The sequence below is a fragment of the Argiope bruennichi genome, chromosome 9 (genome assembly GCF_947563725.1).
Source record: "Argiope bruennichi chromosome 9, qqArgBrue1.1, whole genome shotgun sequence".
Classification (NCBI taxonomy): Eukaryota; Metazoa; Arthropoda; class Arachnida; order Araneae; family Araneidae; genus Argiope; species Argiope bruennichi.
The window spans coordinates 10,996,121-11,068,209 of NC_079159.1; the positions used below are offsets into that span (position 1 = coordinate 10,996,121).

The window sequence follows — 72,089 nt, forward strand, 5'->3', positions numbered from 1 at the left end:
TAAATCTCTTATTTCTGAACTTTTCTTTAAAGGGGTAATCTTTTTATTCGTTCTATTTAAAGGTTTAGATACCTTTAAGGTGATAACCTGTCGGTTTAAAGCTTCTTCATTTATTCTTCTTTTTTCTTCTTCTAATTTTATGATACGTTTTAAATCTTTCAAGTCTTTTTCATTCATTTATTATTGTTGAAAAACTTAAGATTTGCAACGAGCAAAAGAATATTTGCAACGAGCAAAAGAATATTTGCAACGAGCAGACCTTTACGCTTTTCATCCTATAATAAATGATAAAAATCAAAAATTATAGTGAAGAAGAAGAATTTACAGATGAAAACCAAAATCCATATATACCAAAACATCCATTTCGTTTATTAATTACAGGAGCATCTGGTTCAGGAAAAACGAATTTATTATTGAATTTAATCTATGATTATTTAGATTTTGATGCTTTATACGTATGTGCTAAAGATTTATTTGAACCTAAATATTCTAAATTGCAAGAAAATTATACATTGTTTCAAGATCTTCAAAAAGAAGATATTATTAGCAATATTAAAAATCATAAAAAAAGGGAAAGGTTATTAAAATTGTACAACAAATTCAAAAAGAAAGAAGTCTTATTTTCATCTGATTTGAATGAATTTATTACAGTGGATGATTTAGATCCTGCTATTAAAAACTTGGTTATATTTGATGATTGCGTTACAGAAAAAAATCAAAAATGTATAGAAGATTTATTCATAAGAGGAAGGAAAAAAAATGCATCAATTATTTATTTATCACAATCTTATTATTCTACACCAATCAATATTAGAAAAAACTGTAATTATTTCATTTTTTTCAATCTTCAACCAAGAGAAATGAAACAAATTATTAGAGAAATAGATGGTAAATTAAACACAGAAGAATTTAAACAATTATATAATAAGTGCATTCAAAAACCATATGATTTCTTTATGCTAGATTTAGTGAATCCAAAAATGAGATACAGACAAAATTTTGACTATATTAAATGGACGAATATTTAGAAAAACGGATCTTTATTTACAGAAAGAGCTATAATTACTTTCACAAGATAAGCATTTCTTTATCTGTCAGTAAGTTTATTTTAAGTGGAACAGGCTTATCAGCATTTGTTTTTATTCCTTTAGCAGCATTAAGTTTAAGTGCTGGAATTGTTGAAATTATTGAAAAATCGTTAAATATTTTAGAAAGAAAAGAAGAATATAAGCAATGTTATAGATTTTATAAACAATTGTTAAATTTATGGAAAGCTAAAGCAATTTCTGAAGAAGAAATATATCAAAGAGAACAAGATTTTATTAATAGTTTAAACTATTTTCCTGTCGAAAAATATGTAAAAAAGACTCAATTGAATGGATATAAATATGTTAATAACGTATGATTTTTTATCCTTAATAAATGGTTTGTGATAAGAAAAAGACACCTTGCAGCTGTAAAAAATTTGTTATTGAAAAAATATCAAAAAATGGAAAATTTAAAGGATATTGTCAAAAATGTGAACAACTAATAAGTAATCCGGAATCAGTTAAATATGGAAAAGGATTTATAAATTCAGCTATAAATAATTTACCATTCGAATTGCATTTACCAGGTCATAATTTTACTGGTCCTGGAACTCAATTATTATGGGGAAAACATAGATTAAATCCAGATTTATCATATAAAGATTTGAGTAAACCGATTAATAGAGTTGATAAAGCTGCTTATAATCATGATGTTTGTTATTTAAAAAATAAAGATACAAAAGTAAGAAATGAAGTATGTGATTCAAATATGTTGAAAGAATTGGATGATATTGAAAAGCCAACTATTAGAGAAAGAATTGAAAGAGCAATTGTAAAACCTATTATTAAAACTAAAAAAAGGTTTGGAATGGGAGGCGTTTTCATGATATATTGTGTAAAATGTAAAAAGGAAACAGAAACTAAAGATATGAAAGAAACTGTTACTAAAAATAATAGACCAATATTAAAAGGAATTTGTATACAATGTGGATCTAAAAAGTGTCGTTTTTTAGGGCGCTAGCCCTTGAGTCTAGGGGGCAATCTAGGAAAGGAGAAAAAGCCTTAAAAGGAGAAAAAGCCTTAAAAGCCTTAAAAGTCCTTGAAAAAACATATTATAATCCAGAAACTGGTTATTGTGGAATTAACGAGATAAAAAGAAAAACAGGGATAAAACAAAAAGAAATTGCAGATTTTTTACATTCTCAAGATGTTTATACTAGATATAAACCTGTTATAAGAAAATTTAAAAGAAGAAGAGTATATGTTTCTCATATTGATGATCAATGGCAAGCAGATTTATTATTCATAAAAAAATTTAGTAAATACAATGATGGAACTAATTATTTATTAACTGTCATTGATATTTTTAGCAAATATGCTTGGGCTATACCAATTAAAAGAAAAACAGGAGAAGAAGTTACTGAAGCATTTAAAAAGGTTTTTAAAGGTAGAATTCCTGAAAATCTTCAAACAGATAAAGGAACTGAATTTATTAATAAACATACTCAAAAGTTATTCAAAGATAATAATATTCATTGGTTTACAACAGAAAATGTTGAAATTAAATGCTCTATAGTTGAACGGTTTAATCGCACTATTAATACTAAAATAAGAAAATATTTAGCAGCTAACAATACTAAAACGTATATAAATGTATTACCGAAATTACTAAAAAATTATAACAATTCTTACCACAGATCTATAAAAATGACACCTATAGAAGCAAGTAAAGAAGAAAACGAATCATTAGTTTATAAGAATTTATACCAACAAAAAGTGATTAGAAAACCGAAATTTCAAGTAGGTGATAAAGTTAGAATATCTAAATATAAAGAAACTTTTACACGAGGTTATGATCCTACATTTACTGAAGAAATATTTCTAATCTCAAAAATATTAAAAACTGACCCAATAACATATAAAATTAAAGATTTAAATGATGAAGAAATTAAAGGAACGTATTATGAATCTGAATTGGTTAAATATAATAAAAAAGACAATGACTATAAGACTATAAAATTAAAAGAAAGGAAATAATCGAAAAGATTTAAATTATTAGAAAAAATCGCAAAATAGCCCGCCAGATTCGATGTATGGAACTTCAGTTTCAGAAATTGCAATAAGACACTTCTCGAAGCGATGATAAGAAACCAGGAAGTTACGTAAATATGAATGAAAAAAGGCGTCCTTCAAGACTTTGAAGGACTTTTACAAGGTTCGTCAAAAGCTTTTGAAAAATATTCGTCTTTGATAAGAGTGCAATGAATGTAACACTGTTTAGTGGCTTCATCTTTTAAAATTTTATATTATTTCTTTTTAATATCTGATAGGTTCAAAAAATTCCACGTACACTAAAACAGTGAAAACCTAATAAATGAATACTAATTTTTTAAAAGACTTGGAAGAAGATATTTCTTCTGAATTTAGTGAAAGTAGTTAAACAAATAAAAAATAAGGAAATGTGTTATTTTAATTTAAATTTTACTAACGAAGCGGATGAATTGTTTTTAAAATTTTTAGAATTTGTGAATTATGCAATATACCACACACTTTAAAGATCTGGAATGATTTTATGAAAAGCCTTAATAAAAATGTGTCGTAATAAATGGAAGTGCTAAGAACTTGTACATACTGTCGAATTGTAAAACCATTAGATGATTTCTATAAACATCGTAATTATGGTAAATTTAATCGAGATAATATATGTAAAACATGTAAATCTGTATATAATTATACAAAATATGATTGTGAATGTGGTAAACAATACTCTATGGGTCATAAAAAAAGACATGAAAGTTCAAGATATCATATTAGTCGTCTAGCGCAAAGTCCTTTAAAAAATGTTTCCTAATAAATGGAGGTGCAGTTTAAGTCAAAGACTATCGGTGAACTTAGAAAAGCTGTAAAACAGTTAAAAATTAAACAACCTAGAGGTTGTAAGAAAGATGAATTGATCAGATTATTAAGGAAATACATTAAAGAAACAGGTGAATATAAACCGGTTTTGGTAGATTTATTAAACTTGGATGTTACTGATTATTTGAATAAATGTAAAAGAGACAAAAAACCAGAAAAGCGTGATAAGATTAAAAGAGATAGCTTTTCAGCTAAAAAAATATTTGATTCTTTCGTAAAAAATTTATATGATTTTGATAAAGGTGAAATTGAAGGCCAGTTTAATCTTGATAAGTTATTTACAGTGGAAGAAGATAGAAAATGCTATATATGTGGCAAATATTACAAAATCGAAGATATAGAGGAGCATATAAAAAAAGACTTAATGAATAAAAAATCAAAAAAGAAGAGAAAATGTATGATTTGTGGTGAATATTATAACATAGCACATTTAAGTAATCACATATCAAGTCGAAAACATCTAAAAGCATTATCAAAAATAAAAGATGGAGAAATTATAGAATATGACACTGCTTTTGAATCTAGATTAAGATCTTATAGAATTAATAATTATAATAATATTATAATCCCCTTAGAGTTTTTACAAGAGAAAAGAAAAATTGTAATTGATAAAATAAGACAAATTTTGAATGAATTTAATGGAATAAAAGTCAATTTAAAATTGTTTTGTTTGTATAGGTTAGATGATGAAATTCAGGAATTTTCATTCAAAACTGAGAATCAAATTATATTAAATTCTAATGATTTACATACTTTTTATGATAATGCTATTGACAAATTAATTAATGAATCTGATGAATTTATAGCAAAAGGCTCTGGTTGGAGTCTTGAAGAAATTAGATTTTTGGAATTGAGAATAAATAAATATCAACCTTTGAGTGGATCAAGTTATATTGATTTACCTGATGAAATTAAATCTAAAAAAGCTATAATAAATGTTAAAAATACAGATAATAAATGTTTTATGTGGTCTATATTATCAGCGATTCATCCTGTAAAAAAGAATCCTCAAAGAGTGTCAAAATATGAACAATTTAAAGATGAATTGAATTTTAAAGGAATTGATTTCCCTGTTTCATTAGATAATATTAAAAAATTTGAAAAACAAAATAATATATCTGTAAATGTTTACAGTTATGACAGTTCGATTTATCCACTTAGAATAACTAACAATAAATTACAAAATCATGTAAACTTGTTTTATATGAAGGATGAACAAAATGATCATTATTGTTGGATTAAAGATATAAATAAATTGGTCGGATCCCAAATTACTGTTGATCATCGAATATTTTTATGTGATAGATGTTTAAATCATTTTTATTCTGAGGAAAAATTAAAAATGCATGAAGAATACTGTAAAAAGAAAGAAGCTGTCACAATTAATATGCCAGAAAAAGGTAAAGTTATTCGATTTAAAAAATATAATCATAAAATGAGAAATCCATTTACTATATACGCAGATTTTGAGTGTCTTTTACATAAAATGGATACAAGTGAACCAGATCAAACTAAATCGTATACTATGAAATATCAGAAACATGAATCTGATAATTTTTGCTATTATATCAAATATGAAAATGAATATTTTAAACCTCCTATTCATTATAGAGGACCTGATGCAATAAAAAAGTTTATATCTATGTTAAAAGAGGATACTCTCGAAATTGAAATTTTTATAAAAGAGAAAACTGAAAAATATGAAAGTCTTAAATCAATGATAGATTTCGATAAAAATCATTACAAAAGAACTAATATTTGTCATATATGTGAAAATGAAATCTTAAAGGATTCTCCTGTTGATGGGGGAAAAAAAGTAATTGATCACTGTCATTTAACCGGAAAATATAGAGGTCCAGCTCATAATATTTGTAATTTAAATTATAAAATTCCAAAATTTATTCCAGTAAAAATCCATAATTTAACAGGTTATGATTCTCATTTATTTATAAAAGAGCTCGGATTTGATAAATCAAAAATAGATGCTATACCTAATACTGAAGAAAAATATATATCTTTCAGCAAAAAAATAGGAGGAATGAAATTGAGATTTATTGATTCATTTAAATTTATGTCATCCAGTTTAGATCAATTATCAAAAAACTTGAGAAAGATGCCTGAAAATGAGTTGAGTAAATATCCGTCAAAAATAAGAGAAATGAAATATATTAATTATTTAAAATCGAAATTTAGAGAGACATCATTACATTTTCCTGATGACAAATTAGATCTCATAACAAGAAAAGGTGTATATCCGTATGATTATATGGATTCTAAAGATAAATATGAAGAAACAAAATTACCTCCAAAAGATAAATTTTATAATAAATTGAATGAATGTCATATAACTGATGAAGAATATCAACATGCTCAACGTGTTTGGAAAGCATTTAATATAAAAAATTTGGGTGAATATACAGATTTATATGTTAAAACAGATGTATTAATTTTAACAGATGTATTTGAAAATTTTAGAGATGTTTGTTTAAAAACTTATAAATTAGATCCAGATTGGTATTTTACTGCTCCTGGTTTATCTTGGGATGCAATGTTAAAAATGACAAAAATTAAATTAGATTTATTAGATGATTATGATATGATTCTTATGTTAGAAAAAGGATTAAGAGGTGGAGTTTCGCAATGTTGTAATAGATATGGGAAAGCAAATAATAAATATATGAAAAATTATGATGAAAGCAAAGAATCCAATTTTTTAATGTATTTAGATGCTAATAACTTATATGGATGGGCAATGAGTCAATATTTACCTTATGGAGGATTTAAATGGATAAATACAAATGCAATACAAAATATTCTTAAATGTCCTGATGATTCAGAAAAAGGATATATATTGGAAGTTGATTTAGAATATCCAAAAGAATTACATGATTATCATACAGATTTACCATTATGTCCTGAAAAAAAATATAAACAAGGTAAGTTATTAACAACTTTATACGATAAAGAGAAATATGTAGTTCATTATAGAAGTTTAAAACAGTATTTGAAAATGGGTTTAAAAATTATAAAAGTACATAGAATATTGAAATTCAAACAATCGAATTGGTTGAAAAAATATATAGATTTAAACACTGAAATGAGAAAACGAGCAACTAATGATTTTGAGAAAGATTTTTATAAATTGATGAATAACTCAGTATTTGGAAAAACCATGGAAAACATAAGAAAACGAATAGATATAAGATTATGTTGTAATTATGATCAAGTTAAAAAATTAATTGCCAAACCTCATTTTAAAAGTCGAACTATTTTTGATGAAAATTTGGTTGCTGTTCATATGAAAAAGACAAAAATACTTTTTAATAAACCAATCTATGTTGGAATGAGTATATTAGATTTGTCTAAATATTTAATGTATGATTTCCATTATAATGTAATGAAGCCAAGATATAAGAATAATATTAAATTATTATATATGGATACAGATAGTTTCATATATGATATTAAAACAGATGATTTTTATGAAGATATGAAATCTATGATTGATTATTTTGATACTTCTGATTATCAAGAAAATAATCTATATAATATGCCGAGATGTAATAAAAAAATATTGGGTAAAATGAAAGATGAAAATAGTGGTGTTATTATGGAAGAATTTGTAGGTTTAAGAAGTAAAATGTATGCAATCAGACTAGAAAAATGTGAAATTAAAAAATCGAAAGGAGTTAAAAAATCTGTAGTTAAAAATAGAATATCATTTGATGATTATAAAAAATGTTTATTTGATAAAATTCATCAATATAGAACACAGAATTTAATTCGAAGTATGAAACATGAGCTGTATTCAATTCAAATAAATAAAATAGCTTTATCAGCAAAAGATGATAAAAGATATATTTTAGAAGATGGAATTCACACTTTAGCATTGGGTCATTATAAGACGATAGATTCTTAAAGGAAATAAATGGAGGATCTAGAACAACTTACACAAGAACTTATGAAACTAAATTCAAAATATTTAAGATCTGACTTGCATGAATTAATAACGAAATATGTCAAAGAAATAATTAATTCATATACAAATAAAATATCTAATGCATTGGAAAATATCGATTCAAACATACAATTAATCAACTCAATTGAAGTCATTCAACTTGTAAAATTTTTTTCTAAATAAATGGAAGCTTTCAATAGACTTAAGCCACTTGTAACATATAGATTAAAAGATTTAAAGAATGGTGAATACACTCTATTATCTTTGAAAAAAATTCAATCTGCTAAATATGGATATATAGTTATTGCAAAATTACAAGTTGAAGGGCAAGAAAAAGAATATTTTCTCCCTAAACATAAATCTAATATATCTGATGAAGCAATTGATATAATTAATGAAGGCTCATATATTTTTGGTTATAGAGGTAAGGTTGATGGTAAATATGATGATTGCTATATCAAGAAAATTGAATAGTGAAAGCTTTTATTTTTATATTTTTATTCTTATATTTTTATTCTTATATTTTTATTTCTTTTAATGTGTATAATAATGTGAACAACGCATGAATTTATATTGATTTTAAGACGATAGCCTTTCGGTTTTGGCTTGATATTTTAAATTATTGATGTTATTTTATTATGACCTTTTTGCACTATTTTTGCTCTAAATTTTGACTTGATACTTTAAATTATTGATGTTATTTGTTAATGTTATTTTTGCTCTAAATTTTGAGGTTATTTGATGGATTTTTAAGGTGTGCTAATTATGCCCTTTTTACACTATTTTTGCTCTAAATTTTGACTTGATACTTTAAATTATTGATGTTATTTGGTGTGCTAATTATGACCTTTTTACACTATTTTTGCTCTAAATTTTGAGGTTATTTTAAAATTATTGATGGATTTTAAGGTGTGCTAATTATGGCCTTTTTACACTATTTTTGCTCTAAATTTTGAGGTTATTTTAAAATTATTGATGGCTCTTAAGGTGTGCCAGAACAGGCATTTATATACTACTCGTATACCTCCCCAGTTAAGTCCTAAATTTTTACCTCCCCAGTTTAGTGTTAAAGAAAACTTTATTTAAATGACAATTGTTTGTGCTTTGCCATTGTGTATTTTTTTATAAACGATGTTATGAGCAGTTGGGGAAGAAAACACACCAAAAGAAAACACAAAAGCTTAAAAAAGTAAACTCAAATTCTAGTAATTTAGATTTCAAGGTGTCTGAATTCGACATTATGGCTACCTATAAGTAAACTTCCATAGCTCTAAACGATATAGATTTCCCTCAAAGCCGTAGATATTCTCCCACGCACGCAGTGACACCCCTATCTATCTGTAACTGAGTGTTGGAACATCAAGTAATTTCTAGAAAAGAACAATCACAACAGATTATAGTTTTATTCTAAAATAAATTAGTGAATTTTCTAAGAATATATGAACCAACTTATGATTCATATTTTTAAATAAGTAAATAAATAAATGATAAGTGATAGCGCTGGATTATACTACATTGTAAAGATTCTTATTACTTATTCGGGATTCCTTATTCTTGTGATTGAATTCGTGCTGCACGTTTAATACTAGACAGTGTAGCTATTTTATAAGCTTTTCTTAAAATAAAAAAAAACATCTTAAGTCTATTTAAATGGGTTCAAAAAATAAATAATCATCAATTTCGCATATTTGTCACGTTTTGAGAATGAGAATATTTTGAAAATTAATTCTACCCCAAAATGAAAATTTTTCAATTGGATTTTATATTATGCCTTTTACACCTAAAGGATTAAATTTAATATTTCTGGTGTAAATTCTCGAAGGGAGTAAGTTACGCGGAACACTAGTGATGTGCATAGAGTTAAATACATAAATGAGCAAATAGTAATACTTTCTAACAGCAACAAGGAAAATAAAATTCCTCTGTTTAATTTATAGACTCTAATTTAAAAAAAATCCAGAATCAATAAAACAAATATTTTTTTTTAAAGCGCACGAATATTCAAACACATGTAGAAATTAAATTGATATTTTTCTCATCATTAAGCAAAAATTATTTCAGTTCTTCATCCGATGTTTGTCGAAATCAAAATAGTATATTAAAAGGTATTATATAATCAATAAGCCACCTTAATGCCAATAAGTTGGAGAAAAATCTGCAAATTACAATAAAAATAAATGTTTTGAGCTCTGCAGCCATATTCTCTCTCATATGAGGGAATATGTGTGTTGAAACTTCCATTAATCTTTTGCCTTTTAAAATATATATAAAAAAAGGACAATCAATCAAATTTTTGCTATATTTAATTATAGTCTTTTTTTTAAATAAAAGTAATTTTAAATGAAATGACTTTACTTTAAAATCATCTATTATCATTAATAGCATAGATCATATAGAACTGACAAAAAAAGTCACATAAACAGACGAGTATAACTTCCAAAATGATAAATGACTCAATTTAATTCCAGGTAATTCAAATTTGATTGACATTTCGAGAAATTCGTCTGCGCATTCTGACAAAGAGCCAGCAAACTGAGCCAATAACCTAATGAACAACTGTCAGCGCCGAGTAATCTGCCAAACAATCGCCAAGTAGCCTTTGGGATAAGAACAATCCCAAGAGAAAAAAAGATATTAATGACTCTCCACGTCGTGTGAGTGACTCGCCAGATCACGAGGTCTGTCTTCTTACAACTGGAAGGGCTAATAGCGAAATGTTCTTATCCGTGTTCCATTACTTTTCTTGGATCTCGCGTTGGAGAGTAATTTCGTATGGATTCTTTTCGGTTTTGCTGGCAGGCACCGAGATGGAAAATCTAATTGCCGTGAAGCCTTCTGAGTCTCAAATCGAGTAAATTCCGTTAAGACAATAACCAGATGCTGCTTTGGTGTTCTAATCAGTAGAAAGAAAAACTGTAATTGTCGTTCGCCGTGTGGGACAGATAATTTAAAGTTGTTTATTGTTTAGATAATAAGATAACAATGTAGAAAATGAATGCTTGTTAAGGGATGGTGAGATCTCGATAATTAATTTCAAAATGTTAATGGGTTTTATAGAATTTATAGGGTATACTAAGGCTTGTTGTTTAGCATTTTTTGGAAAAATACTTGTTTTTGTAACTTTTTCCATAATAATTCAACTATTCATTAAAAATACAAATTTTACTTACTTTAGCTAAAGGGATGGGTTTTCTTATTTTTAAGGAGGGATCTGATGTGTGAATGTTAATGCTAATAATCTGAAGCCAAAATTTTTTTCAGCGATTTCTAAAAGAATATGCTTTGCTTTTTTGTATTTAAAAGTAAACTGTTTGAAAGTTTAAATATTTAAATTATTTTTCTATTCGGAAATGTAAAGATAAATTTTTAAATTTATTTTTAAAAATTACCAGTTATTCAAAAATGCCTCATCTATATTCAATTTTCAACATTTGGCGACAAACAACAACAAGAAGTATACTCTTAAAGAAATTAATAGAATTAGGCCTTTGATTTTTAGATATTTGATTTACGTTTAAAGGAAAAAAAATATTGATTATTTAAAAACTTTATTGTTTTTTAGTTTATAGCACATTTTTTTTTCATTTCCACTATTTTTTTAAAAATTCTAATCAATATTTAAAAAAAAAAGAAAAAAATCTTTTTAACTGCTATTTCTCAGTTCACAGAAAAAATTTCAAGTTGTTTGAATGGTATGTATTTGATTTTAGCATTTTATAGTAGGCATAATTTCAGAAAAAGAAAATTAAGGAAAATGGATTTAAAGATTCAACGCGGTAATATTACAACGAAATCAGCTTATATAAAGTAATATATTTTTCCAACAATAAACATACATTTTTAATGGAGAAAGTGATGATTTTAGGAGATTTTATTAACTCTTTAGTTAATATTAGCTATGACTAGAAAAAATTATTGAAAAATTAAAAAAATATATATATTATTATTTATTTATTTTAATGCTTTATAGTCTCTAAATTTAAGAAATTATTCTTAAAATCTAGAATTAAATGCTTATTAATGCTTAGAAACAATTGTAAACTATTTAAATGAAATATAAATTTTAAAAAAAATCGTTTGCAACATGAAAGTTTCCAGAAGAACGATTTATATTACTTTACTTACTTTCTAAATTATATTATTTGCACAGATAAATCACATTATAAATTACACCGAAATGACGAATTTTCAATAACAATTTCAAAAATATGTCAATCAGGAATGAAAGATTTTCTTTGTTGGATTATCAATTTTGCTTTTTACTGGTGCATAAGAAATAATCTACGTTAATGCTCCTCTCATCCTTACACATTAATGATATATTCTAAATATTTTACTGTTTTGTTTCGAAATATTATTGTTCTAAAGCTAGTATTCGTTTGTTTGTAATCATGTTTATATATTCACGAGTGATGGATTTTTTCATCAAAGCAGGAGAATACTTACCTTGAAATATTTATCTTTTAAACCTTAAATACAGTTGTACTTTTAATCACTTTTAACTCTAAATCTTCCATCAAAGATCAAATGTTAACTTTCTAATTATAAATCCAATGTATCGGTGAAATATCAATGCGTTTAGTGGTAATAATTTTAATTGACGTTTTTTACTCCTCCAAAATCTCAGATATTTACTTTTGTCATTACGTCTATAAACACGATAACTTATGCATACTTTGTAGTAAACGAATGAAGTTTGGTAACTGTATATTACCTCAAATTTACAAATTTCTATCAAATTCTACAAAATTGTGGGCGAAATCCACTTACAGAAAGTCTGTTTAATTGTCTGAATACCAGAGTTCAAGTGATCTCAATAACTGCAAAAGTAATGTGTGGAATGGATTTTGTATACAGATTTAGCATTTAATATGCCAATCCATACCAATTTTGATCCAAATCCATCTAGAAATTGCCTGTCTATTCTTTTCTTGCTTTCGCATTCAATTAAACCCAATAACTCGAAAAGTAAATATTTAATTTAGGCGTCTACATTAAAAAGTCGATTGTTTGCGAAATTACGATTTTTTAAAATTTAATTACGATTTTTTTAACAGAATTCATTTCAAAACCGTTACAATTTTGTTTCTAAGTCTATTTTTGGGAAGTGACACCAATTTTCATATTTGCCTTTATATGCGTTTTATTACTATTGTACATGTTTGCGATACACATACCACTTGTTTTGGCTCATCATAGCCAGTTTTGGCTCTTGCGCCATAAAAATCCAATATCCATCCATCCATCCATGTTTGCGATCGTCTTAAATTTTAATCTTTTATAGAATTTTCTTACGAAAAAATCTCATAAATTAAAAGCTAATATATAATTTTTGTTTAAATTTGATAAAATAATTTTTCACTGTGTTCTGCAGTTCCTGAAGTAGATGATAAGTAATCTATTCATTTAAAATTATTTGACCGTTATTTTAGTGCTGCACAATATGAAAAAAAAATGAAACTTTTCTTGTTGCACATCAGTCGAATCCTAATATTTAGAGAATGGATAGAAATACAGCTTATTAGTTTAGTTGGAACTGAATAATATATTTCTCAAGCTATATGCACAAGCCCAATCAAATCATATAATAAACCTTAAACTAAAAGATTTTTGCTTTATACCTAATTTTAAATAAATAGATCATTTTCTAATTTTTTTAAAAAAACTTCATTTAACTGATATATTTTGGTTTCATAGAGTTTTTTTTTTCAATCTCTTTTATGAAAATGTTCAAAAACATAACTATTTTTGAACTATTTTCAAAAAATTCATACCGAACATAGTAGCACTTCTTAACTAAAGTCGAGATTTTGAGATAAATTGTGGTTTCATTCGATTAAACAAAGTGCGCCGCAATTTTTAATTGATATTCATTATTACGTTTTGAAACACGAATCTTTCAAGTATGGGACTCTACAAATAAAAATATGAGCATTCATTGCATTCACTGCTCAAGGACCCAAATTTTATTGTAGGAAGCATAAAGCCTTTTTTAGAAAGTCTGCGAGAAATTTTTTAGGTCACTAAGGCTGGCGGCATCAGCATCTGAATTATATTGCCTGTGATTTTTATCTGTTAATTGTTCTACCAGTTTTCTAATTAGCTACGTAAACAAAAGTTTCCTAACATGCTTTTCATTTTTTTTTACATCGAAGCAAAAGAAATACTCTGTCGCAAAACATTGATTTTATCCGAATCAAAAATTATAATTATGTCCTAAATAAACATTTTAAACGCGGCGTTCTTTAAAAACCTTTCCTTACTACTAATTTTATGTACCACTGCGAATTCAAGCCCAAGAAATCCAACAACTAAAACAATTCTCTTGCAACCAATTCTAATTACAGTCTCTTACAAGATTCAGGGTTGACCCTTAAAATCGCTGTATATAGTCGCATTAAAGACTTACCCAAGAAGAGAAAGTATCCCCCAAACACGGCCGTAAATAGTGAAAGTCCCTGAACTGCGGATTAAAAAATAAGACTGTTTCCTCAGCGACAATGGCCTCGGTATCGCTATACCCGCATTCCCTATCTTCTATAAATTCGCAAACAATTTAACTGTCTCGCGAAACTGTCCCAAGTGTCCCTTTAATGGGACAATGGGACATTTTAAAAATAAAGTTTCACTTGGTGGGTAATTGATCGCTGAGAAACATACGCCGTAAATACTTCTTGCTCTGGTCCCACTGCTGCAACTTTCTTGAAGCTTATTCGTGATGAGTTTAAATTTCCCTGGGAGTTTTACAAGGGTATTGCAGCGATACAAACACACACACTGAGGATATTAATTATATGAATTTTCATGAAATCTTGGCAGTAAAATTGATTACATATTTTGATTAGTCGACGGAGAATAGATAGTTTTTATAAGTAATGTGTGATTGAATTACTTGTTTAGAATAAGATAGCTATTTAAATACATATTGTTGCTTAAATTTAATTGTCACTTCTATTGTTCATAATCCTGTGATGATGATATATAATGAACAGCAAATTACTGAAGATTACTCTTCGCAAATTTCGAATTTATGTTGAAATTTAAAGAATAACAAAGCAAACATTTATTAATTATAAAAATACTAAATTTATGATAAGAGTAAAATTAATTATGCAGTTGACTTGTTTACAATGAATAGATTACTCTTTGTTGTTAATTTGTATTTTGGAGTGTTCTAAAGAAATAAAATATATCTATACTTATAATAAAGCTCAATGTGTGTGTGTGTGTGTGTTGGCGCTCTACAGGCCAGGTCATTTGACATACAGCTACCAAATTTGGTACATGTATACCTTAGAGGTCGGGAATGTGCACCTGGGGCCCCTTTTTTTGAATTTTTAATTAGAATTTTAATTATTAATTAAAAACTAACTTTCCCGCCAAAAGAATCTTCCATTTTCCCCACCGCCAACTTTCCCGCCAAAAAAATCTTCCATTTTCTCCACCGCCAAATGAGTAAGACTTCAGCTTTTTTTTCTCCCAACAGTAATAAGGCTAGGGTTAACATTTTTCAGCGGATTATTTCAAACGATTCTGTTTATTTTCTTAATGTTTTATGCATTTAAAATTAAACATTGTTAATTAATCCATGTTTCAGATTCATTCTGAAGTACTTTTGAATTAAAATAACACAGAATAAAGGAAATTAAAAATGTATAATCTGCATAGCGTTACTGGCGTAGAAAAATTCACGCATTTGCATTACCCAGCTGGCGAAGAAAATTCACGCATGCGCATTGTTCTGACTGTTGTCATGACAACCACTATCAACGGATGATTTAAATTATATTTAGGTTTGTTGCATGCTTTTGTATGTAAATCGTATTTATGTTAGTTATATATTTTTTTGTATATGCTTACAGTTTTAAGTACAACATTTTTAAGTAGTTTTTTTAAACCTGTTTTCGACCGATTATTTTAAACGATTCATTTTATTTTCTTAGTGTTTGATGCATTTAAAATTAAACATTTTTAATGAATCGATCTGTTCATGATGAATCTGAGAAAATTTTGTGACAAATTCTTGAGATATTACATAAATTAAGAAAGATATTCTTTAGTGCCCATAAAGTTTAAACGCTCAGTGACTCTGTTATCAGTAATCATATTATAAAAAAAGGCTTTATTTTTTCAGTAAAAAATATTATTATATTAATTGCAGATTAATTCTTTCCATTTTAATTTAAAGCATAAATTCTAAGAGAGGTAACAGAAAATTAGAGAGATACATATTACGTTATGACTGAAGGCCTTTATAATATTATGAGTGAATTATATGACTATCAAAATTTGGAGTTTTAATATATTTTGATGAAGAATCTATTAAAGTTGGAATTGCGTAAAGCATTGAATTATTAAAATTTAAACGAACATTAAGATTGGCGAACCGACTGGTCGCCAAAGGCGGCTAGTTTTAAATTAAGACATACTATTTGAAAATTAATTTCCGTAGTTAGAAATCATTATTTTTTGATGTACGGTTTATAACAACGTATTTGATAGAGTCGACAATAAATTTCTTAATAATTAAAGGCTTTTCATCATTAGTTTGGAATTTAACAAATAATGTAGAAGAAATTTAACAAATAAATAGGAATTTAATAAAAAAAAAAACTATGAAAGCTATGTTGACGGAAAAAAAATTGTTTTTATATTTAACATTATTGCTCTTGCTGACAAAGAACACATAGCCAGGTTTGTATGATTTTTGGAATTGTGTTTTTGATAAATATCATAATAATTGTGGAAATATTAAAAAGTTTTAATAAAATTTCAAGTGAATTTGTGTATTTCTCTCCATAAGGATTAATAAAACTGCAAATGATCTGGTGTATATCATTGTCCCAATCCTTGCATAAGTCATATCACTGACTCTCCGACCCGTCCGAAGGCATACGGATAACGAAAACTGAATGACCGTACCGCCGCAACAGCAACACTGGCATGAACTGTGGTTGAGTCCTAAGGGTCATCACCGGCCAAGTTACAACTCTTTCCGAATCCATCGGAGGAGACAGATCCACCTCCTTTTTGTGTACCGTCCAGGGTGGCGAGATCCAACCACAATACCGTAAGCATCTCATCCTCCTTTCGAGGTGTCCCCCGGGAGTCTAAAAAGTCGGAGTCACAATTGTTTCAATAATTTCTTTCACATGAACCCTTTTATTTTCTCGTGATGAAACTTCATAAATCATACATTTCAATGGTGCCGCTTTCTTTTTCTTTTTTTTTTTTTGTTATCATGTGAAAACGTGACGTTGTTTTAGTTTGAGGTTTTTGAAGTCACAGATTTCACGGGCAGAGAATAGGCGACTTCGTGCTTTAGAAACATTATTTTTTCACTTTTAGGGTTATTAGATAATGATAAAGAAAATTGTCACATTTGGCGGCTTATCATAGACAATTAGTTATAACTTGGCACGAATGTCCACCATGAATCCAATTCTCCTGTCCGGCCAATAAAAATCAGGGTCTTGAGAAGTTATCGCCCAAAAAGGCTCATAGATGAAAATGGGAATGAAAGTTAAACAGTGAGGTCAGGCTGATATATATATATATATATATATATATATATATATATATATATATATATATATATATATATATATATATATATATATATATATATATATATATATATATATATATATATATATATATATATATATATATATATATATATATATATATATATATATATATATAATGACTTAATGAATGTTTAATGATTTAAATTAATTAAGACAAACAATGACTTAAAATATAATAATGTTCTCACATGATAACATGAAATTTATGATAGCAAATTCATGAGCATCAGATAATGTGCTTTGTGATTGAGGAAATGCTAGTTTACGAAATTTGGTATTTTGCAGCAGATTTTGTGAATTCCCAAACAGACTCACGTAATGCTTAACATTTCGGATATCAGGAAATGACCAAAAATAATGGACGGCAAGTATAAATTACTCGTCGGGAGAGAAGATTGCTATTTGAAAACATTTGGTGTTAAAAATATGTTTTTTGAATTTTTTTATATGAATATTAATTAAAATGTATTAAATGTATGAATTTCTGAAATGGATTTTATAACGCATTTAACTTTTTATTGTATTAATTAAAGTGAAGATGCACAATTGTTCAAATTAATAAAAATTATTTTATAAATAACAATTGCTTTCTAATTAATAAAAAGGATTTTTCACCAACAACATTGGAAATATATAATTTCGTTTTGTCACACAAGGCCAAAGAGTAAAAGACCTGCCTTAATGAGTTTTTTAAGCATCTTTAATAAATAATAATAAAAAAAAAATTTCTCAATTTTGTAAATTTAAACATCAATGTTCATCTAGAATCTGAGGGAAAGAAAATCCACCAACGCAAAATAAATCTGAAATACCTGAATTCAATACGAATATTCCAATTGTGCCTTTAAAATTCTTTTTCTCGATCACAAACGGTATGGAACAAAACCATTTCTAACGATCAAAGAAAATGGCTTTTTTGCGGAACAAGGGAACAACCCTGGCTTATGTGAAGAATTCTTTGAAACCATATGAGCTTAATAAATATCTGATGTCGCAAAATCCTCTACAGAGATTTGCAAACAAGTTTCTGGAGTCTAAAATAGAAACTGCCCAGTGATTTTATTTCTAATTCAATGTTAAAAATATATAAATACGGATTGATAGAATTTATTCAAGAATTTTTCTTTAATATGAAAAAAATGTTTGCTCGTTTTCTAGTTGATAAACTGTATCACAACAAAATATGCAATATTTTTTTAATATTTATTTAATTACTTAAAAAACAAATTTCTATAAATTATTTTAAAGAATATTTTAAAGTTTATAATTTTGTTATGTAAAAATTATTTATTCAACTACAAAAGGTGCTGAGAATTTAAAAATAAATCCGAATACTTTTTTTTAAATGTGTACTAGAATTTTATTTGAGTTCAGAGAATTTTTAGGATGAAAAAAAAAAAATTAAAATCAAATTTATTTCATGCTATTCTAATTTTTTTTCGAAATTTTGTAGGTGTTAAAATTTTCTTTCTGTTTTGCTTTGATCTTTTTAAATATTTTTATTTATCATTATTTTGTTTTACTGCCCGAAAGTCTAAAAGTAAATTCATGTACAGTCAGAAAGACATAATTGTGAAGATATGCAATGCGCTCACTGCAGACCTATAAAAGCATTCTGAATAATATGAGTAGGAGTCCTCATAACTTCAACTTAATACTGCAAGGTGAATTCTCAAAGTTCATAGCAGGTGTATCCTAAATCCACCATAGGAGGTACAATAAAATGGAAGTCACTCAGCCATAAGCCATATCTATACTTCCATGAAACGTGAAAAGCAGCTTACTTATTCAGCAAATTCTCATTCACTATTTGTGAGGCACTTCCTCAACAATTCCGGAACGTGCAGATAAATAAATTCAACGCAAATTTGAGACAAAAAAGTATGAATATGCATAAATGCTAAGGGAATCAGAATGTAATTTTTATAATTCAGTGTAACCTTCAATTACATATTTGGGATTTTCCTTAATTCTTCATATAAGCCCTTCTGATTAGGCAAGAATTTGCTTGAAGTACTTATTACATTGAAGTTATTTAAAGTATAAGTGAAATATTTATTGCATTCATGCTACTTGAAGTACTTATGAAGTGCGTGTTACAATTAGGATAGCAACTCATTTATGGCATCGATTTTCAACCTGGGAGGCGCGTGTACACTAGAGGGGGAGCGCGAGAATATCCAAGAGAAAATATTATTTTAAAAAATTGATTAACTGACTGAAAGGAAAGCACACATACACATAGAAAACAAAATACATTTCGACATATTTAATAACTTATTAAAGTAAAACAACTTACTTAATCAAAACATACTAAAATAAAAACAAATTTAATAATTATTAGTGACTTTCTTGGGCCTGTCTTGCAAAGCAAAGTTTTTCGAAGGAAGGCTTAGTATTAGAAATAGCCACTCTTAATTCTGTTTCTATATTTTGTCTTCAAAGAAGCCACAGCAGAAAATACAGTTTCACAAAAGTTGGATGTTGAAAATGGTAATAGAATGTCAAATGACCTTGTTTTTAGTGCAGAAAAATCATCCTTACTCCTAACCAAAATTCAAATAGCGATTTATTACTAAATTGTCTATTAGTTTCGCCACTTATCGTGAAGTCTATGAATTTTTCGTCCTCATTAATTGAGAGTCCTTCGGGAGTGGATGGATCCCTAATGGATCCCTAACCCACTCGTAACTTGCTATCAGTTTGTTGTCAGCAAGAAAATACTTTTTAAAATTCTTTACCAGCATGGATAAAAGATTTTCAAAACAACTTTTACATGTTCTTCTTCAACCTTGTAAGTTTTAGTACAATCATCCACATTTAAAAACATTGTTAGGTTTTTTGCTTTAAATTTCTGCTCCACAATTCCAATTTTCTACAAAAAGCATCAACTTTATCACTCATATCCAACATATGTGTATTTGCTCTTTGGAGTTGAAGATTCAAATTATTTAATTTCTCGAATATGTCGACCAAGTTCTTCAATTTCATCACAAATAAACCATCGCAAAAATTCTCGGCCTCTAATCTTTTTTCTTCTGCTGGGAAATTAGCGATTCCTTCTCTTTATTCATAAACACGTTGTAAAAATTTCCCACGTGATGACCATCTTGCCTCGCAATAAAATAGTAATTCTGAATGTACTAAAACCCATGTCTTTACAAAGTGCGGAAAAGATTCTCGATTTCAGGGGTCCCATTTTTATATAATTTACTACGGTTACAACCGTAGTTTACACAATATTGAGACCAGGACTCATTGCTTTCGAAGCCAAAGCTTCTCTGTGTCACGCAACTTCAAGAAAAGCTGACACTGTACATCTTCGGCTATATCGTCAATTCGACGAGCAATAGTATCATTTGAAAGAGGAATGGACTGCAATTGTTTTGAAAAATTATCTCCAAACATAGTTTCTACAATCTCAATTGCTACTGGCAAAATCAGCTCTTCACCAATGGTGTGAAGTTTTTACATCTGGCTATTTTATATGAACTTTGTAAGATGTAATTAAAGCTTTTTTATTCACAGACAAAGTTCCTTTAGAAATGATTTTTTCTTTTTATATGATTTTAATTTTAATTCGAAGAATTCTGTGGGTTTGTTGACGTACTCACTATGAAGCGTTTCCAAATGTCGTTTAAGCTTATTAGGTTTCATGCTACCTGCGGCCAACATTTTTGAGCAAATGATACACAGGGGCCTTTCTTCTTTCTTTACTTCAGAACTGGTAAACCCAAAATTTAAGTATTCTTGAGAATATTTTCTTGATTTTATTTTTGGAAACACGCTCGTCTGTGTACTTGTTGATGCTTGACTATCGTCTAATGCTTGCTTACTTCCGCTTAAAAATTTATCCATGAGTCTGCATAAATCTACTGCCGTGATTATTTAATATGGTGAATTGTAATTAACATGAAAACATATATAACATACACATTCACTACAGATTCGATTGCGATAAGAGGATTGACTCGAATGAGACTGGCTGGAATTGAAATTTGCGTTATCGAACATTTCCTTCTTCCTATGAAAAAACATTTGCTCCGCGCATGCTCGAGACGGCATAGGTCGTGTGGATTCCCTTCCACAAACATTGCTTATTTTTTTCACTTTTATTTAGCCATGCTTTTGTTTTATTTCTTTTATTATTCGAAAAAATATATTCCCAGTTTCTAAATTTAGATCACCCCATCCAGGTTAACTTTCATTAACGATTTTTTTTTTTTACTTTCATATTCTTTTAACCTTATCTACCTGTTTGGCTTTCATTTCAAATATAATATTTAAATTTTCCCCGCTTTCATTCGCTTCATCTGTTTACCGCCTGCTTGTCCAAAATGCAAAATGTGGTTTCTCGCCAACGTTGGCTCGCTTTTACTCTTGTTTTGGCAGTTAGTTAAAAATAATTTAAAAACAGAATCCAAAATACTCAATATACATTATTGTTGTATACATTTTATTGTAAGCGATTGGCACGATGAAAATTATGATTGAAAACTGGGCCGCAAATACTGAAAGGTTGAGAAACGCTGATTTATGGAAAATATCATCAGTTTCGATTCAGGGTAGACATAATATTTTATGTAGGTTTAATAAAATATGTAAGTTGATTACTTACTAATGTGTAGATTTATTATTGGCAAAAAGTGTTTTTTGATATTTTTGCAATTCAGAACAATATTACGAAAAATCTCACATGTTTACTGTAAAGAACTAGTTATAGTTAGCAATATTTCTAGACTTTTTTTAATATGTGTTCATATGCGTTTTTTATTCTAAAATATGGAGTAGGTGAAAATTTATTTCGATATTTCAGTTTCAAAATTGCCGATTCCAATTACAATTTTTCTGATCCTACTTACTAATACAGGGTGGTCATAAATATAACCTTCCTGGTTAACGACATCTGCAGCTAAAACGAATGAATCAAACGAAACCATGTTTCATATACAGACTGTGGGAGACATGGAAAAATGAATTCAGCAGAAAAGTTAAAAAAAATCATGCAAAAAGTTACCGATAGGAGAAATACTGGCGTTGTAGTAGTACATTTATGAATGAATTCATGAAACTCGTAGATTATTTTTAATTCATCAACATTAGGGTCCCCTGGACATCGTGCGGCATTTTCAATATATTGATCTTCCCTGTGTACAACATATTGCATATGGTGTATGGCGTTCTCTACTGCTGCGGGTAAACTATCAGTTTCGATTTTCATAACAGACAGTTTTATATTCTGGTACAAGACATCAGGCTTTGAATGCCACCAACATACATTATGGATTTCAGGTACCCCCGCAGGCAAAAGTTACATGGGTTGATGCCCGAGGAGGGGGGGGGGCATTCCGTTTGAGAATATTGACTGATAATTCTCTCAATAACGAACTGCTGTCTTAAAAGGCTCTGTACTGAATGAGGAATATGTCGCCGTGCTCCATTTTGCAGAAAAATTATTGAATCCAAGCATTGTATTTACTGCAATTGCGGAATAACAAAAGTTTGCAGCATTTGCCCACATTTTCTGCTATTAATGGAGCGGGTAATAGGACCTGTTTGAGTGAAATTCTCCAAAAAAGTATGGTCCGACTATGAAATTGACCTTCAAATCGCACCACAGAGTCACATTTGGGGAATCCAATGGCATTTCTTGGATCACTGTTTACGTGTCCAAATTCCAGAATTCTGAATATTGATAGACTCATTAAAATGAAAATGAGCCTCACCTCCCCACAATGTTTTCGTAGGCCAATCAGTGTCGATTTCTATTCGGACAAGAAACATTAAAATAAAACTGAGGAGTGTTCTTTGTTCATGCATGATAGCAGATCCAATATTTCTCCTATCGGCAACTTTTGATACTAATATTTTTTCCCCGGAATTTATCTTCCCACAGTCTCTGTATGAAATGTGGTTTCATTTCGATCTAACTGTAGATGCCGCCAAGCAAGAGAAGTTATTTTCTGGTCACTCTATATTTACAAAAAGAAAAAAAAATGAAAGAAATATCTTTGTATTTTTTTGCTGTTCATCCTATGGGAATACTCGTATACTCATATTATATCTAACTATTTTTAAACGAATACTCGTATAAAGTCACATGAATCAATCAACCTGTCACATTTTTTGGCAACTTGTGCCATTAATTATGTAATTTAATCATTTATAAGGGATTTAACACAAAACATTCATTAAAAATAAAACCTACTCTTACTTTTGTTTCAGCGTATAGATCATAAATTATGCTCTCCCTCTCTATTATACTTTTTAAAAAGTACAAAAGGATTTGCCGTTGCCTTTCTCCTGTAGATATTCCTCTCTAATAACAAAAATTATTAATCATGTTTTTGTGTATAATGTTGACTTTTGTACTATCATATGGAAAGAAAAAAACATTGAAATTAATCAACATATGCTTTTAATTAGGTGTTCCAATCTCTAGAGGATTTCTACACATTTTGTACTTATTATTTATTTTATTTATATATTTTGCTTTTCCATAGTAAACATAATAATCATTCGGTCTTATGAATAAGAAATATTTTTATCCGTTACATTGTGCAGATATGTGGGGAAAGTCTATAGGATCAAGATTTTATTGATCAAGATAGCTATTTGGACAATCATTTAAAGGAATTTGATGGTTTATTTATTACCATCAAATTCCTTTAAATAAAATTCCTTTATTATAAATCAAGATGTAAATTCAATCTACACATACTTGTGCTCGTGAGAGCATATTCTAGATTCTTTTCGTTCGCCGTGAGGAGTCGGAATTCAATATAAAAAAGATTTGCGTAATTAGAAACGATACGTTATTATTTGAAAGCATAGAAAATAGCATAAGCAAATTGCAGGCAAAATACTAAAGTTAGAAAATTCATATGCCAAATTTTTGATATATATGTTCGCTTATTAACTAAATACCCCTGTTGAGCAGCCTATTGCACAATATTGAACAACAGGTTGCAATACATAGTTGTGTATAAGCTGCATCGTATTGCTTAATTTTTAACAATATTGTACGATATTGATTAGTATTTAACAATATTATACGATATTTTTTAATATTTAATAACGTTATATAATATTGCTTAATATCATACTGCATCGTACATTATATGTGCTCTACTAGGACAGTTAAATCAAAATGGAATTGAGTGACACACAGCTTGACTGAACTGTTTAGACCAGGATAGATTCGTATGTATGCGAGTCTTGATTCAAGATTCCCAACTGATTTGAAGAACCAATTCTATTCACTAACAAAAGGTTTTCTTGTCAAGCAGAACAAAATTAATGATGAAATAGATCTGGCCAAGTGCAACAGTACTGAAGACTTTTCATCAAATGCTAGAATATTGTTACGAATCTGTGATTCGGCTTCCCAGCATAGTTGGTTCCCGGAGCTTGGCGACCATTTGGAGACTTGGCGACTTTGGCGCCAAAATAGATAATACCAGAGATATCGAGAATTGTCCCGATCTGTCCGGTAGGAACCGAGTTACGCCTCGAACGTTCCTGACTGGTTGAGAGGCTTCTAGCCCCGCCTCCTGAGACCTATAAAAGGAGCTGCAGCTGCCGGGGAGTGGTGGTGAATTGAGGAGTCGTAGTCGGAAGGGACTGAGTAGAGTAGTCGTGATCCAGTGGAGTTGACGGTGAAGAACTGGTCTTCCAGGGATAAGCGGAGCAGCGACGGAGTCAAGCTAGTGCTGAACTAAGCAGTGCGTTACTGTCTGCAGTAGAGAGTCTTGTTGTATGCTGCACGTCTCGGCTGAAGATAATCGTCTTCTGTGCTGTATATAGTTGTCGTCCTAGTGCTGTCCTGTGTGTCTTCGTGTCAATAAACGTCGTTGTTTTATTTTCTACTGCCGCCTGCTGATTGAGCGTTCTCCACACCATATAACCCCCACTATCCAAACGAACCCGGGAAATTTTGTAACGATATAATCCTTTTATTTTGCTACAGTACAAACTTTCAGTATTCAAAAAGTTAGGAAAGACCGTATTTCTACAGAAGGATTCCCAGTACATTTTCATGCTTCAGCAACCTTAGAAAGAACTAAAACGAATAGAATAATTTTTCTTTCAACAATTCACTTTCATATCACACATTTATTTGATTTCTGTTACAAACCGATACCTTTCCAATATATTAATAACTTTTCGATACATCTGTATCATATTCAGAGATATATCTCTGAAAGATTTCCTTGGTTTTCTATGTATCATTACCTTCAGATGTTATTAATTATTATAAATCGTAGTGAATATTACTGTCTCTATTTACATCAAAATATTCCTGATGCCTGCAAATATTGATGAATTTCTTCTAATATTATAATACATTCCTGGGAGAACCTCAAAAATTGAGTTGAGACACTTCCAGCATGATGATTGGATTGCGCAGCACTAGAAATGGTGTTGGTTTGGCTAACCCTTTAAAAATGGCGGAACTTGTTCTTATAGGAGGCGTTATATCATGACCTGTGATGACACTTAGGACATAATAGTCCTCGCTTATACTGTTACGACGTTTCTATCATTCAATTCATCTAAAAGCCTTCGGGCAGCCAAGGTTTACAGGTAGTTGTTATAAACTACCGGTTTATTAAAAGCTTGCAGACTAATGTCTGCATTAATTAGCAATGCAGTTAGGCTGGTTTTCTGATGATTCTTTCTGGTTTAACCCAGTATAACACAAATGAGGGTCAGTTTCAAGAAAAGTCTTTCTGGAAAGAAATTTATTTCATATATTTCTTTCCAGAAAGAGTAGAATTCTACCTAGAAGCCCCAAACTCCCTTTGACCAGCAGAAAATGTGACAATTCCCCTTTAATATTTATCTTTAAATTGCTGTGGTAGATCATTTGTGGTTAGATCCAACACCATTATCACGAAACTCATTAAGATATCCTTGTAAATCACAGACAGAAATTTATATGGTCTTGAAATTGAAACTATTTTTTGTTTTTGAAACTCAAATAATTTTAGATATTCATTGAAACACGTAGCCAATGTTGAAATAAAAAGTTTCACCGTAAAAGGAATATTCACCCCCATTATTGCATAAAATTATTTTATTATATTTTGATGTATTTAATTTTATTAATTAGTCATAATCAAATATTTAAGGTTACATGCGATAGACATTAAAGCACAAAATAAATAAATAAAATTAATTAAAATAATATTTTGCTGTATATGTTAAATAAAAAAAAATTATTAAAATCATTACCACTAAAAGAATATCATTAATACAAACTTTCAAACTGAAACCATAAAATTATATGATTTTATAAATTTTTGCCACAGATAATCAAATAACTGTAAGTATTTATTGGAAAATTTAACTAATAGTGATATAAAAATTTTCCCTTTAACATAAATATTCATTGTATAAAACGGCATGTCAGATAAAACTTTAATGCATTCAGAAGCGAAATTCCATGAAATGCTTCAGTAAGAATATGATACATTCATTCATCGTAATCAATTATTTACAATTGTATAATGTCGATGTTAGAAAAAATAAAATCGAATAAACCCACGCATCTCAAAGCTTTTAAATATTATTGATTTTACAGAATGTCTCGATGATATGTACAAATAAATACGAACCTATTGTGAAAGAGCTATTTTTCGTTGCACTTTTATCTCCAAAATAAAAATGCATCACTTATTTTTCCTCGGAAGATTGTGCATCTTCGCGATATTAGCCGACATCAATATTAGTTTGAACATAAAAAGACCTCGTATTATAAGCAGCCAGTGCATAAAATAAGGATCGGAATAAAAGTTCAAAAGTGTATCTTTACCCAATGCAGCATTTCAGAAAGAATCGCGATAGAAGGCCGCAGAAAAAACAAACAATTCCCCTGAAAGCATATTTAAATTGAAAAGCTTTCACAAAGAGCCATTATTTGCCAAAACGAGCTCTTTCAATACAATAACAATTTGGGCTGGCTCGGAACAAAGCACTTCAAACAGCCTCGCGATGTTAGTTAGCTTCAAAACGCAGCTGTGAATCTCATTCATTTTGGAGCAGACTATACGAACATTTATCACAAACTCCACAAAAGAATGCAACTTCTCTCTCTCTTATTTTTTATCCTTTTCAGATAAACCTTTATCTTACTGGAGCACTTAAAAAAAATAACTTTTGTTCGCATTTTCCATCGCTCTGTTTTAAGTGGCTTTAGGAGGAAGAAGTTATTTTTCGTCGTCACTGCGATCTATTTGATATTTTTCAGCACAAGATTGTTCCAGAAACACAATATAAATCATTTCATCTTATCGATGGAGTTGTTTAGAAGAAAGTAACAGCATGAATAGTTTAGCGGGGTCGTATTTAGCCTCCTGGTTTCAAGATACCTACTTGCAAAAAGCTTCTGTTGATAAGAATATCGTTTGACAAAATGGTATCAAAGATATGCGTCAATTTATCGCTTAAAGTGATGTATTATAGCTTAGTATGACAATTCTATAAATGAAAAATATCATTTTAAGCATCACAAAAAATGTTTCATAGGTGTTGTAATCTGTCTGGCATTTATCTACAGTAAAATTTCATTAAAAACGCCTTGTACATCGTTTTATCTTATCAGCTGAGATGTTCTCCAAATAACAGAGAGTAATTACAAGATAGCTTAGCAGTGCTATAATTAATATTTTGGTTCCACCATACGTTCGTTAAAAAGATTATGTCAATAACAGTATCATTTAATAAAAGAAATTTAATAATATCCATTAATTGATTGTTTAAAGTTCTGTATTTTACTTCAATATGATAAATGCATAAGTGAAGCCTTTTTTCCAAACATTTCTATTCATCCTTACTGTACCTTCTTCTGGATTTCCTACTCAATATTTTAATGAAAACACTGTATAAATTATTATATATTCTCTATATAGCTGTTTTCTAAGTAGAAAAAAGGACAATAAACAGTGCTTTATCTAGCATTCAGGTTCTAAGAAACGTGATTACAGAAGTTATTGTTGATATTAACCAATTGGCAGTCAAATACCCAGCATTTGAAACTTCATAAAATGGCAGTCCTCATAAAAGGAGAAAGCAATGATGATTTTTACATCGGCGAAGATCTTACGACAATTTTCAAAAAACGATTTACTACGTTTCATCCGATTTTCAAATAGTAATCAAAGTACGACACTCTGCTTCCTAGTCTTTAGATGAGTGACTCTTTGGGAAGATTTTCTACGTTCAAGCCTGTTGAAAGGTTAACATCGTCCGATGAAAAGGAAGTAAGAGCATTATTGATTTGGAGATTAAAGAGATGGATTTTATTTTAGTGGGTATAATATATGAATAAAATATTTCTTTTCAAGCATCATGAAATATATCATGATTATTCTAATCTGCGTGATATTTTTACTCGCATGCTTGGTTTTTATAAAAATATCATACAAATCATTACATATTATCAGTGGAGTCGTTTTCTTAAAAGAAGAAAAGATAATTAAATAATGTTACAATTTTTTGGTTCCTGCAAATATGTTTATTCTAGATGCTATTCTTAAAGATGTATGACCGAACAAAATAACATTTAGAATATCCAATAATTTATTACTTAAAGTGTTGTATTTTACTTTAATGTGAGAAATGTATGAATGAACTATTTTTCCAAGCAGCTCTATCATCATTATTATAATCTATTCTGAACTTTCTACTCAATATTTTTGTGAAAACACTATATAAGTCATTATATATAAATGAATATTGGTTGTTTTCTGAGTAGAAGAAAGGAAAGTTAAGTAAAGCTTTATTTAGCATCCTGGTCCCACATATGTGATTAAGAAGCTAATGTTGATAATAATATCGTCCGATGAAAGCTCAAAGAGAACAGCTCTTATATTGATTTACAGATTAAAGATGTGGGTTTTACTTTTATATGGTAGATATATGAATAAAAGATTTACTTCCAAGCATCATAAAGCATATGGTCATTGTAGTTTGTTTGATACTTTTATTCTTATGTTTTGTTTTTATGAAAATATCATATAAACCATTATATCTTACCAGTGAAGTTGTTTTCTCAATAGAAGAAAGGATAGTTAAACAATGTTACAAACTGCACTCTATTTCTCACAAATATGCTTAAAGAAGATACTATTTTTAAAGTTGCCTGACAAAAGCACTTTAATAAATATTTCTTTATATTGAATAGAAAAAAAAAATTAAATCACCAATCTACTATACAACGAGCAAAGAGTAAACAGGACAGTAAAGTAATTTCGCAAAATCCATATTTTTTCAGACTGAAGTAGAGATGCTAAAATACGAATAAAATATATCACGATGTAATACAAAAAAGTAAGCATTACTTTCTAAAATTTGAAAAATAAGCGACATCCGCCTTGGTGATTATGTGCTGTGTGATATAAAAATAGATATTCAAAATTTTTCCCGCGAATTTGGATCAAAAAATAAGTATTGTAAAATGGATAATTGGTAGTATTGGAATTTTCATATAATAATTATAATATTAGTTCAAAAATTAAATTTTTTGTTTAATTACTGCTGATAAAGTCTTGTTTAGTAAATAGTGGAATTACGTCTTAACCCTACATAATCTTGAAAAATCAGATGCTTTTCATTTAAAGTCAAAGGAGCCTTCATTATTAAAATGTTGAGACAAAAAATATCCATATTTTCATGCATACATTTTAAGTTCATGAACACAATTTTAATAACTTAACAATTCAGGAACATTTAAAAAAATTACAAAATATGTAAGTGCCATAGGAAACATGTTTGTTCTTTTTATTAAAAGTTAATATTCTGCATCATTTGAAACATATTAAATTTTCGTGCTCTATCCCACTAAAAACTGAAGGGTAAGATATTCTTAAATTGTATAAATAATCTCATCTTCTCCCAGTTTTCTTTTTCGCTTTTGATCTTGTGAAGAGATTTTTTCAGAATTTTATAAGAAGTTCGTAATTCTCGGCTTGACTAGGTACAAACGATCTTTTGGTTGTATTTCAATCTCGTCATCACCATTCCATGGCTATTCCATGATATGATTTTTAATAATTTGTATGTATTAAATTAGACTGAAAGGTATTAACCAATATTATTTTTCTCAAAAAACAAACAAACTTTTAAACAGGTGCTGCCAACTGGGCGACTTAAGTATTATATATAATATCTTTTCCAATATCTTCCCCATTCTGGCCATCTTCAGAACAGGAGGACCAGAGAGAACAAGCGGGTTACCATTTTACCATTAACTCTCAGTTTGCAGGATCCTGGGTTTCGACACCAACTGTTCATTTGTAGGTAATAAATTAGACTGAAAGGTATGAACCGACATCTCTTTATTCTTCACAAAAAACAAACTAATTTTTAAACAAGTGCTGCCAACTGGACAACTAAAATATTATATGTAATCTCATTCTCAACAGTTTTTAACTAAGCAAACAACATTTTAGAGTGATCCATTCGTCTGTTTTTCATCTAAATGGAACAACAATAGGATCCGGAAGTTAACTTTGAACTTTTCTATGATAAAAGTCACTTCGGTTTTTTTTTTCATGTTGTTGATTTACTTATCATTACTGGTATAGTTTGACAACGGATTCTAACATCCACTATGCTTTTGCGCATGTGTTTTGATGGGTTTAATTCGTCAAAATAGGGGTGAGAAGAAAGTTGAAAGGAGGATATGTTGAAATTTAACAATAAAATAAACTCAGATAAATAAAAATAAAATAATAAGGTCAGAAACGATATGATACTCACACACGCGTGAAAAAAAAAAAAACAGAAAGAAAAAATATCTAATAGAGCGGGAATCAAGGTCAAAGAATGACAAAGAATGCACTCATCCTTCCGCGTCTCACCCCTTATTGAGATGGAATCGTCGAAAAGTGGTCGTCTCAAGATACTGAAACAAACAGTATTTTTTTAAGGTAGTTATTTGTTACACATCTCTTCCTAGTAATTCAAAATGAAATAACAAGTTCTTTTAATCGAGTCAAGATTATATTTCAAATGTATATATCCCCTATGCCTTTTAACAAATTCTATTATGCATTAAAAAGAATAGCCAAAATTTTAATAGGTAAATTGAATACTTCAGAAATTAATCTTGAGTATTTTTTATTACTAACCAAATTTATTAAGGTTGCTTTCATATAAGAAACAGGAAACTTATTACTGGAAGTAGAGAATGTAAACTTAGGAGTAGGTGATTCTTTACAAGATGAAGTTTCCCTAACTTTAAGTCTCCATATTGATTATGTTGGTAAAGTTATATCTCCTTTTCTGTTCGTATTACAATAACTAAATTTTACTAAATCTTTTTCTCTTATGTAATAGTTTACTTACATAGTTAAACTTTTCAGTTAAATCATTTGTTAGTGGTGATTCGAAATGAGAGTGGACTGTACTTTTGCTTAAACTTCTTTATTTTCACGATATACACTCCTTTTGCGGTGAGTAGATCATATCATACATGGCTAATTGCGGTATTGCATTGCGGTTGGCTTGTTAAGCCTTACAAACTGAAGTTGTACACAGCTTCTGCGGGAGCCGATGCTGGTCAACGTTCTAATGAACTCCTGAAAGACTCGACCGGAAGGGCGGGTAAAGGGGTTGCCGTAATTTTAACATTGCCAAGTTTGGCGTTAAGCGACATTCGCGTGAACATACCGCCCGACCGTGCAATGTCTCCCAAAAGCACAAAGACGTTGCACACAATACATATAGAAATACAGTAAATTTTAAATTGAAAGTTAAATTAACAAATGCAAAATTCAGTATGAAAGAATATATACATTAAGTTCAAATACACATTAAAATACAATGAAGACACTAAATACTACAGAATAACTAAATTCAAACTACTAGATATATAAGTATGCAAAGACAATACAATAAACAAAAAATAAATGAACATTTAGGTTTCAATTGGCAATATGGCTAATTTCGTAATTGGACGTTTATAAGTCCCTTTGGCTGTTTTAACAAGGCACACTCGAATAATATTATCTTTACCATAAAAAACCTTGACAACACGTCCTAACAACCAAGAATTAAGAGGGACATTGTCGTCTTTGACTACTACCATGGTACCGACACTAATGTTGTCCTTTTGAAAGTACCATTTTGACTTTTGCTGTAAATGATTAAGGTAATCTCTATGCCATCTAAACCAAATATATTGGGTTATTTTAGTTACCCTTTGCCAACGTTTCAAGGCATTATCAGAAAAATCTGTTAAATTTGGTTCAACAATTGCGGAAATAGGTCTACCAACTAAAAAAAGTGCGGGGGTTAAAGCTTGCAAGTCATTTGGATCTGAGGAAAGCTGTGTTAAAGGTCGATAATTTAAAATTCCTTCTATTTGATTTGCTACCGTTAGGAATTCTTCATAAGTCAATTTTAGGTTGCCTACTGCTCTTAAGAAATGAAATTTAAAGGACTTAACTCCTCCCTCCCAAATTCCACCGAAGTGAGCCGATAAGGGGGGAATGAAATTCCAATTAATTTTTTCTGAGCTTAAATAATCTGCCAACACATTATCTGGATTACTAACTATCTTGCATAGTCTTTTCAACTCATTATGGGCACCTACAAAATTACGACCATTGTCTGTAAAAATAGTAGAAATTCTGCCTCTTCGTGACATAAATCTTTTTAGGGCAGCTATGAAAGAATCTGATGTTAAGTCTGAAACAATTTCAAAATGTACTGCTCTCGTTACAAAACATACAAAAATTGAGACATAAATTTTTTGAAGAGGTCCTTTTCTTTGAAACTTATTTTTAATAAAAAACGTACCACAGAAATCTACTCCAGTAATATTGAATGGTAACGAAGGATTACAACGTTCTGCGGGTAAATCACCCATTTTTTGAATAGACAGGTGAGGATTATATCGGGAACAAGTAATACAGTTATGAACAATACTGCGAGCTATATCTCTGCCCCCAATAGGCCAATACATCTGTCTAGTTAAATGAAGTAAAGTTTGGGCTCCAATATGACAATTTTTAAGATGCATACTTTGCATAATTAATTTAGTAAGGATATGAGTTTTAGGTAAGATAATAGGAAATTTTACCTGAAATGGTATGTCGGCATTTCTAAGTCTGCCTCCTATTCTAATTACATTAGAGCCTTCATCTAAAAAAGGTGATAAACCTTTCAATTTGCTAGAAGGGTTTACCTGTTTACCACTTGCTAAGTTTTTGAAGTCATCAGCAAGAACATTTTGTTGTACAAGGGAAACTAATTTAAAATCTGCTTCCTCGATTTCCTTTGAGGAAAGTGAACCCTTCATCTTCTTGTTTCTGCAGTTTCCTAGAAATCTGAGGAGAAAACTGAAAACACGTATTAATTTGTTATACTTATTACTAATTTTGAAAAAGTTAGTAAGGAAATCTGAATTTAAAGTCACTAAGGTGTGAGTGGTATTGTCCTTGAGTTCCAATAAAAATTGAGAATCCTGATATGCATCAATCATTTGTTGGTCAGCACAGTTCACAGAAACAGGTAGTTCTTGAAGGAAAGTTGGTCCATTCCACCATAAATAGTTGTCAATCAGTTGTTCTGGAACTAGTCCTCTTGATATCACATCTGCGGGATTTAAAGTGGAGGAAACATGCTGCCATTTGTTGTTCTGCATCAGTTGTTGTATTTTTCCCACTCTATTTGCAACAAATGTCTTGAGACGATGTGGTGGTGTTTGAATCCAGGCTAGGGAAATAGTAGAATCTGTGTACATCACTGCGCTATCAATTTGTAGATGTAAAGCTTTTTCATCCTTGGCCTTTAGTTGAGCGGCGAGAAGACATCCACAAAGTTCCAATCTGGGAATGGAGACAGTCTTTAATGGGGAGACTCGAGATTTGCTGCATACAAGTCTAGATGTGACTATATCATTGGCACTGATGCACTGTAGATAAATAACTGCTCCATATGCGGCTTCACTCGCGTCTGAGAAACAATAAAGAATTAATTTTACAGGATTTTCATTTAAAATCCCTCTCGGAATCTTTACTAGCTCAAGAGCCCTAAGGGATTGAACTAAATGACTCCACTCTTTACCAATGGCTGGAGGAAGGGGGTCGTCAAATGTATGTTTTTGCAACCACAATTTTTGGAGAAAAATCTTCATTTTAGAGATAACTGGTCCCAGCAGACCCAAGGGGTCGTAGAGTCTGGCAACGACTGAGAGAACTGTTCGTTTCGTGAGCATAGATTTATTTTCATACTTGACTGTGAATATGAATAAATCCTCGAAAGGCTTCCAATGCATGCCAAGAGCCTTTGAGACCTGCTCATCTATGGGAAAATTGTTTTCAGGATTAGAAGTTGGAAAACTATTTAAAAGTTCTTGTGAGGTTGAAGTCCACTTATGCAATTACATTCCTGCTCTTGCGAACATTTTTATCAGCTGTTGTAGAATTTGAGCAGTTTGGATATCCGGGGCGCCTGTAATCCCATCATCCATGTAAAGGTCGCGTAAAACCATTTCCGATGCTAACGGAAAGTCCGACGCTTCATCTAAACCTAATTGTTTAATGGTGCGTATGGCAAGATGAGGTGCACATGAAGTGCCATATGTCACAGTTTTTAATCTAAATGTTACTTCTTGATTAGAGTTTTCATCAAACCATAAAATTCGTAAATAGTCTCTTTGATGTGGCACAACTAAAATCTGACGAAACATCTTTTGAATGTCAAATGTAAAGGTAAACTTGTGTGTCCTGAAACTTAATATTAATTCAAAAATGTCCTCAACAACATCACCTTTACACAATAAATCATTTAATGAAAATCCATTAGAGCTAGGGGAGCTAGCATTGAAGACTACTCTTAGAGAGGTGCTTGTAGATCCTTCCCGGTAGACTCCATGATGAGGTAAAAAATAATTAGTTTCTGGTAATTCATCTTCCATTACTCTTTCCATGTGACCAAGAGCTGCATATTCCTCAATGAATTCAGAATAGAGCTTTTTCATTTGCGGGTTTTTGTTTAGCCTTTTAATTAAACTGTCTAGACGATTTCGCGCTATTTGTTTTGATTCACCTAACACAGGGGGATTCTCCTTTATTGGCATTTCCACAATATATCTACCTTCCTCATTGCGTTTGTATGTTTGCTTGAAATGTTTCTCACAATAAATTGAATCTTCACTTAAAGAAAATTGATTTTCATGTAATGTTTCGACTTGCCAAAATCGTTCCATTATTTTTTCTAAGTTATCATTCTCCGTAACAAGACCACAGAATTTATGATTAAATTCCGACTCTCCTTCCTTTGCAGAGCTAGCAATAAATCCGAAACGCGAATTCAACCAAATCAGATTATCTGAAATATATTTCCCTGGCATTAATATATCAAAAAAGAAAGAAGCTGAAAGTAATATAACAATTGCCCTTTGACCTTGCATAGGATCGGCCAAATTGAATCCATCCGGTAAACTTTGTTTTTCTAATTTTTTTATTTATTGAAGGAATGCATTCAGTAATTTTTGGAATGACGAGCAACTGAGCTATTGTGATGTATGATTCATCGCTATTTGAAATCTCTGCAAACACTTTTGAATGTAGCTGACTTGTTTTTCCATTGATACCGGAAATCGTTATATTATTTTTATATTTTTTAAGTGTTAATTTATTTGCGACTTCTGTAGTGATAAATGAATTCTGAGACCCAGTGTCACAGATGCCTCGTAAAGGTATTTTCTGACCAGCAGCGTTTTTAATAAACAATAATAGTAGGCAAAATAGATGCATTTGCATTTTTTGTTTTTCGTTGATCTTGCGAACAGAGAGATGGAGATATTTCTGTTTGAACTAAAGCTTTTGAGTTAGAGTCTGAAGTATTTTGATGATCACTAGATTTATTGGTTGAGGTTTGTTGCTGTTGTTTTTTATTTCTTATAGAAGAATCAACGTGAAGAAGGCTATTATGGAAGCCAGAACAGATCTACAACGGTTATTGCTGCGGCAATGATTCGTTTTATGAGAATCCGATAAACAATTAGTACAATGCGTATTTTTGATCATATTCAATCTAGACACAGGATTTAATTTTAAAAATGCTTCACATTTAAATAAAGGATGTAAAGGCTTATTACATGTGATACACACTTTCCTTGAATCATTTCCTACAAAAAATGAATGAGATTTTTTATATGATTCTTGTTGCGGCTTTGATTTTGCGGTAATACTTGCTTGAATGTTTTCAAGGACAAGACACCTTTTCTCTAAAAATTCAATGAATTCGCACCATGTAGGTATATTAGATGATACCAAAGAAAGTTCAAATTGTCTTCTTGATTCTCTATCTAGTTTTTTCATCAAAATATTAATCAATAATGCTTCCGAAAAAGAGTTTAGTTCTAAACCCATAATTTTAAGAGCTCGAACATGTTTAATACAATTGTCCAAAAAAGCTCGTAAACCCTTTGCCGAATCGGATGCATGGATTTCTAAAGCTAAAATGTCATTGAAATGACTTTGAACGCATAAGCGTTTATTATCAAAACGTTCTTTCAGAGCATTTTTCAAACTGGCATAGGTCTCTTCTATTGTCACTATTTCTGCGGCTGTACCACTAAGAGTTGATTTTAAATAATATAATAAATAATTAAATTTTTGATTTTCAGTTAATTTATCATTATTGTCAATGATATTTTCAAATTGAATTTTAAAATTCTGCTGGTCTTGGTAATGACCAGAAAACTTAGGCAGCGGAATTTCAGGCAGTCTGAAACTAATGCTTTCTGTTTTGCTTGATGCTTCATTAGAATGAGAATTACAGTTCGAAGCAGATAAAAGCTCCTTATTAGAGGCTAATATTTTCTTAAGGCTTACCTCTAGTCTTTCGCACTCTTCTTCTAATTCTTCTACCGAATCTTCCAATTCTTGTAATTCGGAATCCTCGGCTGTGACGAAGTACTCTTCTTTAATCCGTTCTAGGTTTTGTTTAATCCTGAGAAGATTATCCAGTTTAGTTTGATACAATATTGAGTCCTTTGAATCATTCGTTTCGATAAAAGAGTTCAGCTTTGTTAAAGATGATTTTATACTACCTCTTTTTCTGTTAAGAGATATGATTTTTGCTCTTTGATCATCAGCCATGATTACTTTTACTAGTAATTACTCTCGCTCGACGGACCATAAATATGGTGATTCGAAATGAGAGTGGACTGTACTTTTGCTTGAACTTCTTTATTTTCACGCTATACACTCCTTTTGCGGTGAGTAGATCATATCATACATGGCTGATTGCGGTATTGCATTACGGTTGGCTTTGTTAAGCCTTACAAACTGAAGTTGTACACAACTTCTGCGGGAGCCGATGCGGGTCAACGTTCTAATGAACTCCTGAAAGACTCGACCGGAAGGGCGGGTAAAGGGGTTGCCGTAATTTTAACATTGCCAAGTTTGGCGTTAAGCGACATTCTCGTGAACAGTTAGAGATTTGTTTTTCTTAATAATTCTAGACGACATTATTTTATTCATCAGCTAATGATATTGTAACGAAGATACAAAGAATAACAAGTCACAAAGGGACACTATATCAAGTTTATTAGCTTTAAGCCTCATAACATGCAGGCGGAGAACTCACTCTACTGCTTGTGTCAACTCAGAATTTATACCTTTACAGAATAATCTAAAATTATAAAGAATGTTATAGAAAGTTCTAGAACATTAACAATTAAATAATAAGAAATTCTAATTAAAGTTTAACTTTTATTTCAATGCAATATGGCTGCCATTCGAACCCTTGACCTTGAGCGTTGCAAGCGCGTGCTTTACCTCTGTGCCAAGCTGACTATGTGAAATTTTCCTTTTGTGACAATATATTGATTATTGAACGTCTAGCGCATTCATATTTGAATTCAATATAAGTTGCCATTTCCAATAGTTGTGGAATAAAATTCACAATAAAAATAATTATAATTATATGTAATATTAACGGAAGTTACAAAGTCATGTATTTTAAAAATATTGGTTTTTTTATAGCTCATGGACAAAACTTTATACACATTATTCATCTGTAACTCATATATCTGTTTTAATTCAAGTATAAGCATTATGTTTATAAATATATTAACAGGACATGAATGACATGCACATTGAAAGAAGGTATTTTGTTTATTTTTTTCATTTGATTCAAAGAAATTAAATGTAAAAAAATGAGAAAAAAATGTTATGAGAAGCCACAGGTTACTCGTAGAATCATAATAATTAATAATAGTATATATAACCATAATCATAATCGTAATCATATAATTGTAATTATAAATTTTAGCAATGAATTTGGAATTAACTTTTCAATGAGAGAATTTTTACTTTCTATATAAATATTTTTACTTCTTATGAATTTTCATGACATTAGTATTTTGTAAATGCTTTTGAATAATTCGGAGAAAATAGCTATTATTAATTTTTTTTTCAAACGGTAATTTTAGGAAGATGTTAGTTAAGCCATAATTCATTTCAAAGCCAAATTATATTCTAATATAGTCATTGCTTTCTATAAATTTGATGTCACTGCATTAATATTAATTCTTTCATTTAAATGTAAAAGAATCTGCAAGAGAGAAATTAATTTGCATATATGAGTAAAAATTAGTTACTCATGAATAATGGAATGCAGTTTTGAAATTTTTTTAATGAAACTTAAAATAAAAATATGAAAATGCATTCAATAATCAAAAATATCATTAATATGGAAGCGATTTTTCAAACAAATTATAATTTTGTTAATGAGTATTTTTAAGTCATAAGCATATTTATGCATTCAAAAGATTTTGAATTCCCTAAAGAATTGAATATGAAACCAAATAAATTAAAATGCTCTAGCTTAAAATGCCTTTTAACAACGGTTTAACAAATGCTTTTTTTATATATATAAATTAATGCGTTTTAGGAGGATTACATATTACGTAAAATTTAATGCACTTTAGCAACGATAAGTATAATCAAGACACACTAGATAATTCAATTATTCTTTTATCTTTTAGTGAATAATGAATATTTTTCTTGCTGACATATTACGAAATGAACCCCATCCTCCGAATAATGTCTAGTAGAAAAAAAAGTCGCCTACCGCTGTCTTTGGCGGCATAATTAATTTTACTTTTCCCTACCTCATTATTAGCTTCATTCGAGTATCGCCACTAAAAGCGGGCCAGGAAAGAAAGGAAAAGATGTACTCTCTTCCTTTTTGCTGCCGAAACGTCTGTAATTAGTGCTAGAAGGTTTAATCAGGAATCTTTAACATTTGGTTAAAACAGAATTAGGGATAATTACAAATATTAGGCATTTAGATTTTTCTATCTTTATCTTTCTTTTCCCATTATGTATTTGACTTATTTCCAGTTTGGCTTTATAATTGCATTTAATATTAAGGATTCAAATATCTTAATAGAATTTAGGAAAAGGCCATGTAATATACGATGAATTTATAAAATTAGGATTAATATTTTTGCTTCGTGTGATTTACTTTTAATATTAATCAACTGAATATTACTGCGCTTCTGTTTATTTATCTGAATTATTAATAAACCCTACAATTCATTTACCTTAAACATTTTATTGTTTCTATTGAATATCCTAAGAAATCTTCAGTTTTGAACGTTACATTATCTGAACTTGAATTTCTAAATATGAAGGCCGGGAATTTGAGCATTTAGATTGATTGCTCAAATTAAGGGAAAAATAGGGAATTTGAGCATTAAATAAATTGGAATAAACCTAAAATATTTCTTTTCATTGATAAGTCATAACATCTGCTAAATATATAGCAAGTCAATCAACTACGTCATTTCTTATGAGTGCTGTGTATATAGAAATTTCTATTCTTACTGTTTTAAGTAACAATTAAAATATAAGAAATAAACAATATTGAAAGAAATGTTCTTAATATATCAAAATAAATTTAAATAGTAAAGTTATTAAATGAATGCAAACAATTAAACTTCTATTAGCCCTTAATTAAACAATTGAAAATATATGCAAATATTCAGTCTATATAAATAATTCAGCATATTACAACAATTTAATGATGTAGCAATCGGTAATTACTGATCGGATCATTACTGATCAGCAATTTGATTGGTAATGATAACTAGCGTGTCATAAGAGCTGTGTTCAACTACAACTACAACTGTTTTTCATGAAGTTTTTAGGAGTTTATTCAAAACTTATTTGCAAATTATCTCAAATTTTGGCAAAGCACACACACACACACACACACACACACACACACACACACACACACACACACACACACACACACACACACACACACACACACACACACACACACACACACATATATATATATATATATATATATTCTTCATAGCATCTGAAAATTGTAGTGTGATTTAAGCATTCAGCAGCACGTGAGTTAACTCAAAATTTCTGGATTCGTAAATTTCTTAACTCATCATTCCTTTTTAACCCTCCTGGCGGCGGCTTTCAGATTGCTATCCTTACCGAAAGCGGCACGCCGGAATAACAGGTTCAACCTTAAAAATGTCGCGGTTTGGTCAAAAGGATTGCTTTCCCCTTTTGCGGTCAGTTCAGCGCTGCAGGTGGGAAGTAATTAGCAAATTTCATGCTGTGAGTAGCAGGTGTTTCTTATCGTAGTCTTTCGATTTCTAAGAGCATTTTTCTTTCAGTGCTTAGGAAGAGATTGACAATAACATCGATTGAAAATGCGAAAATGTGATTGGTTTTTTCAGAGGGTTTTCGATTATTTTATAAAACAATACATAAAATTTATGTTAGGAATAAGTTATTATCATGTTTATTTTGATACTAGTCTGGTTTTTAGAAAATGAAAGTCCTCGTCTAATATTTTTTTCATTGCAATATGTTTCGCAAATTATTTTATTCCGTAGTACTGTGAAATTATTTCTCGACATTACCTGCAAGTGATTTAATTTTTAAAAAAAAACCCTTTCAGCACATTGCCAATTTATTTTAATATTTTAAAATGCGTGTTTAAAACATTAATTGTGACAAGTAACACTACGTTATAACTTTGTTTCTTCCGTATTCAAAAAAAAATAATTGTGTAATTAGGGAATTTCATGCAATATTTCACTTTCAAATATATCGATTTTCAGTATTTATCTGCATGATTAAAATTTTATAATTAAATATACTGTACAATATTTAATTGGCCAGTTATTCAGTAATGCTGAAATAACTGGTCGATGCGCCTTATGACTGTAACAAATAAAAATAATTGTCAAAATATTTCTTTGTAATATTCATAATACAAATTTGGCCTGGAAAAATGACTCAAATAATACAGATTATTTAGACTCATAATTAACCATTTGCAACTTTAATTTTTTGAATACCTGCAAATCAAATTCCTACAGAATATTAAGTACTGTTTTAAAATAAATTACAATTTTTGAAAAATCTCAGTTTTAAGTTTTTCGGGTTAGAATCAAAGCTCTTACTATTTTGCAATCGGATAACGACAAACCGTGGGGTAAACGAATCATTAAAAAGAAAAATCTGAATTTAAAAGCTTTGCAAATACAGTTGCATTGATGTTTTTTACTTATTACTTTTACATTATTTATTGCTTTTGGTGATCAGTACATGTGTTACGTCTAGGTTACTAGCCAATATAAAATTTTTAATTAAATGTTTTCTTCAGCAAAACATCTTGAAATTTCAAATTTTGATAGTCATATAATTCATACTATTGCAGACTCATTGTACCATTCTGTATTGCAGATTTTTTAAATTTTCTGTCAGCTCCTTGACAGTAATTCCTTAATTTAAAACGGGAGTGAATAAACTTCAATTAATGCAAAACCTTTTTTGTTGAAACCAATCAGGCTTATTAAATTTCTAAATACAGGGAATAGAATCATTCAGCAATAAAGTTTTATGTATATACTGAATATTTCTTTTTAATTTTTGAAATGACTCAGATGATTTCTCATATCTCTTATTCAATAAAAATTTCCAAAAATTCCTTCTTATTCTGTAATAATTTTGAAAGTTATGATGGAATACACTTCAAAATCTCATTTTATTTTTAATTCATAATTTTTAAAAATTTTCAGGAAAAAAAAACAAAAAAAAAAAACATTTTACACATTTTCATTTTCTAAGATGCATATTCCACTAAGATATATATAGAAGATCTAATAGACGCCACGCACCAACATTCGTCTAAGTTAATAATAAAGATGGACAAGTGTGTGTGTCATTACTTGTCTAGTTGTATTGGTACTTTTCAGACCAAACAATTTGAAATAGAATTACCAAAATCTGCATCTACATACATTGGACAGTGGGAATCATTTCTTTAAAATTTTAATTAACCCTTTCAAGGGACAAGGGAAGTATGCTCATCACCAAATTCAACAATTTTTGAATAAAGTTATGTAAGTTGGCATAAATTCTTACGAATTTTTCAGTAAGGTTTCAATTGTAGGTTAGAATTGATTCCAAGTTCGGGGATATTCTGTGGCGAAAGAAAGAAAGAAAGAATTGTAGGTTAGAGGTTTCAATTGTTTATCTCAAATAAAATGAAGTGTCTTGATTTATTTCTTAGTTATTAATTGGAAAAATTAATTAATAAATCAGATTAAACTGATCTAATAAGTTGAATGAATTACTTTTCCTAGGCCAATCTTAATTTTAAAAACATTTTACTCCAACATGACTAGGAAAAAAAGGCCCTTTAAAGGGTTAATAAAAATTATTAAAATTTTAAAGTTCATTCGAAAATATCACAGTAGAGAAATAATTTGTACATTAATTGTGAATTCAAATTTCCCCCCCCCCCCACTTTTAATTAAATTAAAAATATTTTAGCATATTTTAAAAATATATTTTATTTTTGAATTGAAACTAAACGTTTTCATTGTTATCCTTATATTTCATTCCGGCTTTTTACCCATTGATGATGATTTAGTTAAAAGGTTAAAAAGATCTAAGCTAAAAGCAAAGGGGTAAAAATTTCTTTACTGAAATACAAATAAACCATGTGGCTGAAGAGAATGCTCCATAATTAGCATCTCAATAAATAAGACACTAAAAGTTCAAGATCTTAATTTTACCTCAAAGAATGATTTTTCTTGGTGATACATTCAAATGTGTAAATGACACATTGTATAAATTATATTAGAATAATTTCGTATTTTATCGCTGATAAATGGTAAAATTTTAAATAATTTTTAATTAACAGAAGTTTTAATTAAAATTTTGAAAATTTCCACTCGAGGTGAACGTTAACAGTTTTCTAATTATTTAATGGCGAAGTGCGTTCGCTCTAAGTCAAACAGTTTGATCTGGAGATCGCCAATACGAACATTCATATTCATTATAATTAGAGATATTCGCTACTTTAATAGAAATATTCGCAAGCGACCTTCATGTCTGACACCCTTGTTCAAACTAGTTCTGTTTTTAAAAAAATGAAAATGTGAGGCTAAAGGTTATTAAGAATAAAGAATTTCAAATTACATGGAAGTGGGAGTTTCCGAATTTTTTTTACTCTCGTGATCAAAAATAAAATAAAACAAAGATCATATCCCGTCTTGTTTGTTAAAAATCGCATCCAGTGAACTCGAACTGACCAAACAGGAGAAGAAAATAGTCTAAATGCCAGTTGTACGCATTAAAAAAATTTTTAAATGCTAACATATGAGATAAAATTAGATCAAGGAGTTAAAATAATGGCAACAATTTTAAAATTATTTATTCTCACATTTAACTCACACATTCACTCACTTTCAAGTGGATTAAAATTCGTGGATTAAATTACTCAGCATTAAGAGTAAAAATGTCAATATAAACCACTTTCATATAAACAGAATCGTGCGATGTATATATAAGATTGTACAGTGAAATAAGATTAATATTTCGATACAAAAAATAGAACCTTTAAAAACTGCGCTTATATTAACTTTGAAAATATTATTAAAAACCAGAGGAAAAATATAAAAACAATGAAATTTATATCTCTACAATGCTTACATTTTTGTTCGAATTCGTCAAAGAGTGTGAAATTCTATAAGGTTTAAAGAATGAAACAAATATTCAATTTTCATATATAATTTATTACGTTATAAAAATAAGGATTTAATGTAACGAATATTAATCTTTCCGAAAAATCGCACTTTAATATATTGGTTCTATATATCTTCCCGTTTTGAAACACACTTATTAATGAACACTAAAAAAAATAATTCATTAAAAGTTAAAAAGTTTCGTTCGTTAAGTAAATTCTGTAAATAAGTTTAGTGTCTTATTTCCAAAAATAAGTTGCATAAGCAATGTCAATTCTAAAATCCTTAAATGAAAGCACGCTATAAAAAAGAAACTTGTCAAATTTTAATTATATATTTTTTTATTTATTTTTTACATTAACTATTTTCTTATGCTAGAAAGCTTTAAAATCTTATGTTTCAAATTATTAATAATAATACGTTTATGTATGTATTCATTCCAGGTATATATTTTCATACTTTCAATTTTATTCTCGTTATTCAAATTTCATTTTGGATACGTAATTATTATCAAAATCTCAAAAGTAACGCCTCAGAACGTAAGCGAGATTTTAAAATGCTTAAAAGGGCGCGAGCAGGAAGACATCAATCATATCGTCCACTGATAACGATTCACTTTTCCTTATCTCATATTCCCTTCTCATTATCTCACAGCTTGAGATTGGGGGTAGGGAAAAACTGGAACCCGTAAAAATACGGGCAGTGACAGTTTCAAGGGAGTTTTTGTTTCCGTCTATAGACGGGTCCGCCGTTTTGAAGGGAGAAAAAATTCCGTCTTTTTCCGGGGTTGCCGCTTGGAGGGTTAACCCTCCTGGCGGCGGCTTTCAGATTGCTATCCTTACCGAAAGCGGCACGCCGGAATAACAGGTTCAACCTTAAAAATGTCGCGGTTTGGTCAAAAGGATTGCTTTCCCCTTTTGCGGTCAGTTCAGCGCTGCAGGTGGGAAGTAATTAGCAAATTTCATGCTGTGAGTAGCAGGTGTTTCTTATCGTAGTCTTTCGATTTCTAAGAGCATTTTTCTTTCAGTGCTTAGGAAGAGATTGACAATAACATCGATTGAAAATGCGAAAATGTGATTGGTTTTTTCAGAGGGTTTTCGATTATTTTATAAAACAATACATAAAATTTATGTTAGGAATAAGTTATTATCATGTTTATTTTGATACTAGTCTGGTTTTTAGAAAATGAAAGTCCTCGTCTAATATTTTTTTCATTGCAATATGTTTCGCAAATTATTTTATTCCGTAGTACTGTGAAATTATTTCTCGACATTACCTGCAAGTGATTTAATTTTTAAAAAAAAACCCTTTCAGCACATTGCCAATTTATTTTAATATTTTAAAATGCGTGTTTAAAACATTAATTGTGACAAGTAACACTACGTTATAACTTTGTTTCTTCCGTATTCAAAAAAAAATAATTGTGTAATTAGGGAATTTCATGCAATATTTCACTTTCAAATATATCGATTTTCAGTATTTATCTGCATGATTAAAATTTTATAATTAAATATACTGTACAATATTTAATTGGCCAGTTATTCAGTAATGCTGAAATAACTGGTCGATGCGCCTTATGACTGTAACAAATAAAAATAATTGTCAAAATATTTCTTTGTAATATTCATAATACAAATTTGGCCTGGAAAAATGACTCAAATAATACAGATTATTTAGACTCATAATTAACCATTTGCAACTTTAATTTTTTGAATACCTGCAAATCAAATTCCTACAGAATATTAAGTACTGTTTTAAAATAAATTACAATTTTTGAAAAATCTCAGTTTTAAGTTTTTCGGGTTAGAATCAAAGCTCTTACTATTTTGCAATCGGATAACGACAAACCGTGGGGTAAACGAATCATTAAAAAGAAAAATCTGAATTTAAAAGCTTTGCAAATACAGTTGCATTGATGTTTTTTACTTATTACTTTTACATTATTTATTGCTTTTGGTGATCAGTACATGTGTTACGTCTAGGTTACTAGCCAATATAAAATTTTTAATTAAATGTTTTCTTCAGCAAAACATCTTGAAATTTCAAATTTTGATAGTCATATAATTCACACTATTGCAGACTCATTGTACCATTCTGTATTGCAGATTTTTTAAATTTTCTGTCAGCTCCTTGACAGTAATTCCTTAATTTAAAACGGGAGTGAATAAACTTCAATTAATGCAAAACCTTTTTTGTTGAAACCAATCAGGCTTATTAAATTTCTAAATACAGGGAATAGAATCATTCAGCAATAAAGTTTTATGTATATACTGAATATTTCTTTTTAATTTTTGAAATGACTCAGATGATTTCTCATATCTCTTATTCAATAAAAATTTCCAAAAATTCCTTCTTATTCTGTAATAATTTTGAAAGTTATGATGGAATACACTTCAAAATCTCATTTTATTTTTAATTCATAATTTTTAAAAATTTTCAGGAAAAAAAAACAAAAAAAAAAAACATTTTACACATTTTCATTTTCTAAGATGCATATTCCACTAAGATATATATAGAAGATCTAATAGACGCCACGCACCAACATTCGTCTAAGTTAATAATAAAGATGGACAAGTGTGTGTGTCATTACTTGTCTAGTTGTATTGGTACTTTTCAGACCAAACAATTTGAAATAGAATTACCAAAATCTGCATCTACATACATTGGACAGTGGGAATCATTTCTTTAAAATTTTAATTAACCCTTTCAAGGGACAAGGGAAGTATGCTCATCACCAAATTCAACAATTTTTGAATAAAGTTATGTAAGTTGGCATAAATTCTTACGAATTTTTCAGTAAGGTTTCAATTGTAGGTTAGAATTGATTCCAAGTTCGGGGATATTCTGTGGCGAAAGAAAGAAAGAAAGAATTGTAGGTTAGAGGTTTCAATTGTTTATCTCAAATAAAATGAAGTGTCTTGATTTATTTCTTAGTTATTAATTGGAAAAATTAATTAATAAATCAGATTAAACTGATCTAATAAGTTGAATGAATTACTTTTCCTAGGCCAATCTTAATTTTAAAAACATTTTACTCCAACATGACTAGGAAAAAAAGGCCCTTTAAAGGGTTAATAAAAATTATTAAAATTTTAAAGTTCATTCGAAAATATCACAGTAGAGAAATAATTTGTACATTAATTGTGAATTCAAATTCCCCCCCCCCCACTTTTAATTAAATTAAAAATATTTTAGCATATTTTAAAAATATATTTTATTTTTGAATTGAAACTAAACGTTTTCATTGTTATCCTTATATTTCATTCCGGCTTTTTACCCATTGATGATGATTTAGTTAAAAGGTTAAAAAGATCTAAGCTAAAAGCAAAGGGGTAAAAATTTCTTTACTGAAATACAAATAAACCATGTGGCTGAAGAGAATGCTCCATAATTAGCATCTCAATAAATAAGACACTAAAAGTTCAAGATCTTAATTTTACCTCAAAGAATGATTTTTCTTGGTGATACATTCAAATGTGTAAATGACACATTGTATAAATTATATTAGAATAATTTCGTATTTTATCGCTGATAAATGGTAAAATTTTAAATAATTTTTAATTAACAGAAGTTTTAATTAAAATTTTGAAAATTTCCACTCGAGGTGAACGTTAACAGTTTTCTAATTATTTAATGGCGAAGTGCGTTCGCTCTAAGTCAAACAGTTTGATCTGGAGATCGCCAATACGAACATTCATATTCATTATAATTAGAGATATTCGCTACTTTAATAGAAATATTCGCAAGCGACCTTCATGTCTGACACCCTTGTTCAAACTAGTTCTGTTTTTAAAAAAATGAAAATGTGAGGCTAAAGGTTATTAAGAATAAAGAATTTCAAATTACATGGAAGTGGGAGTTTCCGAATTTTTTTTACTCTCGTGATCAAAAATAAAATAAAACAAAGATCATATCCCGTCTTGTTTGTTAAAAATCGCATCCAGTGAACTCGAACTGACCAAACAGGAGAAGAAAATAGTCTAAATGCCAGTTGTACGCATTAAAAAAATTTTTAAATGCTAACATATGAGATAAAATTAGATCAAGGAGTTAAAATAATGGCAACAATTTTAAAATTATTTATTCTCACATTTAACTCACACATTCACTCACTTTCAAGTGGATTAAAATTCGTGGATTAAATTACTCAGCATTAAGAGTAAAAATGTCAATATAAACCACTTTCATATAAACAGAATCGTGCGATGTATATATAAGATTGTACAGTGAAATAAGATTAATATTTCGATACAAAAAATAGAACCTTTAAAAACTGCGCTTATATTAACTTTGAAAATATTATTAAAAACCAGAGGAAAAATATAAAAACAATGAAATTTATATCTCTACAATGCTTACATTTTTGTTCGAATTCGTCAAAGAGTGTGAAATTCTATAAGGTTTAAAGAATGAAACAAATATTCAATTTTCATATATAATTTATTACGTTATAAAAATAAGGATTTAATGTAACGAATATTAATCTTTCCGAAAAATCGCACTTTAATATATTGGTTCTATATATCTTCCCGTTTTGAAACACACTTATTAATGAACACTAAAAAAAATAATTCATTAAAAGTTAAAAAGTTTCGTTCGTTAAGTAAATTCTGTAAATAAGTTTAGTGTCTTATTTCCAAAAATAAGTTGCATAAGCAATGTCAATTCTAAAATCCTTAAATGAAAGCACGCTATAAAAAAGAAACTTGTCAAATTTTAATTATATATTTTTTTATTTATTTTTTACATTAACTATTTTCTTATGCTAGAAAGCTTTAAAATCTTATGTTTCAAATTATTAATAATAATACGTTTATGTATGTATTCATTCCAGGTATATATTTTCATACTTTCAATTTTATTCTCGTTATTCAAATTTCATTTTGGATACGTAATTATTATCAAAATCTCAAAAGTAACGCCTCAGAACGTAAGCGAGATTTTAAAATGCTTAAAAGGGCGCGAGCAGGAAGACATCAATCATATCGTCCACTGATAACGATTCACTTTTCCTTATCTCATATTCCCTTCTCATTATCTCACAGCTTGAGATTGGGGGTAGGGAAAAACTGGAACCCGTAAAAATACGGGCAGTGACAGTTTCAAGGGAGTTTTTGTTTCCGTCTATAGACGGGTCCGCCGTTTTGAAGGGAGAAAAAATTCCGTCTTTTTCCGGGGTTGCCGCTTGGAGGGTTAATGTCAATGTCAGATTCCAGCAGTTATGCATATCGAAATTAGTATACATCGTTTCCAGGAGGAAAGCAGGAGACGCAAGTCAGTAATGTGCAGAATTAGTATTTGATTAGATTGCTCTCATAAATTCCCCATTATCTATGTTTTTATAGAATATAATTGCATGCATATGCAGTGGCTTCAAAGGATTTGATGAATTATTACATTATTATATTATATTTTATAATATTAATAAAAACTTTATTACACAAATATAACTTAAGGAAATAATTTGAATGAAAAAGAATCTATTTCATATTCGTTATAAGTCTTGAAAGGAAAATTATTGCTAGCAGGTGCCGCAATGTGGCTTAGAGAGCGATTTTTCAATTCGATTTTTTTACAGCATTTCCTTATCTGCAACCGCAAAATCATGAAGCTAGTACCATCGTCACAGCTTCAACCTCTAAAATTTAAGTCTTGTTCCACCGATCATGTATATATTGCTGAAACAAATGATTGCTGCTGAGAGGAAAGTTGATAAATAAGCCATTTTTAAAGCTTTCCTTTAATAAAACACTGCTTACTGATTGTAATTATTTTCTTCGATGTGGCACAAAGTTACTCGCCAAATATGCATCGAGTCTTCATTTAGCTCATGATTTATTTTCTTAATATATATATATATATATATATATATATATATATATATATATATATATATATATATATATATATATATATATATATATATATATATATATATATATATATATATATATATATATATATATATATATATATATATGGAGAGACGTTTTGGGGGAATTTTCATAACAGATTGGTATTTGCATTTTGCCTTGAAAAAAGGAAACTTTTTAGGAGATTTATATCTTCTAGCAACCTGTTTGAATGCAGAGAACAGTTTATTGCTAAACGGCACATGTATCTACATTTTTTAAAATAATGTTGGTAGGCTAGAAAACTAGATAATAGAACTCTTAACACATCTCACCCAAATATATATTCTTTCGATATTCTATTCTAACCTTGTTCGACATTGATTTTATTCACCAGGGTACTGCTGCGACCCTATGTGATAAATGAATGAATCGACATATTTACTTCAAATGAGGAAAGTAGAAAATTAAAGCTGTCATAACAAATAAACATCGCGACTTCTATTGAATATCAAAACAAAACAATAACAAATCTTATTATGTTCCTCCTGAAATTCCCATTAAATTAAAAGCGACTGTAAATTTAGATTCTATTAATGTGAAGACTAAAAGCAAGGATAAAGTATCTCACGTAAATAAAAACATTGCACTGTCTTTTCATTAAGATAATCTAATTTAGCAATTAGTGGAATTGCTTCTTTAAGGGCTCTGTATAAAGAGTGCAAGTACATTCATCTTAGAGAGGCATCAGAATATGAAGAATTGTTTTTAAATTGGCTGCCTTTTTTTAGAGGGTATTTTATCATGCTTATAAAAAGCGAAATCTATTCTTTAAATCTTGAGTCTAATTGAAAACGCGTTTTGAATTTTTTTATGTTGAATATTATTTTATTATGATAGAAGGAATACAAGTAGTCGATGTTTAGTTGATATTTTTGGTAGTAGCTTCCTAAGCCAGTTAACAGCCTCCACACATTGGTGATCACTTTTATCTAGTGGTTATGCTACGCGGCTACGGACCCGAACGTCCGCGTTCTGTCCTCGGGAATGCAATAGCCATTTTCTTCGGGATAATTTCTTTATGGAACTGTGCACTTTTTGCCATTTCTCACACATATTCATATAATGCCCTTGCATCCGCATTTTTTCGATTATGAGAATTGTTGTCCTTTAAGTAAATTCACAATACGAGTAAAAAAAGTCTTATTCTAGTATCAGAAGTATACTGCGAGCGTGAAAATATTGGAATATTATGATTTGGTAGATAATTTGACTTTAGGAGATTATCATAACGGAGTGTTCACAACTTAGTCATCAGAAACAATTGAATATCTGCAATCAAAAGCCAAGCACATACAGTACTGAACAAGCGCCATCTATCGGTATAAATAATAAGAGTTCGTCTTGATGTTTACTTTTTCTTTAAAGAGACATGAAAGTGATTGAGTATATTCAGAGAGTGACAGACGAATTCGAACAATGATTTCCCAATTATATTTTAACTGAATAATATACTTAATTCTTTGTGATGAATGCAATAGAAATAATTAAAAGATTTGCAATAAAAATATTTGAACTCTTGATTGTGTAATTTTGCTCATGCTTCACAATACGGTGAATTTATATAAAAATGATTAAGCCTATTCTTACTCATCAGTCACAAACTTCTTTCTCTTGTTTTATTGCAAATCCCATAAGTCTCTTGGATTTGAAAAATTTATTAAATGTTTCTTAACTTTTGAATGCAGTTCCTTATTACATTATGTTGCCTTAGAGATTTTCATTAACTCTTTCTTCATTAAGAAGAACATCGTAGAAAGAAATATTATTTTGAAGTAAAATTGAAAGACAATTAATTTTAAGAAAACTAATTAATTGTTCGTGATTCATTAAGAAATATAATTGCTTCCATACTACAATGAAAGAGATAGAAATCGCATGATAATTCAAAACAAAGAAATACCATTAAAAAGAAAATAATATCATTCCGAAGGGAAAAAAAAAAAAAAAGAGTTCTAATATTCATTTTTTAAACACTTTCTCTAATTTAAAAACCATTGCAAAAAAAGAATGCTCCAGTAATTCTTAATGAGATAATTAAAGCGATAAGAATTCGAAACGTTTATTGAATTTCTATTTATCATTCTTTTAATTAGAGTTTTGTTGAATGAAAATCATAATTACATCTTTTCATAAACCAATCTTTAAAGACGGAAAAACGTTAATTATATTTAAGGACTTCGGTAAATAGAAAAATAAAGAAATTTTGATTTTTACGTTAATGAACACGAAAAATCACTCTTTTATATTTTAAATTATTCCCAAAGTGGACTTTCAAAAATCTGTTAAACAATTTATTTGACAAAAATGTCACTAAAATAATATTCAAGGCTTATGGATCATTTATCTTAAATTATTATTGTGATATAAAATTGTACAAGCAATTCATTACCTATTATTTTTTTTAAAGCTGGTTTATTTAAAATCCCAACTTTTCAATGTTTGTAATGATTGAATATTGAAATCTATTTTTCATTTCCCTACTTTTCACTTGATACGATTTTGAAAACTTCTGCGTTCTAGTTCTGGTACGCAATTGAAAATTTCAATAATTTAAAAGCAGTTAACTATCAATTAACGAAATAATTTAGTTAAAATTTGATATTACAGTGGTGGCGCCATTTGGAATTCAGTTTGATAAATATTAAATTCATAATGCATAATAAACAGAATAATGAATTTTATCATTGATGGATCATTTATGTTAAATTATTATTGTGATATAAAATTGTACAAGCAATTCATTACCTATTATTTTTTTAAAGCTGGTTTACTTAAAATCCCAACTTTTCAATGTTTGTAATGATTGAATATTGAAATCTATTTTTCATTTCCCTACTTTTCACTTGATACGATTTTGAAAACTTCTGCGTTCTAGTTCTGGTACGCAATTGAAAATTTCAATAATTTAAAAGCAGTTAACTATCAATTAACGAAATAATTTAGTTAAAATTTGATATTACAGTGGTGGCGCCATTTAGAATTCAGTTTGATAAATATTAAATTCATAATGCATAATAAACAGAATAATGAATTTTATCATTGAAAAACAAAAGACAGAAAATAGGAAAAATAAAATTTTTATAATTCGTCTTTATTCATGATCCAAAAAAGAATTTATCTGTCATGCTTACAACAGTAAACATTGGCTAATTAGAAAAAAAATGCGAAATTTTTTTTCCTGATAATGAAAACACAAAGAAAAATATAACCACCTGTATTACAGGGCGAGGAATCTCGTTTTGCTCTAAAACATTTCTCATTATTTTTTGAGGGTAAAAAATACCATAAAATTTCTGTCACCACTTTACAGGTACAACAGATTAGCATGCTCGTAAATATTGAATGATAATTCGATATTACCAAATACATTTTTTTTTTTTCATTTGAAAAAAGGGTTTCTTTTGCAATTGATGATTCTATCTTTATTTAAAAAACGTTTGTCTGTACATATTGCGTATCTGAGGAAAAAAAAGTTTTGGTCTCACCTGAAAAGTAATTTTTGTAATATTCTAGATGCTGATTATTGTCTTATTACTACTGTGTACTTTACTGGTAAGTATTTCTAACATTGTTTTAGCGAATGATAGTTTCCAAGTGACAATTCGCATGCTAGCATAAGGGTAACATCAAAAATAGACCAAAATATCAATTGCTGTCACACTTATAAGGAGAAGTAAGATACATGTAATCATTCTGTATAATTTTAGAAGGATTCTGGGAATTCGAAAAACGGCGTTAGTATTGTTACGAATCTGTGATGCGGCTTTCCAGCATAGTTGGTTCCATGGGAGGTCCCAGAACTTGGCGACCCTTTGGCTACTTGGCGACGAATTTGGCGACTTTGGCGCCAAAATAGATTGTACCCGAAACATCGAGAATATTTCCGATCCGTCCAGTGGAAACCGAGTTATGCCTCGAACGTTCCTGATTGGTTGAGAGGCTTCTAGCCCCTCCTCCTGATGTCTATAAAAGGAAGCAGTCCTGCCGCTGCTGAGTAGAAGTGAAGAGTTGGAGTTCAATTTGCTGTGTATTCACTTGTGTGCATAAAAGCAGGCTGTGATTTTCACTTGATTTTGTTTGAAGTCATTCTCGTGTTAGCTTCCGTCATGAACGGTAGCGTTTGCCAGGAAGGTGGAAAGCGCAGATGCGCGGAGACGAATGAAGAAATGATCATTGATGGCGATCATAGTGATCTGCCTCAAACTAAAGAGAAATACACTTGCATCCATTGCAAGGAAAGATTGATGATCCGCGATGCGGTAAAAGTCCTAAGACTTGAAATTGAAGGTATCAACCAAGCCACAAGGCATGCCAAGAGGGAGCAGATTGATTATGCTCACCCGCATCTTGCAGCCATGGACTCTAGAAGAAAGCAAGCGATTCAGGAGATGGAGACCCTTCTGGGTAAGATGAACCTTGTTAGTTCTTGTCAGGACTCGAAATGTGAACACTCTAAGGAACCCTCCCTGAACCTGAGTAATGATAATTTCGTCTCTCCAACAAAGAGGAAACTTGCCAGAAATAAACCGGAACCCCTTAAAAATGTAATTAACATAAGCAATAAATTTCAAGTCCTCAATAATATTCCAGTTGAAAATGAAACTTCCAACGCTGCAGAACATAAAATACCACCAATAATGTTGAAATATGCAGATAACTTTAATGAAATTTTATCCCAAATTGCCAAAACCTGCGGCAAAACTGTCAACAAACTGAATAAAGGGTTCATAAAAATATTCCCAGAATCGGCTGATCAACACAAAGCCATTCAAAATTTCTGCAGGCAGCAGGGTTATGATTATTATATCATAACCCCCCAAAACAAAAGACCATTAAAAGCAGTCATCAAAGGGCTCCCCCATGAATACGACACAAAAATAATAGCTCAAAACCTAGTTGATAGTGGTTTCCCAGTGACTAGGGTTGTTCAACTTACCCAGGTAAGAACTAAAAGACCTCTTCCATTTTATATGGTTGAACTTAATAAAACTGAAAAAGCCGAGGAAATCTTTAAAATAGAACATCTGGATTACCTTAGTATCACAGTAGAGCCCTATAGAGGTTGCAACCTAGTCTCGCAATGTTATCGTTGCAACTTTTTTCACCACGCAGCGAATAACTGCAACATAAAGCCCAGATGTCTGAAGTGTGGCGAAAGCCATGAAACTAATGCTTGCGCGATAAAGGAAAAAATTGAAATGCCAACTTGTATCAATTGCGGCAAACAAGGGCACATAGCATCTTACCGCGGCTGCGAGGCCTTACCAAAAATTCAGTCTGCGAGAAAAAATAGGGACAACTATTTTCACAAAAACCAAGCTCTGATCAGGCCAAATTTCAGTTTTGCAGGTCTTTTTAAAAACACAAGCCATCATGAGATAGCGCCTCCATTACACTCTTACCACAGAAGCCCACCAGAGCTGGCGCCACAAACCTATGGTCACAAACAAGCCAACAACACCGTTTTAGAAGGCAATGATTTCGCTGACATTATAGAAGCAATGAAAGAACTGAAAAAGCTAACGACCGAGTACCCTTTACTCTTTTCACAGCTTAAAAAACTAAAAACCGCAAACACTGTTATGGAAAAACTGGATATACTCATGAAGGCATTCGATAACCCAAGTCAACCTGTCATTAACTAGTTTTCTCCTGCAATAGCCTTCGCATAGTCTATTGGAACGCAAATGGCATTAACAATAAAATAATTGACCTTCGTAATTTTGTAAATAAGTATAACCCCGATGTATTCCTACTGCAAGAAACCCACCTTAGACCACAGAGAAAAATTTTCCTGGCAAATTATTTCTCATATTACAGTTACAGAGCTAACCAGGCTGGCGGCGGTACTGCAATTTTAATTAAAAATGGTTTACCTCACAGTGAGGTCTCCACACCTTTACTACAACATGTAGAAGCTAGCGTGGTAAAATTAAATTTTAAAAATCAAGATCCAATAACCTTAATCTCTATTTATATCCCCCCTAGTGCAGATAATTCCAATTTTATTTTCGACATCGAAAACCTGATGCAAACAGGACCTAATCAAATAATTTGCGGAGACTTTAACGCTCACCACGTTAGTTGGGATTGTAAGCGTAACTGCCCAAAAGGTAATTCCCTAAAATCATTCGCCCTTCAGGCCGGATTAGACATTATAGCACCGTCCACCCCCACTAGATTTGGGCCTCAGTCAGCCAATACAATAGACCTCACCTTAATTAAAGACTTCCTGTACCCATATGAAATTCACTCCTTACCTGAACTTAGCTCTGACCATAATCCCATCTTATTAAATTTTTTTTAAAATATTCCCTGCCCAATAATCTTAATAAATTTAAAACAAACTGGAATAATTTTAAATTAACCTTCAGTCAATCAGAAACCCCAAACATTGATGAATTTACAAACCCAGATAAACTTGACCATTTTGTAAACATCTTCGAATCGCAAATTATTAATGCAAAAAATCTAGCCTCCACCCCCATTATAAATAGTCAAAATTTTATTGACCCTAAAATTAGAGACCTAATCAGGGACAGGAACTTTGCCAGGAAAAATTTTCAAAAACCCAGAGACCCAGTCTTCAAGAGACTAATGAACCAAATTAATAAGGAAATTGAAAAACTTAACAATAAAATCCAAAGCAATGAATTTATACACAAATTAATTAGTGTTAACACAGAAGACGGATCAATCTGGAAACTTGTCAAAACTTTTAAAAGTAAAAAACAAAAAATTCCGGCCCTTAAAGGCCCTGCTAGTATTGCAATAACTGATAAAGAAAAAGCAAACTGCCTGGCGGCTAGCCTTGAGAAACAATTTCAACTTAATGAATTGAGCAATTTCACCACAGAACATAATGTAAATAATACAGTCAAAGGCTTTCTCGACTCATTGCCACAAAAATTTATTGATATTCCCCCTCCCTCAACTGATGAATTAAAGGATCATATTAAAAAACTTCATATCAAAAAAGCCCCTGGCCTTGACAGTATTAACAACAAAATGTTAAAAACACTTCCGGACAATTACCTAAAATTTTTAATTAATATAATTCATAGCATTCTCAAATTAGGATATTTTCCCATGTCATGGAAAACAGCTGCAGTTATCCCCATATTAAAACCAGGAAAAGATCCAACAGATCCCTGCAGTTATAGACCCATATCCCTACTCTCCTCTGTCAGCAAAATTGCTGAACAGATAATTCTCAATAGATTAAATAATTAACTAGAAGAACATAATGTACTAACACCTGAACAATTTGGATTTCGCCGTAACCTATCTACAACCCACCAATTAATTAGAGCAGTAGAATTCATTGAGGAAGGTTTTGAAAATAAACAAAAAACTGCAGCGGTTTTCCTTGACATTCAGAAAGCTTTTGACAGAGTTTGGCAAGATGGTCTTATATACAAGCTAATTAATTACACCATACCCCCACACCTTATCAAAATTATAATTTCTTACCTCAGTTACAGATCCTTTAAAATCAAGATAAATAATGAATTTTCGGAAGTAAAACCTATTCTTGCAGGTGTACCTCAAGGATCTAAACTAGGGCCAATTTTATTTTCCTTGTTTATTAATGATATCCCCAAGCAATTTAACACTATGTTGTGCATGCACGCTGATGACACTGCAATACTAGCTAGAAACAAAAATCAAAATTTCATTACCATAGCTTTAAACCGACATATTAAATCTCTTGAGGACTGGTTCGTCGAATGGAAAATTGAAATAAATGCTAGTAAAACTGAAGCTATAGTTTTTAATAAAAATAACTGTAAAAAGAATTTCTCCCCAGTTAAAATTAAAAATCAAACTGTCCCGTGGTCTAAGGAATGCAAATATTTAGGCGTTATTCTAGATAGTAAATTAACTTGGAAACCCCACTTTATTTACACAGCTAAAAAGTTTCGAGACCTAACTCGTAAATTTTATCCCTTAATTTCTCGAAACTCCAAAATGAGTAGATAAAATAAAATGCTTATTTACTCTGCCTACTTGCGTCCAGTATTAACTTATGCCTGCCCTGTGTGGGGATATGCTGCCAAGACTAATCTTAGACTTATTGAACGCCAGCAAAATAACTTAATTAGAAATTTCTGCAATATGAAATACTACAGGCCCAATACAAATATGTACTTATGCCTAGACTATCCCCCTCTTAAAAAATTCATTAAAAATCTAGCCACTAACTTCTTTAAAAACATGGATAAGAATGAAAATGAAGCAATAGCTAAAATCCCTAAATATAAACCATCTACAAGCTCTAGAAGACCCCGTAATATACTACTTTAATTTATCTCAGCCCCTTAGTTTTTCTTCCTAACTTTTATTTTTTCAAACTCAAATTAAACAGTATCTCAATAGCCAATTCTAGCTCACAAGCAGTAAAAACTTACTAAGCCCAACGGCAGCGTACCCCCCCCCCACCCTCACCCTAATATCAGACAATCACAATGAGTCCTGACACTCGTCATCTCCAAATTTCGTCGAAGACGGCCACGGCAAAGTATAGACAGCAAAGCACTGTGAAGTCTCTCCTTACCAGGGATAAGCCCCTGCCGGGGCTAGGCGCCCCATCAACCTAACCATCCAGCTGCTGAGTAGTCGTGACCCAGTAGTGGTAGAGTAGTCGAAAGCGACGGTGAAGAACGGGTCTTCCAGGGATAAGCGGAGCTGCGACGAAGTCAAGCTAGTGCTGAACTAAGCTGTGCGCTACTGTCTGCAGTAGAGACTCTTGTTATATGCTGTTGCTGTTGCACGTCTCGGCTGAAGATAATCGTCTACTGTGCTGTATATAGTTGCTGTCTTGTGCTGCCTGTGTGTCTTCGTGTAAATAAACGTCGTTATTTTATTTTCTACTGCCGCCTGGTGATTGAGCGTTCTGCACACCACATAACTTCTACTATCCAAACGACCCCCGGAAATTTCGTAACAGTATTTTGCATATTATTCAGCTGTACGAATACATAGCTATATAAATTATCAGCATTATAAAAGATTCCTCGCTTCTGAAACATATAATTTTTTTGAAAATTTATTGTTAAACCCACAAATGAAAGAAAATATTTTAATAAATCCGCATTGGATAACATCAAAAATAAAAGACTGAAAACTAAAAAGTAATACATATTTTTAAAAATAAGCAATAGAGGATCAAAGGAAAAACTATTTTTTTTAATCAAAACTCTTTTGATCAAAATACAAGAATTACAAAAGCGTGATACACAAAAATTGCAAGGAGAAGAATATAAATCCCCAATGAATATCGCAAAAATAAAAAAAAAAAATCCTGAAGAGTTCGTTACATGAAAATTTGAAAATATTATATGAATGAGATCTCCAGAGAACTTAGAGTATTCTAAACCACTCTCCTTGGGATTTTTATCTGACTTTTAGATTTCTGATAAAACATATTTTCCATTATTAATACAATGATAAAAGCATACATTTGAAAAAGATTATTTATTATTATTACATTATTTCTTTTAATTTTCTGTCATTTGCTGTCTTAAATGAATATAGATTAAAAATATGAAGCATTATTATGTTATTATTTGTAGTTTGAATAAAAATAATTTTTAAAAAATTATTTATAAAAACAATATAAGACAATTTCAGGAAATATTTTTTTTTTCTGAAATCACTGATTGATAGATTTTTTTACATAAATGGAACAACGCAAATGTTAAATTTTATTTTTAAAACAAAAGATTTCAAAGCTTTTTTTTCGATAACTAATGTCAATCGAATATAAATTTAACTTTATACTACAACAGTCTTTATCGTCATGCATTAGTGATATATATAAACAATAAAATATAACTAATTTTGAATTGATGAATTATTTTGAGTTTTAAATATTAATTTTGTATTTAAATATAATTTATTTTTCAATTCCCTTTAAAAATGCGAAAATGTTAAGTGACAATGTCAATGAAGAAGAAACAGATTCACAGTATCTGTAGAAATGGAATAGCGAATCATCTGCAAGGCATCTGAATTTATGATATTAAAGGCACTGTGCGTCACTGTAGTCAATTTCTTCGCTTTCTCTTCTTCGGCACTTTGCATAAACCTTCAGACATCTGTTTGATATTATCGTTCATCATTAGGCTGACATAATGTTGAAGGTTGTTGTTGCTAATCTCCATGGCCTGACTTAGTCAGACCAAATCCAAAAATCCGTTGACAAGAAGAAAGTCAAAAACGAGGAAGGGAGAAAAATAAATTTATCCCCAAAGAAGTCCCAAACAGTCTAGAATATGTTCAGCAGAGGCCTGATCTTGGCGGCATTTCGGGCAAAGAGGGTAAGATTTTTCATTCTGAGAAGAAAAAAAAAAGACATTTAAGGTGGCCACTAGTGTGGTTTTTCAAGGCAAGTGTTGGTTTTTCTATCACAAGGAACAATTGAGGATTGGTCCGGCTTACCCGTTCTATACCAATCATGAGCAGGGGAGTACCATCCAATTCTTCTTATTTAGGAATTTCGCCTGAGGGAACAGTTCTAAGTATGAGAGCTCAGCAGAAGTGAAGTCGTTAGGCTGCCTCCTTTCTTTGCAAGCCTGTCTGCTATTTCGTTACCAAGTAGATCCACATGAGATGGGATCCACTGGAAATGAATATCATGTTGGAGTGAAATCAACTTCAACTTCTGAGGAATAGACAAACTTGCTTTATCTCCAACATAGGTCCAATTGTTAAGGTGTTCCATTGAGCTGCGGCTATCAGTAAGAATCCAAAGGTTCTTATAATTATTTTCGTGTAAAATGGTCTTAAGTCGCTCATCGATTGCTAGAAGTTCACTTCTAAAAACGGAACAGAAGTCTGGATTTCGTTGGCATAGAGTTGAAGGTGAAAACATCATTCAAAGATATCTTTCAAAGCATGAGATAATTCTGAGTTATAATAATATCTGGAATATTTTTTTTAAATATTGCGATTTCATTACTATAGTGCTTTTTTTAAGCAGAGTGGTTTTCCCATAACATTGGCCATATTCTTCAGATCCCACATGGCTCCTAATTGGAGTAATATAGATGTACATTATTAAAATATATCTACATATATTACTCTGCTTGCAATTACAATGTGGCATAAAATTGATAACGACTATAATTAAATGATTGTGTTAGTGCATTTTTTTAAAAAAGTATAAAAGCAATAAAAATATTTAAAGCTAGCCACACTTGGTAACCAATTAGTTCGCTAGGAATTGAGCATTTTTAGCTTGAATTAAATTTTTTATGTATAACTTTGAGCTAAAGAATTTTAAGAGCACGATTGGGTCAAAATTCAAAGCTGTGTTATCTCAACTGATTTATATATACTCTATTTATTAAATAAATGAATGTCGGATGAAATAAAAAGCAACTTCAGAGAGCCCTTCAATACACAATATTTATGGTAATTATATCTATAAATTATGCACTTTTTTTCGAAATATAATCTTTATTTTTTTTTATTTTTATCAATGATAAAAATTTATGTGATTAAACATTTGAAATTTAAGTGAAGTTTGCATTTCATTGGAAAAATGAAATTTAGTATCCAGAATTACGAAAATGCAAAACAAAATTGCAAGAGAACGAATTTGATATTATTAAAAGATCATTCGTAGATTTCTGAAATAACGTAAAAACAGTTTTCGCACCATAATAAATTTGGAATTTATTGCTGGAAAATGCCAACATTCTATCCATTAAAATTCAAATTAACATGCAGAAAAAAAAACATTTCGAGTCGAACTTGGCCTCTTCTTTCTAAGGGCAAGTTCAACTGTTGGCCTTAATGTAAAAAATTTGGCAGTTCTAACACAAATACTCTTCTTTACACAGTAAGAACATGGACGTTTGCATTATCTTTTAATATAAACAAAGATAGAGATTAAAACAATATAAAGTAAATAAAACTTAATTAAGAAATTAAGGAAAAACGGAAAAAATTAATTCATGTTCGTATGCAACTAAAATACAATATAATAACAATGATTTGAAACAATAGATAGTTATTTCTCAATCAGGAAATATTTTTTTCTGGCAGGATTAGGATAAATAAGTTTATCAAATATATAGATGATTTAAAATTCAACAAAATATTTTTGTCTAATTCTTGGAACTAAAATTTTAAAATTACTTGACGTTTAAAAAAATAATCATTTCTGTAAACCTGAGGCGGAATCTTTAGAGTTGTTATTTATCATTAAATAATTAATATTTATTTGCATTAAAATAATTTCATAAAAATAACTATAACATGAATAGAAATAAAATAAAATGATACGGCTGTTAAAAAGTAATGCATGTGAATTAAAAAAAATGGAAAAATAAAGTAATATGGAAAATAATATTTAATTTATATCTTCGGCTGTGATAGTATAATCAGATTTCATTTTTGCTTTTATGCGCTCACAATTTTTCTCCTCTCCCCGCCACATAACACAGCAAACAATGGTTTCACTCAATATTTACAGGATTAGGACACTAATACAATTTAAATTGCTTTTATGCAAAAACGATTATATCTTTGTTTAAATGATTAGAACGTTTTTCCATATAAATACGACGTTTACCACAACTTAATAAAAAAAAGTCTGCTAAACTTGATAAAGGAATTTTTTTAATCTTTTTACTATTTTTTAAAAAAAAAAATACAGAAATCTAAGAATAAAATACTCTGTTCCACTTATTATATTCATGATTAAATTTGTTTCTTTTGGCTAGCATTATATAAACATGTGCTTGATTCAAAATAATTTTCTTCTTGCAACAATAATTTCATTATACTTTAATTCATCTTATTAAATTCTAAAGAAATATATTTGAGTTTTTAATTTTAATATATTTCGTTTCTCTAATGTAATGATTTTTTTTAATGTGAGAATGGTATTTACAAATAAATAATTTATAAAAGATTATAGTATTTCAATCATTTTAAAAAGATATTTTATTATTACAATCCCCAATTGAACAATAAATTCTATGGAATCCATGTGTCTTAATCCTGAAAAAAAATCATTGCTGAGAGAAAATTATTCAAGAAAAATGCTGTAGCAATTTCTATAGTAGAATGACAAAGAAAATTGGTAAAATCAAATAAAGTACTTTAATTCAGTGGTAGAAATAGGAAAGCAGCTTACTAAAAGAATGTGGAAATAGACGGTAAAATTTATATTTAATTCTCAATTCTTTTGCGAGAGAATTGAACTCTAAAGAAGCTAAAAGCAATTTTGAAATGAAGATAAATCTGATTTTTTTTTTTTTTTTGGAAACCAAAATAACAAGCCGTGACAAATAAATGTGTGAATATTTTATTTAGATTAAGTAAACAGATACAATCTTGAGGGAATATTTCTGTAACATTTATAAAATAATATTACAAAAAATGAGGTTAAAAGAGGTAACATTTTTCAATTCTTCAGCTATATTAGTAGAAAAATTTTGCATCTGAAATGATGATGAAGAAGAAAATTCTATGCACAGATTTGGAACTCATTTTCTTTTAATAGCTACATGTATATGAATATCTAGCTATATGTATATATATATATTTTCCATTTTCGGTTATCTTATTAATTTTTCTTCCTAATATTTTTGGTAAAACACTGGTAAAATAAAAATAATGGGAAACCTTATAAAATCAAAGAAAAGATTCTACATGTTTCCGGAATTTTCAGGAATTATTTCCGGAATTTATCTTTCTATAAAAAACAACAATGATGCAATGATAAGAAGTCTCATTAAATCTTATGTTCTGAGGGACTAAACACACATTAATTGGGAATTAATTTGACAATTCTATTTCATTATTTGGAATTCATTTGAGAAAACATGATGAATGAGTGTCGGAAATATGGATTTAGAGTAAATTTTATTTACATTGTTAGGAATATGTAATATAGTTTGCCTACAAAATTAGTATGATGAAAAGAAAATGTTATTTCAGATATTTTAATGAATGATCAATTGTTGCCAGAACAATGGCACTCGAATTTGGTGGCTTTATTGTTTAGGACGAAATAAAGCTTCTCTGAACATAGCAGGATGCCTTTGTTCCCTTTATCTATTAGGCACCGAGATACGATTTTACAAAAAATTCCATACACATTAGAAAGAAAAAAACTATATAACCGTGAGGAGCTAAAGCGAGTAAATGAATTGAATTCTCTATTCGGAGTGTGTTCGTAGAGCCAGTTTTAGAAGGGTAGTATTATTCCTTTGGAAATGACTTTTTGCTTTCTTCTTGACAGTTTCTAGACCCATTTTTTATTTACTCCTTGACTGTATTGAAAATAACTAAGATTCATGTTTCTTTTTCCTTGGAATAAAGCATAATTAATCGTTACCAAGTTGTTGGACTTGTTGCACAATTTACCCATAAGGCTTTTTTATCAATAATATATTATTGTTCAATTTATCTTAACATCATGACATTTTGCATTTTAAAAAGAGCATAGTATAAATTTAATAAAATGTATACAAAATAAATATGTAATAAAGTGTGCCAGCAAAACTGCCTCATATATTCCCGCTATTAGATTGTACTGACTCCTTCAATAATTCTCCTAGTAAGACAGAAAAGAGATAGAATATCATAAATGAAATCACATTATTTCAGAATGATAATAAATGACATGCTTATTGGTTGATAAACTATGTTAATAAGTTTAAGTCACACACAAAGTAAAAAAATCCCCCATTTCATTCTTTGTCCATAACATAAATATACTTTACTTGATCTTATTTCTCTTCCCCCCCATGAAAAAAAGAGTAAAAATTATCAAAAATTTAAAAAATTAATTGCGAAGCATCGTTGTTTGCTCCTGAAAATTATTTATTGGGATAAGTCATTAAATTTGGAAGAAGTAAACTATTCGATATTTCATTTAGTGAAAATTTTAATTCAATTCTATTAATAACTTACACAGGAACCTACATAAACTGAAAACTTCTTTAAATATCAGCGAGAAATCTTAAATATGTTGCAAACTCATATAAAACAATAACTCTAAGAAATACAAATAAAGTATCTTACACTAGAAGTGCTAAATTTTATAAATTCCAATATGAGATCTATTCATTGCGCATAGTATGTGCATGTGGTAGGAAATTTCCCTCCACGCTTTGCAAATGCTTCAGGAGTTCCTGGAACTTTGCAAATGCCTGATGAAGAGAGATGCTTTAAAACCTGTAAAATCCCACTTTACAATACTGATATCCACAACTCCACAAAAAAAAAAAAAAAATGACATAACTCTACATAAAAAAAAAAAAAAAAAAAAAATTCTAAGGAACTTAATTTTGAAAATCATTTGACGGGACTATGAGATTTTCTCGTTAAATCATCATCAGGCCTCATAAGGAAATTGCCATTCTAAAAAATAAGAATGTTGTGAAATAAAACTTTATGAATTATGTTAGAAATACATAACATTCAAGAAAAGTCATTATTATTTGCTATTTTACCAAAATTTGAAATGTGTCCAAGAATTCTTAGACACCTTATCATTTTCATATCAAAAAAGTTAAAGGTATATCTCTCAAAACTGAGGGATTCTTGTTATCAGGATAAGGCTTCTGTTGTAATGTGTAGCTAGATATGAGATATTAGAATATTTCCAAAAATTATGGAAAACATTAATAAAACTCGATAGAAACACATTTCTTTTTTTCCACTACTTCTAAGGAACATAACTATATTGGAATAGATGTAAACATAGTTCCATTGATTCTATATGGATACCTTATGTATATTAATCCACTATATAAGTTTCTAATTTTAGGATTATATTCTAATAATAAAATCCTCATAAAAATCCTTGTAACTTTTATAAAAAATTGTGATTTGTTCATACAAGAATTTACCATTTCATTAGCTGCCAATCTTAAATGTTTGGCTCGCACCAGTTGCCAGTTCAGGGTGATAATATGATAGGTTTAGAGTCATATCATAATAATCGATAATCCTTCATATTATAACGAGTATGATAGCGTTATCAATCAAATGAATCTGTAGAACAATAGATGAGGTGGTGTAATGCTGCAGCTATAATAAATTAATGCTGCTGAATAATCCCATTTGGTCTAGAATAATTAAGTCTATCAGGTATCAGGCAGGATCTATCAGGTAGGAATTTATATTAAAGGGAAAGTGTGCTAACTTCCATCTACGTACTAGTTTGGTATAACCTGAGCTAGAAGCATGATTTAACTCCTATATAAGAGTGAGGTTGCTTAATGAAGAGGTTTCAAAATGCCCTGACTTTACTAATATTTTGTTTGGAGGTTAAACAGGAATCTCCTCCACAACGAATCCTCATAGATTCTTTAGACGTTGGGAACTAAGACTGATTAAATGCTGGGGACTGTTAAATTGCACATATACCTACTTACTTTTGAGTATTGTTGAGTGAAAGCAAATTTTAAGTAGAATACTTGATCTTCCCTGAGATAGAGGCCTGATTAAGATTTTATATATGGGCTTGACTGCTACATGGAGATGTTTCAAGAGAAACATGATCATAATGATCTTTAATCAGAAGGCAAATTTTCCACATCGAAGCAAAAACACACACAATTTTCGACAAAAGTGCACGTTCGGATACTAACTTTTGAATATTGTTAGTTAAAAGCGAAGTTAAGATACAAAGAATGAACTTCTTTAGCAGTTAGGTATCACCTGAGTTAAAATTTGGTTCAACATCTATACAGGGTGTTTTAAAACTCATAGGCAAAAATTTAAGGGGTGATAGGAAACATTTAAACAAGAAATTTTCACCATACAATGCATATGTGGAGAGCAAGCAGTGAACCGCTAGGAAGTACCCGTTACTGTCACATGAAAGAACGAAACACCATACGGATAGATGATGTACTGAATCGTTTTATTTACAACTTGCATGGCTAAATTACAGAAAACGGCTGCTGAAATGCAGCCGTTACACCTGCGAGTAGTGAGAGGAGAACTTTTTCTACAGAAATTCTGGGCAACTAGATCCTCTTCGGACAACATAGGGCTTTCGTAGACAAGACTTTTTAAATGGTCCCACAGGAAAAAAGACAGGAGAAATCCAGTGAGCAGAACGGCCAAAGTGTGGGCCCACCCCAAACAATCCTTCCAATGTGTCTTCTCGGGAAACGCTACCTGTACAGTCTTGCTGCTTCAAAAGCATTCCCACCCGCCAGATCATACATAAAATGCATGTCAGCCTGTTCCTGATTACTGTACGTCGCCATACCTTCTGAAATCCACTGTAGAAATGACGATGTGTAAGAAAACTCGCGATTTATGCTTTCTATCACAGCGCCATCTAGCGGTTGACCGCTTACTCTCAGCTCATGCATTGTATGGTGAAAATTGCTTTTTTAGATGTTTCCTCTCACCTCTTAAATTTTTGCATATGAGTTTTGAAACATCCTGTATATGAACATGCCGGAAGTAAACTCGATTATATTGATATTTCTTTTTTGAGACATAAAATTACATATATTCCACAACAAACCCCACTGAATTTGAAAAGTTTCTGTCAAAGTGCATATCGATTTATAAACAACTGAGTATCATTAGTTAAAAACGGAGTAAAGACGGAAATCATGACTTTCTTCAATTAATACAAATTCCTCAAATCGATAAGGACTTAAGTAGGTAGAAGTTTAAGTAAATATTTATTAATACTTAATAAATGTTTTTCATTTCTAGGAGTGAAAAATGGTTATTATAAATTCATATCATTCTAATAAATCAAATTAAATATCAGCATAAAATGTTTTAAAGTAAAAACTTGCCGGAATTAAATTTGATGGTAAATAAGCGTTTAGAAATATTTGAAGATCTTCGAATCACTATTTGCTTTGCAGCTTTTCAACAGCTTAAAATGTATTCAGCAAAGATAAGATAAAATATAAGAAGCAATGTTTTATCAAGCACTTCATTGCTTTTTTATTAGGGAACTGAACCGCATTATCTATCAACAGCACTATCCTAAATCCAGTTATGTCATCCATAAATGATGAAATTTTTGCAATAAAAGAATGGTAATTGATAATAAATTAAAAAGCTGTGAGTCTAAAGAAAATAATTTCGCGAAAGAAAAGTACAAGATTTCTTTTCAATATAAAGCTGACAATTCATTCGAAGTTTGGAGAATATATTTTATTTTGTTAAAAATCCAGTTACATTTTAAAATGGTAAATAAGATACTATTAAAGTAATAAATTCGTTTGGTACGAGTAATTTCATTTTGTTATTCATATTAAATGGTTGAATTATGCATGATAAACAATATGAAAATCATATTAATTCGAATATCCGCTGTTAGCATTGGGAAGCGCTTTCTCGAGTGCATTAGCCAATATTTTCCTACATTACTAAGAGAAAAAAATAATAATTAAACACAATTTATTAAACGGCAGGAGATATATTGATGACTTGCCTTTGTTGAACTTAGATAATACTAATAATACTACTAATTGTCTTCGAAAAGATTTAGTGCTAACTGAAACAAACAAAAATCAACTTGAAGCTACCTATCTGGATTTAAAAATCGAAATTTCTAATGGTAAAACATTAGTTGGTATCTATGATATAAGGGATGAATTCACCTTTAAAATAATTAAGCCTAGAAATTACCATTCTAATATAAACTCTAAAATTTTGAAAAATTTAATTTTCTCACAATTTAATAGGATTAAAAGAGTTTGTAGTAACAAAATTTCTTATATTGAAACAAGAAACAATCTCATTAAAAACTTAACTACTAATGAATTTCCCAGAAATTATTGCAATATAGAAGTTTTAATAAGACTATTGACTTCTTACTAATTTTTTGGCACAACTAAAAACACAGATTCGGTTACAACTAACTCAACAGATGGAGCTGAGACTCTCCAATTATTTATTACTTTGAATGACTAAGTGTTTTTATGCAGTGGCATTAAATGACGTGGGAAACATGATGCGTGCTTTTTTTTGTTGAGATTTCCTTTTTGTTCCAATAATTGCTTGTGAATGTTCTTTTATAGTTTATATTATGTTATTATAATTTTCGCTTACATTGGAGATTGCAATTTATTGTTTTATTTCTGTAAAAAGTTGGTTTATCTTTAAGGCCTCAATTTCAGAGGATTTTCGGGTCACTAGGGTTCAATATTGTTGGACAAAAGTCAGACCCCTCACAGAAAAAATCTCTTGTTTGAATCCCTGTCTCAGAGTGACCTTTGATAAAGTCTTGAGTCCGGATTCTTAATTTCTTCCTTTTTGTTTCTATTTTTATTCTTTTTGCTAATATTAACTTGGAATTTTTACTAATTTGGTTATATATATATATATATATATATATATATATATATATATATATATATATATATATATATATATATATATATATATATATATATATATATATATATATATATATATATATATATATATTAATACGAAGCATGAACATATGATCTGATGTTTGCATGAAAAAATAAAAAAATATATATATTATGAAATGTTTGCTGTTCCTTTTCTTATTGCGTTCACAGACAGAATACCCTATAAATATTTTGCAGTTTATAGACATGTTGAATCATAAAACTTTCAAGATAAACTTTCTAAAGATTACACTAATTTTTTCTTCTACAGTTTTTCGTTCAGTTCAGTTCAGTCAATATCCAACACATAGTTATCAAGGAAAACTTCATTACTTTTGCTAGATCACCCTTTAAAACATCAAAAGACGATTTTAAACCAATTAACTTTCCTGATTTTTTTTTAATAAATTGCGGATATTTTTTTTTCTAATAAAACAAAAGTTGCACTCATCTGAAATTTTTGGAAAGGGATTTATCTTTGTAGGCCTTAATTCAAATAGTTCTTTTTTTTTCAAATATATAATATATGTAAAGAGATTATTGTGCCTTCCGTTTCTGACTCTAATCTCTTGATAAAAATGTTTTTTTTTTTTTTTTTTAATCTTTGCATCTCGATTCTGTAATGGTATTGGCGAAAATCCAAAAACTTTTTTGGTTATTAAGTTCCAAGTAGAGATGCAAAGATGCCAAACAAACCACTAAAATTACTTATGATGTCTTTTAAGTGGATACGAGAGGTAATCTGTATCTCCAGAACATTTTTTAAGGATGGCGTAAGATCTTCGTGGCTCACTCTATGAAAAATCTAATAACTTCAACCAGATCTATTTTGTGGCTTTATGTGAACATGTTATACGCGTCTTGTTACTTTTCTCACTAAGCATAGGAACAGTTTATTTTGGAATGATATTTGAATCGTGTTTTCATAATGGAAACGGATGAGAATATTGCTTTGTTCGTAAGAACATATTTCTTAACTGAAAAATGAATGTTTGGCTTTTTTGCAATATCTAGAAGACTTCATACACCCATCTACCATTTTTAGAGAATTTATCTTAACACAATAATGCAACACCATCAACTACTTTTTTTATTTATTTCTCTTTTTCCGTCTATATTGAATTTATTTTATGAGTTTTACATCAATAAATTTATGAAAGATATCTGAATTACAAAACGAGATTCTCACTCGCTTTTAGATGCCATTTATCAAGAATTCTCAAAGTATATTATAGAAATCATTTTATAGTTTCTAGATATTTTTTGTGAAAACTTTCTTTAGAAATATAAATGAAACACTATTTTGATAAAATGCTTATGGGTGAATTCACGCATTATAAACTATAATAAGGATTGCTTCACCTGAAGGGAAAGCTCTATGTTTGTTCCTGGAATAATAGTATTTTCGAGGATTAGTAAAATGAAACATGTTTGTCTTGAAATTGAAAATATTGGGTTGTTCGCAAAGTAATTTCGTTTTTCCCCGATAGAGGAATTAATTATATTTTTTCACGACCAACTTCACGCTAAACCCACATCATCATTATATGTTTTGGGAGCTGATAATGCAAGGCTTATTTGTGAAAAAGTCCAATTGATTCTATGCAGAAGTTTATGGTTGATGCCCTATCAAATATGGAGTGAGAAGATGTATTTTAGACTTCTTTAATAAAATTAAGACTTTCTTAATAAAATTCTTTGAGTTGTAATTTACGAATACGTAATCGGTTTTTGCGTAATATTTTTTATTCGAAAGTTATGAGGTACGGAAACCCCGACAATAATTTATGAACACCCTATATAGTTAGGAAAGCATTCCAGATGTCTGAAATAGTCTCAACTTGAATTTCAAATAATTAAAATTAAGTCAAATTTTGGCTTTTTCTTCGATAAATCCTGGAAAGTATACTTACACAAACCTGAATTTTACATCATTTTTTAAAATTTAAAACATTATCTTTTTCAATAATATTAGCTTAATTTTCAAAACTGTTTCTAAATAGTTAAAGTTTTAAAAATGTTTATATACATAATTTTAAGGAATAGTTATCATTGTTTAAATGAAATGCAACTAGTTTTAATTATTCCATGAAGCTTTTAATCGCATGTCTTTTCCCATGGTTAAAACCTTGGAGAGAAATATTATATTTATAGGGAACACATATATGGAGTTGCAATACCACACAATTAAGATGATATATTACCGGCACAGTTAGATTTATAGTATCGCTATGATATCTTGGAAATTACAAAATGTTTCATATGCACA

At 29.8% G+C, this 72,089-nt stretch overlaps 2 protein-coding genes across 2 annotated transcripts; both read right to left on the reverse strand.

Moving 5' to 3' along the window:
* Positions 1 to 16,863: 16,863 nt before the first annotated feature.
* On the reverse strand, positions 16,864 to 34,779 carry LOC129983981 (uncharacterized). Its single transcript, XM_056093719.1, has 2 exons — positions 33,300 to 34,779; positions 16,864 to 17,012 (listed from the first exon to the last, which is right to left on the reverse strand). Exons 1-2 carry the CDS (start codon positions 34,777 to 34,779, stop codon positions 16,864 to 16,866), a joined length of 1,629 nt encoding a protein of 542 aa, XP_055949694.1.
* Positions 34,780 to 34,884: 105 nt separating this feature from the next.
* Positions 34,885 to 35,583, reverse strand: LOC129983982 (uncharacterized). Its single transcript, XM_056093720.1, has one exon. It carries the CDS (start codon positions 35,581 to 35,583, stop codon positions 34,885 to 34,887), a length of 699 nt encoding a protein of 232 aa, XP_055949695.1.
* Between the last annotated feature and the right edge of the window lie 36,506 nt (positions 35,584 to 72,089).

Coding starts and splice junctions, on each gene's coding strand:
- LOC129983981 (XM_056093719.1), bottom strand. CDS start 34,779: ATGCATTGGAAGCCTTTCGAGGATTTATTCATATTCACAGTCAAGTAT. Junction 17,013..33,299: donor TACTGGAGTAGATTTCTGTG/GTACGTTTTTTA, acceptor CCGACTTTTTAG/ACTCCCGGGGGACACCTCGA.
- LOC129983982 (XM_056093720.1), bottom strand. CDS start 35,583: ATGCCAATAAAGGAGAATCCCCCTGTGTTAGGTGAATCAAAACAAATA.